This window comes from Canis lupus, chromosome 5 (genome assembly GCF_011100685.1).
Source record: "Canis lupus familiaris isolate Mischka breed German Shepherd chromosome 5, alternate assembly UU_Cfam_GSD_1.0, whole genome shotgun sequence".
NCBI classification, from domain to species: Eukaryota; Metazoa; Chordata; class Mammalia; order Carnivora; family Canidae; genus Canis; species Canis lupus.
The window spans coordinates 10,281,555-10,353,643 of NC_049226.1; the positions used below are offsets into that span (position 1 = coordinate 10,281,555).

Below are 72,089 nucleotides of genomic sequence, written 5' to 3' on the forward strand. Positions count from 1 at the left end.
TTGAAACTCTATAATGAGTCCCTATAATTAGACTCTGCAATGAGTCTCCATGTTTGCTAATTTTTGGTCATGATCAGTACAGGTTTGAAAGATTTTTTAGGGCAGCCCAGGTAGCTCAGTGGTTTAGCACCGCCTTCAGCCCAGGGTGTGACCCTGGAGACCCAGGATCTAGTCCCATGTCCGGCTCCCTGCATGGAGCCTGTATCTCCCTCTGCCTGTGTCTCTGTCTCTCTCTTTCTGTGTGTCTCACATGGGTAAATAAATAAAATCTTTAAAAAAAATAAAAAAGCTTGTTTTTTAAAAAAAGAAAGATTTTTTATTATTTTTATTGTATTAAATGAAATAAAAGCATTGAAATTATTTATAGAAAGGCATCAATCCCATAGGGAACTGGGGATAACATATGAGTAGAAGGAAATTCTCAAGGATGTCTTAGACCTAGCCACAGTCACCTGGAACCAAAGGATCACTTTGAATAAAATTATGGGTCCCATAGTCAATTTTGTAGGCTGATGATTTATTATGTTTGGAACCAGGCATTTAATCAAACTAAATAAGCTTCTATTTCCTTGTCTTTCAAAGGGAAATAATACTAGAGCCTTCCCTGAGGGAATACTGTAAATATTAAATAAAGTTGTTCCCTTAAAGTGCTGGGCACAGTACTTGATATTTCATGAAATCTCAATAACATATGTTACAATTATTATCTTCATCACCATCAGCATTATTCTTATTGTTGTTTGTATTATTGTTAAAAATAAAACTAAGACTCCTTTCATACTCAAGAGCCTTTGATTTTATTCTTAGTATTACTCTACACATAATCACTGTAATAAGGTTCAAAGGAGTGGACTGAAGGAGAATTTAGGATTGTGTTATATGGGGAAATGTCATTGAACTTCCAAACATTTGAACAATAAACTTAACACATTATATATCTTAGCAGGTCAAAGAACTGTTTCTGTTATGACATCATGATATTAATTCTATTTATGAACATTTTCTACCAACCAGAATTTTCTTCAGGGCAAATTTGACATCCTTATTCCTCAGGCTATAGATCAAAGGGTTCAACATGGGCACAATGATGGTATAAAACACAGAGGACACTTTCCCTTGGTCCATGGAGCTCACAGATGACGGCTGCAGGTACATGAATGCAGCAGATCCAAAAAAGACAGTAACAGCTGAGATGTGAGAACTGCAGGTGCTGAAGGCTTTGGACCTGCCCTCAGTGGAGCGGATGTGGAGGATGCTGGAGAGGATGAAGATGTAGGAGGCAAGGATAGTTAAGGCAGGAGTCAAAATGTTAAATGCACTCAAGACTAGAACCAGTAATTCATTAATGTAGGTGCTGGAACAGGATAATTCCAAGACTGGGAAGAGATCACAGAAATAATGATTAACCACATTGCTCTTGCAGAAAAGGAGTCTCATCATAAAGCCCGTGTGGATTGTAGATCCAACGATGCCCAAAATATAAACTCCCACTGTCATCCAGAAGCAGATCTGAGAAGACATGATGACATTGTAAAGCAAAGGGTTACAGATGGCAGCATAGCGGTCATAAGCCATTGCAGCCAACATGTGACACTCTGCAATGGCAAAAATCAGGAAGAAATAGAGCTGAGTCATGCATTCAGAGTAGGGAGTGATGTTCTTCTGTGTCACAAAGTTCACCAGCATTTTGGGGGTAACGACAGTGGAATGGCAGAGATCAATGAAGGACAAATTGCTGAGGAAGTAGTACATGGGGGTGTGCAAGTGAGCACTGAGCCCTATCAGCATGATCATGCCCAGGTTCCCCACCACTGTGACCACATAGATTCCTAGGAAGAGGAAGAAAAGGGGCAGTTGGAGTTCTGGTTTCTCTGTTAGCCCAGCGAGGATGAACTCAGTCACTATGGAATGATTTCCAGGGTCCATTATTCTCTCAAAGGGTTCTAAACTTAAAAAAACAGAAAATGAGTGTACTCGTGTGGGATGTATGTGTGTGTATTTGTGCATACATATGTATGTGTGTATGTGTGGCAGAGAGAGAATAATTTTATGAAGATCATTATTTTATTCCTCATCAAAGGCCATTCTTCATGAAGATATCTCTTGAATCTCTTCTATCACTCTAGGACAACCAATGATTCCAGCTAACCAGAGGAAAATCCAAGAAACTTGTAACTAAGATATTTCTAATTCTTTTTTTATAAATTATATTTTTATTTATTTTATTTTTTTTAATTTTTATTTATTTATGATAGTCACAGAGAGAGAGAGAGGCGCAGAGACACAGGCAGAGGGGGAAGCAGGCTCCATGCACCGGGAACCCGATGTGGGATTCGATTCCCGGGTCTCCAGGATCGCGCCCTGGGCCAAAGGCAGGCGCCAAACTGCTGCGCCACCCAGGGATCCCGATATTTCTAATTCTTAATAGAAAATAGCAAGTTTTAGATATTTTGAGTCAGTTAATAGGGAAGTTATTCCTATTATTTCTCTTTAAGTTTTTATTCAAATTCCAGTTAGTTAACATACAATGTAATTAATATTAGTTTCAGGTGTGCAATATGGTGATTCAACTACTGTTATTTCTTTTTTTTAAATTTTTATTTATTTATGATAGTCACAGAGAGAGAGAGAGAGAGAGAGAGAGGCAGAGACACAGGCAGAGGGAGAGGCAGGCTCTATGTACCGGGAGCCCGACGTGGGATTCGATCCCGGGTCTCCAGTATTGCGCCCTGGGCCAAAGGCAGGCGCCAAACCGCTGCGCCACCCAGGGATCCCCAACTACTGTTATTTCTAATGACTCTTTCCCATATGTATATAATAATCCTATATTCTATGGGATATCCTATATGTATATATTAATGCCGTGTTTATCAAATGGCATAATTAAATTTCCATTCAATTGAAAATAAGAAAGAATAACATGTTTCTATAATTAAAAAGTCTGTGAAAAGTTATTAATTAGGTCTGAATCATTTTCCTTACTAGAATTCTTGCTCAAAATACCTGAAATTTTCAGCAACTATCAATATCATTCCACCTGGAATTCTGCTAATCTGCTTGTCCTAGGTTTCTTCACCCAGGCCTACTACCTCGCAGGTATGAACATAACATACCAATACCTCAACAACTTCTCCAAGAGTGAAAATTGTCTTCCTTCATTTATAACTTAAATACTCTCAGGGGAGTGATACAATGGCTGAAATTTAGATCATGTATTCTAACTCTGTAACCAGAGAAGCAGAAGACTATGAATAGTTTCTGTTAGTTGGACTTCATCTGGTGGTGATCAGAAAACTACTCTTATTCTCAAAATATGAGAATGATTTTGGAAGAAAAACACTAGGTATCTTCTTATCATGTATTTTGCATGTACTTTACAGAATTTACAGAATTTTAAGATGGAAGAGATATGGATTATTAGAACACATGCAAAATATAACTAGAAATTTTATTTTTTAAATTCAATACCAGTCAACAGTGTGATTTTTTTAAAAAAAGACTAATATATATTTTATTTACATTGCAAAGAAAACTAGATTCTAGAAATGAAAATTCATTTTCTTAACACTCAAGTAATAGTTGGAATAATGTTTTGAATTTGAGGTACAATACTATATGTGATTTAGAAAAACTAGAAAATTTCAGAAAAATTATCCAGAAATCTTGTCTTTTGATGAATGGTTGAAATAACTGAGGGATTTTTAATTAGCAGAAAACAAAAAATTCATGTGGCACATGACAGTTATGGTCAAATGTTCAATATATTGCTGTATCTAAAAGGTGTTGGGTTCATTTTATGTCTCTAAGAAAGTGAGGTAAAATGACCTGCTTGAAACTATAGGGAGAACTATCTGGTTTCACATCAAAGAAGCTTACAACAGTCACACAGACCCTGATCTTATAGCCAGAAATGTTAGAGCACAGCCTAAAGGGCCACTTAGCAGATATTGTTTATGGAAGCAAGCTCTAGATGAGTGGTTGTATTAAGTTATCCTTAATATCTCTTTAAATTCCAATATTTCATGACTGTATCATTCTAATAGGTCTTGATTTTAAGGTCATGGATGCAAACAATTCAGTCCTATGCTTGCCTTACTCCTCTGAAAAATGGAAATATTAATTTTTCTCTCATGTGAAAATTAAATTAAATAATACCCGTAAGGTGCCTAGCACAGTTCCTGGCTCTTGGTTGGAACTTAATAAATGTTAACCGTTTTAATTGTAATGTTTTGAATATCTCTCTGTTATATCTTTAATTCACCCAACATTGTCATTCGCATAATGAAAACCAGAGTTTTAAATTTTTTTCCTCAGCATATCTTGTTTCTGTGAATACACACAACAAAGTGTCTAGGTGACTTGGTCGGTTAAGTGTCTGACTCTTGATCTCAGCTCAGGTCTTGATTGCAGGGTCATGAGTTTAAGCCCCATGTTTGGTTCCACACTGGGCATGGAGCCTACATTAAAAATAAAAATAAAAATAAAAAATAATAATAGGACAACCTGGGTAGCTCAGTGGCTAAGCACTGGACTCTTGATTTAGGCTCAAGCTATGATCTCAGGGTCATGAGATTGAAATCTGAGTCAGGCTCTGTGCCTCAGCGAGGAGTCTGCTTGAGATTGTTCCCCTCTCCTTCTGCCCCTCCCCCTGCTTGCCCTCTCTCTCTCCCTCTCTTTATCTCTCTCTCTAAAATAAATAGATAAGTATTCAAAATAATAATGATAATAAATTTCTAAAACTATACACAATAATACAAATTAGGATCATTTAGTTAAGGAGTTTAATATGACAGCCCCAGTTGACATTACCATTTTTTTGTGTGTGCCCATGAATACATTTCCTACGTTTACATAAGCACTTATTTAACTTTGTATTAAGTAGGATGAATTATTTACTGGTTTCCCTTCTCTGCTAGACTGTAAACTCAATACACTACTTGGCTCTTTCATTCAGGGATCCTCAATTTATATGCGTTTAATAAAATTATGAAAGAAAAGTTAGTGGTAAGTTAACAGAGACTAAGTCAACAAGGCCTTCACACTTGCCTGAGTTGAAATAGAGTAAACAGAAAAGTATTTGCCATAATTTTATACTACAGGGAACAGGGAGATAATAAAGGGGCATGTCCTCATTAGAGTGTGAATAATGGAATGAGGACAGGTGTATATGTATAAATAGCTACATGCACCCCTATGTGCACTGTAAAAGGAGCTTGAGTGAAAGACTAAGATTTTAAAAGCCAAGGATTGAGATTCAGACATACCTCTCTTTCTTCCCAGAGAGTTCAATGCCATGTACTTTTCATCTTCATTGTTGTAGAGGGAAAAATGACCTGATGATGCTGGTGGATAGTTCTGAGTACCGACCTTGCAGGACTCCTTAGTGTTGAGATGTTCATAGCTTAAAGTCTCCTTTGGCGATTGTAGTTACTGATCTTGATCTCTGATGAAGCTGATGCCCAAGGCCATCTGTCCCCCTGCAAATGTTGGTTGATGTGATGACAGGATTTTATACTCTGGGTATAGACACTAAGTGTCTGATTAAGAACAAACAATGATAATGGCCTCCCACCAGAATCTTATCCCACAAGTATCCACTCTTGGGAAAAGAAACTATTAGAATTTCCCTTTCTCTACTGGTTCTCAAGTGCTTAAGAGTATTAACATAGGTATAATTCATTGTTCTTGTTAGGTTACATATCAGAACCGAGGATGTTAGAGATGTTGTTAGGATGCCAGTGAATTTCATGCCAAGCCATCTTAAAATGCAGAATTTCAGGAAATTTTTAAGACAGACCCTAAAGAATTCCTTAAAAAAATATTTTATTTATTTATTCATGAGACACACACACACACACACACAGAGAGAGAGAGAGAGAGAGAGGCAGGGACACAGGCAGAGGGAGAAGCAGGCTCTATGCAGGGAGCCCGACGTAGGACTCAATTCCGGGTCTCCAGGATCAGGCCCTGGGGCTGAAGGCAGCACTAAACCGCTGAGCCACCCGGGCTGTCCTAAAGAATTTTTCTAAAGTTGTTTCCCACAGGGGTAAAGTAAGAAACCAGGGAAAACAACTGGTCGGGTAAATTCTGAAATATTTTATTTTCCTTGACCTCTTTTTTTTTTAAAGATTTTATTTATTTATTCACGAGAGACACAGAAAGAGAGGCAGAGACACAGGCAGAAGGAGAAGCAGTCTCCCTGTAGGGAGCCCAGTGAGGGACTCCATCCCAGGACCGCGGGATCATGACCTGAACTGAAGGCAGATGCTTAACCACTGAGCCACCCAGGTGTCCCTCCTTAACCTCTGTTAATTATATTTAGATTTCATAATGTACTTAGAAAACAATGATGCTTAGAATGTTTTAACTTGTGGCCTAAGTGAAAACATTTGCTAAATATTGCACAAACCCCTGAAGAATTCCCAACAAGAGTAAGAAGGAGAGATGATGACCGTATGTTTTTAAAACTAAAAGAGAAATGATGAGGAGCAATAGAAATATATGTGCTCTAGAGATTAATTTTTTTTTCTCATACACAAGTGCTTTATTGCCACGAATGGTAGGGTGACACATACATAAAATGTTGTGACAGGAGTGACAGCCTCAGGCCATGGGCAGCTACTAGTACCCTCCATGTTTTATGATCTCTGAAATTGTTTGGAAAATCATCAGTGAGCTAGTGGCCAAAAAAATGATGAAGGTGATGGTTAGAGGGAGGCCCAAGCCCAAGGCCCAGATGTTCAGGCACTTGGAAGTGGAAACATAAGTCTGAGTCTTAGTCATGTCACCCACCAGCTTCCTGCCCCTAGACTTCACAGAATAGGCAAAGGCCGCGAAGCCCAGGCAGCACCAGTTCAGGAAGATTGTGTTGAACAGGGACCAGAAAATGTGGTCAGGCATGGCCTGTCACTATAGATGTTGATCATAGTGGTCATCACGGGAGTCGAGCTCTGGAGCGCCTCAAGGACTGCTACCTCATGCTCCTCCTTGAGCATCTCATAAGTTGGAGGGCCGCGGTGTAGGTACCAGGGAAGAAGGGCTAGGAGTTAATATTTTTTCAAAATATTTATTGAATGTTATATGATTTTGACAATAATAAAAATAAACTTTCTTAATCAAATTTACTATTAAATGCTTTAAATTATTGTTAAAAATGGAGCTTCAACCTTTTTGTAAAGGTATTTTTGCCAACTGCTATGAAAAGAGAAAAACCTAGAACAGAATAATTTATAAAGCCTATAGAAAATGTTGCTTATTAACAATCGAACCTTAGAACAAAAAATATGGCACAATGCAAGACACAATTTTTCTTCTGAAGAATTTGACAATTTTGAAAGAGATAATATCCACAAGCATGCCTTAATAGTAAACAACAACAGAAGAGATATCATTATTATAGTATGTGTGATGAACCAGATGTGTATCTGATAATAGCCTGGAGTAGGAAATATAGTCAATGATATTATAATAATGTTGTATGGTGACACATGGTAGCTACATTTGTGGTGAGCCTAACATAATGTATAGAGAAGTTGAGTCACTATATTATACACCTGAAACTAATGTAACATTGTGTGTCAACTATCCTTAAATTAAAAAAAAAAGTTTTTGCACAGTGAAGGAAATCATCAACAAAACAAAAAGGCAACCTACTGAATGGGACAAAAATTTTGCAAATTATATATCCACCAAGGGGTAAATATCCAAAATATACGAAGAACATAAAGAACTTCTACAACTCAACACCAAAAAACTCCCAAACAATCTTATTAAAAAATGGGCAGGGGACCTTCTTTTTTGAAGAAGATATATAAATGGCCAACAGACACAGAAAAAGATAGTATCGTTAATTATCAGGGAAATGAAAATAAAAACCACAATGTGATATCACCTTACACCTGTCAGAATGACTAAAATCAAAAAGAAAGAAATAAGAGTTGGTGAGGATGTGCAGAAACAGGATTGTTTGTATAGTGTTGCTGGAAATGTTAACTGGTACAGCCACTCTGGAAAACAGCATAGAGGTGCCTCAAAAAGTTAAAAATAGAAATATCATATGATCCAATAATTCCACTATTGGATATTTAACCCAGGGAAACAAAAACACTAATTCAGAAAGATACAAGCACTTTTATGTTTATTACGGTATTCTTTACAATGGCTGAAATATGGAAACAACTTAAGTGTCCATCATTACATGAGTGGATAAAGAAGAGGATATATCTATACAATGGAATATTATTCAGCCATGAAAAATGAGATCTTGCTATTTGCAACAACATAGATGGACCTAAAGGGTATTATGCTAAGTCAGACTGAGAAAGACAAATACCATATGATTTCACTCATATGTGGAATCAAGAACTTACACAAATGAATAAACATACAAAAAAACGAATCAGACTCATAAATACAGAAAACAAACTTTGGTTGCCAGAGGAAGAGGAGTAGGGGAGGATGAGCAAAATGGGTGAAAGGCGTGGGAGAGACAGGCCTCCAGTTATGAAATGGGTAAGTCATGAGATTAAAAGGCACAGCATAGAGAACACAGTCAATGGTATTAAAGTAGTGTTGTATAGTGACCGATAGTAGCTGCATTTGTGGCAAGCACAGCATCACACATAGACATGTTGAGTCACTATGTTTATGTTGAGTCTGAAACTAAAGTAACATTGTGTGTCAACTACATTTGAATTTAAAAAAGAGAGAGAGAGAAAGAAAAGCATACCAGGAAGATCTTACCATAGAGTTCTGGCCAGTGGTATATGCTATCTGTTATGATTAGTCAAAGTTTTCAAGCCAAACATTGTAAAATTAAAATAGTTCTTGAACCCTATATGATAATGACAATCATTACAATACATTGTCCTTTCAAATAACTAGTAGAAGTTAAAAGTCTTGAAAAGCATATTAAAAGATAATTCAGTAAGAATTATCAAAGGAACTGTATTTATTTCACCCATTTAATTAGCAAATAACCATTTTTGTGCATTCTATTTCTAGAAGATATCCTAATTCTACAAATTTTATTTGTCTGCACTTTGCTTTCTAACTCCAATACACTTGGTGCTTTCTGGTGTCCATATGGCGTCCAGTTCTATGTCCAATACACTCTATTGTATAGTGATGCTTTCCATGTGACTGGTATTGTGAATCTAGTCTTCCCCAAGCCCCCGCACTATTTTTCCAAATTATCAAGTAGTAACAACAATCTTGTGGATGGATATACATGGTTGTCTACGGAGTGTTTCCTTATTGAAACTTATTGGAGAATTAAAAATTTTTGCTCAGGCAAAATACCGTTTTCCTTCTTTTTTCAAGGATCTTCTTTAGGGCGACTCTGACATCTTTATTCCTCAGGCTGTAGATCAGGGGGTTCAGCATGGGCACAATGATGGTATAAAACACAGAGGACACTTTCCCTTGGTCCATGGAGCTCACAGATGATGGCTGCAGGTACATGAATGCAGCAGATCCAAAGAAAACAACAACAGCTGAGATGTGAGAGCTGCAGGTGCTGAAGGCTTTGGACCTGCCCTCAGTGGAGCGGATGCGGAGGATGCTAGAGAGGATGAAGATGTAGGAGGCAAGGATTGTCAGGCTGGGGACAAGGATATTAACTGCACTGAAGCACAAAACTACCACCTCGTTGATATAAGTACTGGAGCAGGAGAGCTCCAATAGTGGGAAGAGATCACAGAAGTAATGGTTGATTCTATCAGCCTTGCAGAAAAGCACTCTTAGCATGCAGCCTGTGTGAGCTGTGGCACCAGTCAAGCCCATGATATACACCCCACCTACCAGCCAGGAACAGACCTGATAAGACATGGTGACATTGTAAAGCAATGGGTTACAGATGGCAACGTAGCGATCATAGGCCATTGCAGCCAACATGTGACATTCTGATATAACAAAAACAAGGAAGAAGTAAAGCTGAGTCATGCAGCCTTCATAGGAGATAAAATTCCTCTCTGTCACAAAGTTCATCAGCATTTTGGGAGTAACAACAGTGGAATGGCAGAGATCAATGAAGGACAAGCTACTGAGGAAGTAATACATGGGTGTGTGCAGGTGAGCACTGATCCCTATCAGCATGATCATGCCCAGGTTCCCCACCACTGTGACTGCATAGATTCCTAGGAAGAGGAAGAAAAGGGGCAGTTGGAGTTCTGGTTTCTCTGTTAGCCCAGCAAGGATGAAATCAGTCACTGTGGAGTGATTTTCTGCTCCCATTTTCCTCTGGGAATTTTATGTAGAAAGAGAAGAAGAAAATTTGTGGTAGATATTCATTATCCTATCGCATAAGGTGGTATGAAACAAAATCTGTCTTTTCAACCAAGTAGGTCCAGTTCGATGTCTGTCCGTGATCTCTATGTTAGTGCTTAAAGACATGGATGGATCTAGACAGTATAAGACTGAGTGAAATAAGCCAGTCAGAGAAAAGACAAATACCATATGATTTCACTTATATGTGGAATTTACAAAACAAATGAACAAAGGGAAAAATGAGAGTCAAATCAAAAGCAAACTCTTAACTATAGAGAATAAACAGACAACAGAGGGGAGGTAGGTGGGGGATGGATGAAATAGGAGAAGGAGATTAAAAGTAAACTTATCTTAACAAGCACTGAATTGTATATGGAATTGTTGAATCACTATATTGTACACTTGAAATTAATATAACACCGTTACACCAGAATTTAAAAAGATAATAAAGTGGGTCTTAGTATTGCCCAGTCCAGGAACATCCAAAGAACTTTTTTGTTAACTTTGTTATAAAAATCTCCATGATTTGTTTTTGTTTTTGTTTTTTTACTCTCAGTTCTTATGCAGAACAGAACAAATACTAGTATGCCTGGTTTGCATATTAGGTAACAGAGGGTTATAATGGTTGGATATTTGCTTATCCTTAAGTATGTAATAAGTAAATGATCAAGGATATGATGTAAGAACTGTCTCTCTCACCTTCCCTATCTCATTTTAGCTACTTATGTCTGCTCCCCTATCGCTGTCTCTTTGTCATATCAAAGAAGCCAATTAATGTGAAGGAAAAAATTATGTTAAGTACTACAATAGTGCATTGACAACTGGTCCAGTCTAGACTCCCTGTAGTACCTTGTATCCTATACTCCCTGAGTACCTTGACTATGGGCACCTCTTCAAAAATACAGAATAGTGGCTCTGGAAGTAACTGGAGAGCTAACAATAAGTCTATCATCAATTTGAATTCCACATCCAGGAAGGACATAAGGTTTCTAATGAGGATTTCAGAAATCTGAAACACTGAAGCCCAAATTAATTTATTCCAAAAACATTTATAGAATATTCAGCATGAGCTAAGTGCTGTGTATGATTTGATGTGGTCTGTGACCTTTGGAACTTATTTTCTGGGGAAACAGAGCTGCAGAATGTCAATCTTGCAGGATACCTTATATAACAACAATGTGCACATTGTCTTACTGTCTTTATACTCCACTTTGAACCAGAGCTTTTAAAAGCACTCCTTCAGGGGCACAAGAAACGAGAGCAGAAAGAATATGTATATCTTTCTGTCTCTGGGATATAGGTTTGGAAAAAAAACTGATGATTTGAGGCAGAGTTATGCTGTGATGATTGTTCCATCTCCAAAAGAAAGAGATCCAAGAGATGCCATCACAAATTATTCATGTATCAAAAACAAGGGTATGCATATTTAGATAAAACTTAAAAGGCTTACGATAGCCAAATTATGGAAACAGCCCAAATCCCAAATGTCCATCAACTGATGAATGGATATATATCCTGTATATATTGTATATATAATATATATATGTTATTTATATAGTATATATTAGTATATATACTAGTATATATATTATATATACTATATAATATAGTATATATAATATATATACTATATTACTATATAATATAGTATATATATACTAATATATATTTAGTATATATACTAGTATATATATTATATATAGTATATTATACTAATATATACTAATATATATACTACATATAATATACTAATATATGTAAAAAATCACATAACATGAAATTTGTCATGTCATCAGTTTAAGTGTACAATTCAGTAGTGTTATATATGTTCCCATTGTTTTGAAACAGATCCTCAGAACTTTTTCATCCTGTAAATCTGAAACTCTATACCCATTAAACAAATCCTTTTTTCTCCCTCTCCCTCAGGCCCCGGTAACTCCTATTCTACTCTATTTCTATGAATTTAATTACTTTAGATATCTCCCATAAGTGTAATCATACAGCATTTATATTTTTGTGACTGGCTTATTACACTTAACATAATGCCCTAAAGATTTCTCAAACATAAATTATTCAAAGGGCCACTTTGATTTAAAAAAAAAATAAGAGGTTATGATGCAATTTGAAGAGCATATGCTCTGTCAAAAAACATTGCTTTATTTTTTAAATAACCTCAGCAGCATCCATAAAAAACAACACAACAAACATCATCCTTAATGATGAAAGATTGAATATTATTCCCCAGGATGAGAAGCATAAAGATGGCCATCCTACCACTTCTTCTCAGCCTTATACTGAAGATTCTATCAACAACAATCAAGGAAGACAATGGAATAAAAGACATCCACATTAGAAAGGAAGAAGTAAAACTATCTCTATTCACAGATTATATGATGTAACATATAGAAAATCTTAAGGACTTTATTTTAAAAACCTTAGAAATAATTAACAAGTTCAGCAAGGTTGAAAAATATATCAACATATAATGCTCAATTGTATTTCTACACACTTGCAATAAATAATCCAGAAAAAATTCCATTTGTAATAGCAACAAAAAATAATAAAATATGTGGGAACAAATTAAACAAAGAACCACAAGACACATACACTGAAAATTACAAAACATTTTTGAAAAAAATTAAGGAAGACCTACATAAATGAAAAGACATTCCATGTTAATGAATCAAAAACCTTAATATTGAGATGTCAATACTCCCCAAACTGATCTATAGATTCAATGCAATCTCTATCAACATCGTAGCTGTTTTTGCAGATATTAACCAGCTCTTCCTAGAATTCATGTGGAAATATAAAGGATTCAGAATAGCCAAAAAAAGGAGGGGGGGGGAGAATCCCTGGGTGGCTCAGTGGTTTAGCTCCTGCCTTCTGTCCAGGACATGGTCCTGGAGTCCCAGGATTGAGTCCCACATCAGACTCCCTGCGTGGAGCCTGCTTCTCCCTCTGCCTGAGTCTCTGCCTCTCTCTCTCTCTCTGTGTCTCTCATGAATAAATAAATAAATAAAATCTTTAAAAAAAGCTGGAAAAAAGAGGAACAAAGTTGGAGGACTCAGACTTCCTAATTTGAAACCTTGCTACAAAGCTACAGTAATTAAGCTAATGTGTTGCTGACATAAAAACGGACATAATGGACATATAGATAAAAGAAATTGAAATTAGAGTTAAGAAATGAACACATACATCTGTGGTGAATTGATTTTGACAAGGATAACAAGACAATTCAATAGGGAAAGAATATTTTCAACAAATGGTTATTCAATAACTGGTTAGCCACATGCAGAAGAATGCAGTCAGATCCCTTCCTCACAACATACACAAAAATTAATTCAAAATAGGTCTGAGACCTAAATATAAGAGCTAAAACCATAACAATCCTTTTTTTTTTTTTTTATTATTTTTTTTTTTTTAGTAGGCTCCATACCCAGTGCAGAGACCAACACAGGGCTTGAACTCACAACCCTGAGATCAAAACCTGAGCTGACTTCAAGAGTAAGACACTTAACTGACTGAGCTACCCACTTAGGTGCCCCTGAAACTATAACACTCTTAAAAAAAATATAGGAATCGGTTTTTGTCCCCTTGGAATAGGCAATATTTTCTTAGATAAGACATCAAAAGCACAAATAACTATAGAAAAAATAAATAATGTCATAAAAACTTGTATTTCAATAATATCATCCAGGAAGATGAAAAGACAACCAACAGATGGGAGAAAATATCTGCAAGTCACATATCTAACAACTTGTACCCCAAAAATATAAAAATTCTTACAACTCAGCAATAAAAAGACAACACAATTTTAAAATAAGCAGAGGATTTGAGTAGACATTTTTCCAAAGAAGATATACAAATGACCAATAGGCACCTGAAAAGAGGTTCACCATCATCTGTCATTAGGGAACTGCAAATCCAAACTACCGTGAGATAACACCTCATACACATTAGAATGGCTATAATCAAAAAGACAGACAGTAACATGTAGTGGTAAGGATCTGGAGAAATTGGAACCCTCATATAGTGCTGGTGGGATTGCAAAATGATATAGCTTATTAGAAAACCAGTCCAGCAGTTCCTGAAAGAGTTAAACATAAAGTTTAACATATGACCCAGAGTTTACATACTCACAAAAACTGAAAACAAATGTTCACATAGAAATTTATACATGAATGCTTAGCAATATTACTTTTAATAGTCAAAAGAAGGAAAACCATCCAAATGTCTATCAAATGATGAGTGGATAAAAAATTATGAGTGGATAAACAATGATGAGTGGATACGCATAAAGTGGAAAACTATTCCACAATAAGAAGTAATAAAGTTTTGAGGCATGCCACATCATGGATGAACCTGAGAACATTATGGAGAGTGAAAGAGACACAAAAAGCCACATACTGTATTATTCCATTTATATGAAGTGTCTAGGAAAGGTAAATTTATGTAGAAAGAAAGTAGTTTAGTATCCTCCCGGGGCTGGGAGCAGGGGAGAAAGGAAGTGACTCCTGATGAGCACAGACCTTTATTCTGGGAGTGGCGGAGAGGGTTGAAGTAATAAAGATGTTCTGTAGGACGTGGTGATGGTCATTCAGCTCTATGAATATAATAAAACCACTGATTTGTACACATTGCATGGGTGAATTTTGTGGTGTGTGAATTACATCAGTAAAGCTTTTATAAACAAGTAAAACAACCACAACAAAATGATAATAATATCATACTTACTTTTCAAAATATTCCACCACCTCCTGCTAATTTGCCATGGCCTTCCAAGCCTTCCACCCTCTAGGTTATGCCAGTGTATGTCTCTTTATTTATGCCAAATATGCCCATTAAATGTTTCTTCAAACAGTGAGATCTTTCGCTCCAAAAAATTGTGCAATATTGGCTCAAAAATTATAACTATATTTTACAATTATAATAGTCTCTTTCTGATTACAGATTAAAGAAATATACTCTATTTAAAATGCTTTCTACCTTTATCTTATGTCTTCATTAGAGAAAAAATCGACAAGTATAAAAAAAGTAAGCCTGAAATACCCAGGAGACTTAAGTGAGGTACCCAGTGATTTGCTGCTGCCTGGTATCTGCCTTCCTTTTACTCCCAGAAAACCAGAAAGTTTGCCATCTCCAGCAGAAACCAACCATCCCTGGCTCTGGGTCAATTCTATATCTTACTGTGAGGAATTTAAGTATGTCTAATGCACAAAACTGTCAACTCATGATCAAGCCAAACCTGTTGCCAGTTTCATAAACCCCAAATGGCAGTCTCCCCCCATTATTTTTTACAAAATCCCAATTATTTATTTTAATCCATCCTCTATTTTTTCCTTACTTGTAATAAAGGGGCTGAGTTGTGGTGTCCTTCCATATTTCTGACTCTTTACAACTGTTTCTCCTGTACTCCTAGCCCTTCACAAAAGTGACCCACTAAAAACTTTTGGTCATCACAGATGTTCCATTATACCTTGTCTAATTTTTATAATTTTTACTGTATTAAGCTCTTCTAATGGGTGACCAACTCCCTCTGCAGTGTGACTCTGACACATGATCAGAGTTTCCATTATTTCCTGCTACCTGTCTGTTTGAAGGCCCATGACTGAAACCCCTAGAGAATTCCCAACATTGCATCAATGGTCTTCCCTTTTCTTAGCCTAATCTATCTTAGAGATGAAGGGGTCCTGAGGAAAACATCAAAGCAGTTTAGGAAAGGAAAAAAAAATGTTGAGTTCTTAAAATAGAAATGTTATGATTTATAGCCAGAATAAGATCATTAAGGTAGCCCAGATTTTTTTTCTTTAATTTTACTAGATTAATAGACAAAAAAAAAAGGTCACTCCTAGGTTATTTTGATTTTTAAAGTGTTTGCTAAATTTCTTGTGATAGTCTATGGACATGACAAAGTTATGTGTAGTAGGTAAAAATACAGAACAAACATCATAGTTCCATGAATTCAATGAACATCTAAAGATTAATGACAAAGTGAGAAATTTTAAGTTCTTATTCCATAAGACTGTATACTTAGTCTTGTCTTGAAAAACATTCTATCAATAACTTGGATGATGCCATAGAAGACATTACAGAATTCAGAGATAATGTTAACATAGATAAGAGTAATAAAGACTTGTATGATGATAATAATCTAAGAAGAGAATGTTAGGTTGTGAATCTAGGCTGATATTAAAATGAATTTAGAAATCTTGCTATTTGCAGTACATGGATAGAGCTAGAGAGTATTATGCTAAGTGAAATAAGCCAGTTGAAGAAATACAAATACCATGATTTCAGTCATATGTGGTGTGTGTTCACTCATATGTGGTGTAGTGTATGTGTGTTTAAGAAACAAAACAAACAAGCATAGAGGGAAAAAGAGAGAGAGGCAAACCAGAAAACAGACTCTTAACTATAGAGAACAAACTGATGGTTACCAGAGGGGAGGTGGGGGGGTGAGTGAAATAGGTGTTGGGGAATAAGGAGTGCACTTGTGATGAGCACCTGGTGTTGTATAGAAGTGTTGAATGGGGGATCCCTGGGTGGCGCAGGGGTTTGGCGCCTCCCTTTGGCCCAGGGCGCGATCCTGGAGACCCGGGATCGAATCCCACATCGGGCTCCCGGTGCATGGAGCCTGCTTCTCCCTCTGCCTGTGTCTCTGCCTCTCTCTCTTTCTCTCTCTGTGACTATCATAAATAAAAAAAAAAAAAAAAAAGAAGTGTTGAACGGCTATAGTGTACAGCTGACACTAAGATTACAATGTAGGTTAGCTAACTGGAATTTATAAGCATAAAGTTTGTTGTGAGCACTCAGGTTAGAGAGATGAATGGGATAAAGTTCCTGCTCTTCAGAATGTTACAGTGTAGAAGTAGGGAGGCAGACAAGGCAATGTGATTAATACATGATTGCACAAGTCTTACAGGAACACAGTGAATGTGGTGCTAACCCCAAATGGGAGTCCAGGAAGGCTTCCAAAAGAAACCTGAATCTTAAAGGATAACTAGGAATAAGCCAGGTCTGCAAACATTCAAAATTGGGAACCATTGGCCTTGTGTTGAAAAGATCAGGATCAAAAGATCCTGATCTTAGGTGTTTTACCTGAGAATGCTATTTAATTAAAAGGAACATAGAAATCTAAAATGAGCAAAGTGATAGTCACACAAGATAAACTTCATCTGGTAAATTGTGTTGAGTTCTGAGGGCAGTATTTCATTATGGCAATTTACAAACTATAGTATAAAATCTGAAGATTTGGATCAAAATAATTTGCACCAAGTGGCTACATGACTAGTAACAGTATGTTACTTTAAAAGGAAGAGCTATGGCCAATGAACTACCTGTTTTAACGTCAAATATCTCTCTAACCATCTAAATGTGCCTGAAAGTGGTATGGGTTGAATTATGAAAAAGCTAATTTTCTTTTTTTTTTAAATTGGAGTTCAATTTGCCAACATACAGCATAACACCCAGTGCTCATCCCATCAAGTGCCCCCTCAGTGCCCGTCACCCAGTCATCCCCCACTCCCGACCCACCTCCCTTTCTACCACCCCTTGCTCGTTTCCCAGAGTTAGAGGTCTCTCATGTTCTGTCTCCCTCTCTGGTATTTCCCACTCATTTTTTTCTCCTTTCCCCTTTATTCCCTTTCACTATGTTTTATATTCCCCATATGAATGAGACCAACCACATAATGTTTGTCCTTCTCCGACTGACTTATTTCACTCAGCATAATACCCTCCAGTTCCATCCACATAGAAGCAAATGGTGGGTATTTGTCATTTCTAATGGCTGAGTAATATTCCGTTGTATACGTAGACCACATCTTCTTTATCCATTCATTGAAAAAGCTGATTTTCTGTCTTTGGATGTGTGATAGCAAAAGATGTGTTATAGCAAAAGAGTAACCATGTTCTAGAAGCTTTAGGAAATTCCTATAATGTGAGGAAGCTAGACTCCTTCAACATTCTGGGATTAAAATTCCTACAATATATAGAATTCAGATACTCACCCTTTACTTGGAAACCTTAGTCTGGGTTATATGTACTATTTAGACCAAGTATCCTCTAAGGGAAATAGCTCTTGAGAATCACAGTAGAGGCTGTTCAAAATAGAAATTTCTGGGCTCTCTTCTACTTAGGAGATCAAAGGCAGGTCTCAATTACTGAGAAGTTCACATAAGTATTATGTATCAAAAACCATGGTTCCCTACTGTAGCTTCCTCATAATGCTACCAGAGCCACTCGCCAAAGTGACTTATTTTTACCTAGGGTAATATATAAGTAACAGCATCAAAGATATATACACAGAAGCTCCCGTGAGACTTCCTTTCACCAGGGATAAGTTATTGGGGCACAGAAGCAATTAAAATTTACTTTCTAAAAAATCTTTTGTTGATGCTTTCATTAGTTTCCATATGTATAATATTCTCTCTCGGTGTAGGAATAGTAGACAGTCATTTGGTTAAGAGCTAGAAATTAAAGCTTTGCATACATTGGCCTAGAAAGTCTTTATGACAACAGCTTCCTACCTGAATATAATTTCTGAAATATTTGAAATCATGATTTTAATCTTTTGCTGCTAATCTAAAGTTTGGAGAAATAGTTAAATATGTACGATTATTAGTGATGGCTGTTCTTTAGTTTTCAAAATACCATATTTTTGTGTGCATAAATCATTGTTAGTGATGATAATAGCCAGAATTTATTTATTGAATACTTAACCACATACAATTCTAATCTTGTTCCTTTCACTAATTTATTCATTTTTCACAACAGCTCAATGTAAAAGATAATATGAGGCTGAATCAGGTAGCAATTTCGTATGATTCAACTTAACAATATATTTAATATTTTAAAAATAAGGAATCTGAAGCAAGAAAGATTAAGTCATTTGTCCAAACTTACCAACATAGTAAATTTGCTCATAAAATGGTTACATCTGGTATATCACATATTTTAAAGTATTCGATCAAATATTCCTTCAATGGACATGAAATATACCATAACATGTGTTAGAACTGTTGGCACAAAATGAGCAAAATTTTTAGAATTTGTTTTTAAAAGGAAGAGAGTTTTATTTGAGCCCAAGTGAGGACAGCTGCCCAGGATACACAATCTTCACAAAGAAGAGAGTGCTCAGGGGAAGGAATGTTTAATACAGGGTCATATATGTTTTATGTTTCATAAAAAGTTACAAATCATCATGACAAAGGACATTTCAGAAAATTACAAACTTTCAGTATGTGCAAGGTTGCAGGCTTTAGAGGTGTAGGGTTAGAACTTAGGAAAATTTTTGCTCCTGCCTTTAGTTTGAAATGTTTCTTTGAGGTTATTTGCTAAGGACTCAGATGTAAAATGTGTGCTCAGGGCAGAAAATAGATCCCGTGCTTTGAAGTTCGGTTAAATCATTTTGACCTTAGTAAAAGTTAAAATGTAGCTTCCCTGGGAGCCCAGGAAGAGGGCCCACAAACATTAAAAATTGAAAATTTCCTTCATCAGGAAATAAACTCAAAAAATGCAAGCTGTATGTTTTTAAATAAGTCTACAATTGTGAGCTTACTGCATAAAGAACAGTTTTATAGCATTTATTTTGTGTCAAATAGTTTAAGCACTCTCCTGCTTCATACTTATATATTTATATCTATTAGAATTATTCTTATTTCAAGGCTGATGAAACTGAAGCACAGAAAGATTTATAAAGACTTTATAAATAGATATGCTACAACTGGCATAAACAAAGATCATGCCTGGTAAACCTAATGGTTGCCGTATACTTAGAAAAATCTGAATCTCTGCTAAGGCCCAAGACTAGTAAAATCATTCCTTCACTCATTTGTTCATTCAAAAGTACTTATCTTCCTGTTTTGCATAAAGCTTTATGTTGAGTCCTGGGGTTACAATGGTGAGCAAATTAAATATAGAAGGATTACTGTCTAATGCTATGCTATGCTCCCCAAAATGATAGTCACTATCCCTGTGTGGCCACCCTCTTCCTCTGTTACCTCAGCACATTTCAGGTACTCAATTGCCACATGTAGTCAATGGCAGACATAGAATATTACTATCATTTCTAAAAATTTAATTGGATAGTGCTGGTTCAGTGGAAGAGGGAGAAGCTGATGAAATAAAAGTAAATTGTAAAAGTGATAATTGCTAAGGAAAACAGGTCCGTTGTGCTATGAGACTGCCAATTATGGTCTCAAGCATTTAAGTATGTGCATACTTAGAGGTGACCACTTGGGTGATAGCCTTGACCCTGCAGGTCAGTCCCAAAGTTGTATCCATCTTGACAGTGAAGTTGAAGAGACGTGGGGAACTTCTGGCACCCACACCTCTTAATGCAAACATCTGCTTCCACCAAATGTTCCTCATTTATCATTTCATGGAGTATTTCTCAAGCTTTCAACATTCTGACCGTTTTGGTGGGTCCGCCCTGACTTGGCAACATCAATTTCCCTTTAAAAGGAAAAGGTGTTGCAAGGTAACATATGTAGCTTGACTAGCAATTCACATTTTACCTATAAACTGATGCCTTCAAGCTTCTCCTGACCTTAAAGTGGTCAGTCATATATATCAATCATAGGATTCTTTTCTAGAATACTTTTTTTATCTCCTTGGGAGGACCTACACTACTGATTAAGAACAGGAAGTTTGGAGTCACATGAATCATGGTTCTAGCCCTTCTTCTACTTCTTACCACCTGTGTGACACAGGAAAAGTGGCCGAATTTAAAAGTAAAAGTCAGTTTCTTAATGGTTAAAGTGGTGCTTAATAACATGGTACTTATATCATGAATTTATAGCCAGAATTGAATCACAGGACTGCAAAGATTAAATAACACTGGACATGACAAATATGCAGAAAAATTTAGTTATTATTTTATTCAAGCACTTCGGCTAACACAGACTCAAAGGAATTTCTAGGAAAATTATTCTAAACATTAGTTTATTTGCTGCAGCTACACTAAGCATTCACATTTCACCAACCCCCTTTTCTTTTTCAAAGTTTCTACTAAGTCCACATCCCTACCATTTTTTATCTGTTCCTGTCTACACTATATAGGGGTGCTATATCACTGTATAATGATGTTCTTGTTAATCATGTCCTGGTGATGCCCACTTTCTTTCTTTTTTAAAGATTTTTAAAATTTATTTATTCGTGAAAGACACAGAGAGAGAATGGCAGAGACGTAGGCAGAGGGAGAAGCAGGCTCCCGGCAGGGAGCCTGATGTGGGACTTGATCCTGAGATCACGGGTCACACCCTGATCCAGGGGCAGGTGCTCAATCTCTGAGCCACCCAGGCACCCTCGCACTTTACTTTCTGTACTGAACTAGCCAACAGCAGTTGTGAAGATTTGTATGATAACAAAGGGTTTGAATTAGGACATGTAAAGAAACTGAAAGTTGTCATTCCTGTCTGTGCAAGAAAAAAACTAGGAAAACTAAAAATTAATGGCTTTTCTTGGGCCCATCAGAGAACAGAGTTGCAGGGCAAACTGCCAGCCTGAAAACTAGAGACCAATGTACCAGAGAGAAACAGCCGTCATGATGTGCTTACCTGAAGCAAAAGTTCATAACTCCATAAGCTTGTAAGAACACTCGAATATTATTTTAATGAATTGCAGGAGGCTGAGTGAAGACTAGCATAACTGTGAGAAACTTCTGGGGCCCTCAGTCATATGGGGACCCCATATTACAGGCTTGCTCTGTAGCAATCCACAAGGTTCTCCTGGTAATGAGATGAAACAGATCCTCTGTTGGTTCTGGCCAGGAATCAAGAGTCCTCATCCTGAAACCCATCCAGTTTGTTTTCCCTAATGAAGACCTAACCTTCAGGGGGAAAGCACTTGATAGATAGCAAATCTGAAACATTTTCCCCAGTCAGAGACAGGAATTATGCCCCAGTTTGGTCTTCCTTTCTCATCTTATTTAAAAAAAAAAAAAAAAGCCAACATGGTAGAGATCTTCCAAAATAGATTGAAAATGATGCCCCTAGGTAAGAGAGTGGGAGACAAGGGGAAAGAAAGTTGTAGCGACTGATAGAAGGACATAAACAAAACACTTTTGAAGGCCACATCCATGAGATACAGGCCCACTAAAGGACTGAGACTCAATTAGAAGATTATAGGACATGCCTTCAACCACTCCATCAACCCTGAAGCACAATAACAGTGGGCTACAATTTAAACAGCTTCAAGACAGCTTATCTCTGAGCAGGACATAGAGAAGACCCAAAGCTCTGGGAAACGAACAAGGGGTGGTAGAAAGGGAGGTGGGCAGGGGATGGGGGTGACTGGGTGACGGGCACTGAGGGAGACACTTGATGGGACGAGCACTGGGTGTTATGCTATATGTTGGCAAATTGAACTCCAATAGAAAGAAACAAACAAACAAAAAAAAGAACAAGGACAATAGAGAAATCTGAAGTCTGATCCCTGGAACTACAACAAACATTAAACACAGCCTCATTTCCAGCCAGATTCATATAAATCTTCACACATGAGGGCCAGTTTATTTCAGTCCCTATTAAGAGATAAAACATGAATCACTTTCAACAAAAGTCATAAGACATGTCAGGAGGCAGGAGGAAAACATGAAGACACCAAACAAGCATGAGAACCAAACTCAGATATGATAAGAATACTGGAATTATCAGACGGGAATTTTTTTTTTAAAAATTAGGATTATTTCCTCCAGCCACAGCTGTTTTGGTTTGGTTTGGTTTGGTTTTAATCTGTTTAATAAAGGTCAGAAGCAGATGATTTCTTGAGATCTTTCAATTCTATGATCTGTTAAGATCTGTGACTATGAATACCTAGAAAACTATGGTTTATCTGAGCCCATATTATATTTGTGGAATTCGTCTAATTGGCTTTCATTGATAGAAGCTATAGAAATAACGATCAGTGAAGGTGAGTCAGGATAATTCTTACAGGCACCAACCAACAACTTGGTGGCATCTAGACATTCCATACTTAAAAGATACAAGTTGACATCTCGAGAGTGAAGCTGATCCATGATTTTCTGTTAACTTCTAGGTGGGTTTAAGAGTCTCACATGTATGGTATAAAAAGCTAGATTGTTCAAAAATAACAGGTCATTAAGTCAAGGTAGATGTTTCCAGTAGAAGTGGTTGGTCCACTGAAAGCCTTGCAAAGCCCAGTGATCTAGCCTGGGCAGGGGCATAGCAAAGCCATTCACCTTTGTTCATAATTTTACATAAAGACACCAAGAGGAAGGGAGAAAAAAAACAAGGTTTCAGTCTGGATTCAATGTTCTTTATTGTATTCTTTATTGTATACTGCTATCAACATAGAAAAATGAACTGTATTAGCTCCAAGGTTCTTTCCATTTTTTTCAAGTTTTAAGAAAATTGTAATGTACAGAAAAAGGGATTAGATTATATACTTAAAGACTATCACATACTGACCTAGATGCTAACAGAAAATATAAATGTCTTTCTTGAAAAGCTTGAAAAGATTCTAGTTAACGACTTAATTTTCACTTCTGCCTAGAGATAATGGACTGGTTTTTGGACTCTTCTTGATTTTGTGCCTCTAAGAATTTTTCTCATATTTTTGAGGTGGGGTCTTTCCATCACTCCTGCTCCATTTTCCTGCATCCAGTCTCAGCTGTTATTTCCTTGGACCAAAAATATACCCTATCCAAAACCCACAATTCACCTGCAAGACCTGTGTTTCAAGTGGTTCACTGCAGAACTCTGGCTTGTGCTCTCAGGCAATGAGTAACTTGAGGTTAATTAAAAAGTTGTGCTGTCTCTCTTGAATTCTTAGAAGGTGTTAAAAGAGTTGATCATTGAGGGAAAATAAATCTGGAGTTTTATTAGTCATAAACCCCACAGACTTTATTTAATTGTCTCAGGGTCTGAGTTTGAGTCAGAAAAGGGTTATTTATCCCGATCTAAATTATTGTCAGTGGCTATCATTATATATAGCAAGATGTCTTTATTTTGACTCAATTTCTGTTCTTGAGAGCTAATTTATTTATTTATTTTTAAAGATCTATTTATTTATTTTAGAGAGAGAGAGCAAGAGGACAGGGAAGTGGGGCAGAGGAAGAAGGAGACAGAGTCTTAAGCAGACTCCATACTGTGTGCAGAGCCCCACACGGGGCTCGATCTCACAACCCTGAGATCACAACCTGAGCCAAAACCAGGAATAGGGCGCTTAACCAACTCTGCCATCCAGGAGTCCCGAGAGCTAATTTAAAGTCAGTTCCATTTGTGACCATCTAATTTCTACATTTAGAACAAACATCAGCATATCCATCCATAGTAGTAGCAAATTTCCTCTTTCTTGCTGTTGCAGGCATTCATTTCCTCATTACACACGGAGAGGGAGACTCTTTCATGCTGTTATTCTCAGTTTTAGGTGGGTGATGGATTAGCTGAAGAAGCCCAGAATCTGCATTTCATGTCCACTTCAGGCCACAGGCTGGCCTCTACATGCTGAATTACTGTGTTCAGAAACAGGCTTGTCGGTGAGAGGGAGGGAGAAAACATATTACTGACATAGTAGATACTTCCAGGTTCTGAGAATGTTCTGCTTCTCCCAAAAGGCTGTACATGTGTGACAGGCTGTCCAGTTACTTATTTTCTCTCATTTGTGCACAATTTGCCACTTGTAAAAACACATTCTCATGCATTATTTAAAATTGATGAATCCCTGTGAAGTCTTGGTATGAATTGTGAGTTCTGTTCTATAGATGAAGAAAATGAAACTCAGTGAGTATTAGAGATCTTTTTGTCTCAGTTGGGCTTGGAAATCCCTTTTGTGGATTTTTTTTTTTTGCAGATTTAATTTCTTTAATAGATATTCAGATTGCCTATCTCTTCTCAGGCAAATTTTGATCATTTATAATATTGGTCTTTTTTCATACAGGTTATTATAAGCTTATGCTTGCCTTCTGTGGGTTATGGCACTAAGTTCAGTTTTGGAAGCATCTGCCTTGTTATTTGGGTCTGTCCCTTATGTGAACCACCTCATGCAAGTCTGGGACCTGAGCAGTGTACCCCATACTTCAGTTATCCAAAGATTTGATGTGCTATTTTTGGTTAGAATCATGAATATACATCCAAGGGATGAGCCCAAAGAGTTCATATACAAGTTTTATTTGATTACCATGTTTTAGTTTTCTACATGCTTAGAGAGCTGCCCTTTTAGCTCTAGTTACTCATTTTCCAACTAGAAAATTGGAACTTTAGTTTTCTAAACTCTGCTGTGTATTTCTGTGATGGCATCTGCCTTTCTGGAAAGTGGAAGAAAGAGAGAAAATGAACCAGAGATTCTTCCCACATTCTTGAAACCAGAGTTCTGTCTTCTTGCTGGGCTGCCACTGCCCTGTCACTGCTACCATTACCTCTGCCTCAGTATCTCCTGGGAGCAGAGGAGTAGGAGAGAATAGAAAACAGGGCAGCCCAGGTGGCTCAGCGGTTTAGTGCCCCCTTTGGCCCAGGGCCTGATCCTGGAGTTCCAGGATGGAGTCCCATGTCAGGCTCCCTGCAGGGAGCCTGCTTCTCCCTCTGCCTGTGTCTCTGCCTCTCTCTCTCGCTCTGTGTCTCTCATGAATAAATAAAATCTTTTGAAAAGAAAACACACACACACACACACACACACACACACAGCAGAAACATCCAGGGACTTACCATCCTCTCCCTGACCCTTGGAATTTCCCTTCCCACTCTTCAAATCAGAAAGTGCTTCTCCAGTTCTTTCTGTCTGTAAAATGATGTGATTCGGGTTTCAATTTGCCCTTAAACCCAGGCTAGAGGACACTGGTAGTGAGGGGGACAGGAAATTCATTGCTGTATTAGTCCCAGTTTCTGTCCCCCATCTTCCTGCTACCATTTACTTTTCAGAATCTTCAGGCAGCAACTTCATGCATTCGGTTTGAGAGATTAGATGGAGTATGATTACTTCATCTTAATCAGAATCAGACTCTTTTAAGTGATTCTGATGAGCAGAAATGTTTGCTGTTTTGGGGGGGGGGGTGTTTGTTTTTGTTTTTGTTTTTTTGAGAGAGGGGGAGAGGATCCAGAGGAAGAATCTTAAGCAGTCTCCACACCCAGAATGGAGCCTGCCGCATGGCTCTATCTCACAGCCCTGAGATCACCGCCATAACCAAGAGTTGGATGCTTAACTGACTGAGCCACCCAGGGACCCCTGGTATGTTTAGCTTTCTAATTGTAATTTGACTTTTCCAATAAATTTAACAATTTAGACAAAATTTACACATTCCCTAAAAAGCATAACTTTCAAAAACTGACATAGAATAAAATAGAAAATCACATTATTTCTCTAACCATCAAATGCATTGAATTTGTAATACCAAAAAAAAAAAAAAGACAAAACAAAACAAAATAAAACAAACAAACAAACAAAAAACTGCTGTAAAGGAAGCTTGAGGTTTAGATAGTTTCCTAAAACTTTTAAGAAGAAATAATGTAAAACACATACCAATCTATTTTATAAGCCAAGTTAACTCTGTCTACAAAACCTGACATATATAGAAATCAGAAACACAGTCCAGACTTCCAAGGAGCTTAAAGAATACAATAAAATGTGACACGTAATATTATGGCATTCAGCATCTAAAATTAGAGCAAAAAGAGAACATGTAATTTGTGGGAATCAGGTCAGATTTTTTACAGAGAAATTTTGACAAATGAAAAAGGAATGAATTGCATTTCACAGAGAGGTAATAGCATATCCGAAGGCACAACATTTTGATAGAATTCATTTCAAAGAATTGACAAATAGTTTGGCAATTTGGACTGAAGGAGAAATAAAGGGACAATGAGGCTGGACATTTAGGTACAGCCAGATTATAAAAACCATTATGTTCATATTAAAAAGTTTATTTTAATTTAAAGTTTATAAATGGACAGACACAAAAATTTTTAAAACACAGGAATACTTTTACATTGTTAACATTAAATACAAAATGAAGACTAGACTTGAAAATTCCCTGAGCAGACAAAACTATTTAAGCAGTGAAAGCAAAACTAAATCTAGCTTATTTCAGGAACTTAGATTATTTCTTATAAATGCTCTGATAATCATAAAAAAACCCCTAAACTTCCCTTTCTAAAAATGGTATGAAATAATCACTGTTCATCAATCTCCCACCATCTGGAAACCCCCTTTGTAATTACCAATCATTGTCAAGATTAAACAACTTATTTATTTTTCACTTGGTAAGTCATCCTATAACTTCATGCCCCTAATCTTCATATCAATTTTTGAATTTGAAGCTCCTAGTTTGTGGGCAGTTCTTACATGCATAGTAAACTTTCACTAAATGTTATTTATTGATTTGATGGTTTTAATTTTTTTCTATTTCTGGATTTTTGACAAGATAACAGATAAAACCAATTTTTTAAATATTTAATTTTATTTTATTCGGCAGTCTTATGTAAAGAAAGCATTTTTCAGATTATAACAATAATCACACATATTTATTGTAATTAAAGTAATTCATGTCAGAAATGCTCATAATCCAATTAATTGGATATAATTATTTTTAACACCATTGTTCAATATTTTGATTGTAATTTTTGAAAAAGATCTTTTAAATGACGTGATGCTGGAACATCTTTGTACATAAATATTGACGCAGAGATTGTCATCTCCTCCAAACTATCAAGTAATTCATAAAACACGTTTCCTCTGGTTTTCTTGCCCCTCCAATGTCAAATATCCTGATGAGTGCTGGTCAAGAACCTTCAACTCAGGGTTGATTGGGAGATGTTTCTACATCCAGCAGAGGGCGACAGAGCACACTTTGCCAAATTCAAATGTTTTGGTGGTGTCCAGAGTGGAGGAATTTATGTCTAGAGTTATTGACATAGTAGACTGCACCACAGATCCAAGATACTGCCAAAATCCCTGTTATCTGTAAAGCTAATATATGTCGAAGAGGAGAAAGTGACCATAGCTGCCATCTTAAAGCAGGGAGAAATCCGCTGAACAGGTCAAAAGATCCAGGGATGATTTAAAGAACTAGAAGAGACTCTGTATGCTTCTTCATTCTTTTTTATCACAAGCCCAAAATGCAAGGAAAAGTACAAAAGTGAGTTACCCATTCTTCCACCTTTCGGATTTACACATGGAGGGTGCACCCAGTGATGTATTTTCATTTTGATGAAGTAGGTCACAAGTGGGATTACTGTGACCTTGGAGCTACAACTTGTTGCATTTTACATTCCTTTGATTTTGTAAAACAGACTACCTAAGTACAGCCTGGAGGCACACAGCCTAATGTGGCCAACCCTTTGCTTCCACTACAGTAACTGGAGACTTAAAAGAAGGAGGAGATTAAATCCTATTACTATGAATTATTATATGACCTATTACATGACCTATTACATATTGGTCAAAGGAAAATTCCAAGTTCTTCAGTTCCTGACATTGCTAAGAATCAAAACATAAAACTTTCAAACTCACCTCGTGAATTAGGTATGTGTAAAGATTTCCTCCCCTGAGAATCTCTATCTCCGTATATATAGAGAAATATGTCGCATCTTTATAATAGTCATTCTATATATACAGATTCATATATATACACACACATATACATATGTCTGCTACACTGAAGTTAAGTTTTGCTCCTACAGTTATTAGTGGGCCTAAATACAATGGAAATTTTTTTGACTCGTGTCTTGTTTGGAATCATTTTCCCCATCCTGAATTTAAAGAATAAGAGAAATTTGAGACATAAAAGCATTTCAGCTTTTCCACATATTTAAATTAAATTTCCACAACCTTAATTTTGTTTTCCAAAAATGGAAACAAAGTAATATAATTTTTATTACTATCTTTGTTAAGACTTCTTCTTCATATTCTCTCAGTCCAGACCTCTGGCACTGAAAGTACAAGAGTCTTGTGAGGCTGAGGAACATCTGCTCAAGATCAATGTACAATTGCAGTTCTGGGGCAGGTGAGAGCTAAGTGTTTACCCTGGTGTCTTTCTAGGACTTGTCCCATTGAGCATCTAGGGTTTCCAACCCCCTGTGTGCTTCTAGTCCTATGTACCAATATTCCTGCAAGGCTTATGTATTTACAGGATCTTATCAGTCCACATATTCCTCAGAGCCTAGGTCTCACAACTTTGCTCAGGAGAGCAGAGTCCCAGTGAAGCTTCTGAATCAGTGGTGAACCTCAGAGACATACCTCTGTATGGGTTTCCTATTGCTGCTGTAAGAAATTGCCACAAATACGAGTGCCTGGGTGGCTCAGTCAGTTAGGTGGTCAATTCTTGATTTCGGCTCAGGTCATGATCTCAGGATCATGAAATTGAGCCTCACATCAAGCCCCACGTGGGGCTCCATCCTCAGCATGGTTTCTGCTTGTCCCTCTCTTTCCTCCCTCACCCCCAACTCAATTGCTTAGGCGTGTGTGGATGCTCTCTCTCAAATAAATAAATAAATAAATAAATAAATAAATAAATAAATAAATTTTAAAATAGAAATTACTACAAATGTAATGGTTTAAAACCATGCCAATTTATTGCCTTATGACTTTGGAGGCTAGAGGTCCAAAATGAGTCTCACTGTGCTAAAATCAAGGTATTGATAGGGCTGGGCTCTTCCTTTGCTGCCATTTCTCTGTTTTCCTCTTCTGCCTCACTCTTCCACTTGTGAGAACATCTGTAATCACACTGGGCCTACTACCATCATCTAGGAGATTCTCCTTTTCTAAAAGTCAGCTAATCAGCAACTAACTCCATCTACATCCTTGATTCCCCTTTGCCAGTAACCTAACATATTCACAGGCTCTGGGGATTGGGACATAGGCATCTTTGGGAAGCATTATTCTACCTGTCATATCAGCTGACAGGTTTCTCCCCTGATGAACATTCAGAGCCAGCATTAGTCAGTTCTTCCTGGACAGGAATGTTAAACACACTCCTGAGGATCATTAGGAACACTCGATCTACCCAAGCAGGGTTTCTGAATTTCATTCGTAAATCCACCTCTAATTTTATGTCCATCAAGAGAGGGTTTACCAAAAATGTCACCTTGACTGCTCATTCACAAATTGAGGGATCTGAAAGTCAACAGATTTCTTTAGTTGCTCAAAAATATTTGACAAGTCTTTCAGATTAGTACATTTTGTTTTAGAAATTGAGGGACACATGGGTGGCTCAACTGTTGAGCATCTGCCTTTGGCTCAGGGCGTGATCCTGGAGTCCTGGGATTGAGTCCCAAGTCAGGCTCCCTGCATAGAGCCTGCTTCTCCCTCTGCCTATGTCTCTGCCTCTCTCTCTCCATGTCTCTCATGAATAAATAAATAAAATCTTTAAAAAAATATTGATAGTTGAGTTGTTGCCAGAGGTGAGGTAAGAGGCATGAGAACATAGAACCTGAGAGTAGAAGTCCAACTCTCTTGCTTGTTTTAAATCAGACAAGCATTTCTATTTTACGGGTAATTGAAATTGATGCCAGAGCATGTTGCCATGATAATTTGCACATGTTGCTATAACAACAGACATCTTTTTTACAAAATGGATTTCGTAAAAACAAAGAAAATGAAACAAACAAAAGCATTCACTTGATTAATCAAAATCAACAAAATATCTTGACTACCTACTAACTGTCCCTGCACCAGACCATGGGGATAGACTGATTTTAGAAAGATAGCTAAAGTTTTCCTGTTCATATGCAGCTCTGAGCCTGGTAGAGAACATGATGCACTCCTGCATTAAGCATTTTGCTCAAGAGAGGAAAAAGCAATAATCTCCCATAAGACAAGTATGAGTCAAGTCCTTGGAGTGAGTCTAAAAGTCAGACAGAGTGAACAAACAAACAAAAATATTAACTCTAAGGGAACTGAAATATTGATAAACAGAAAAAAGATCAAAAGGCTGGAGGCAGGCATTGGTACAGCAAGTAGAAATGGATCTAAGATGTTTGCATGAAGAGCATTAAATGCCTGATGTTTGTCTTATTACAGTTGTTGTGGACTCAGTTTCCAAAAAGGGGGAGGGATGTGCTCACACATCCAAGCCATTCTCTGACATCAGCTGGGTGTCCTACAATCCAACTCAATTCTGACACTACCTACCTGGAGATAACCTCAGACCCCACAATTTAAGCCCCCCCACATATACACACTTCAGAGGCCAATTGCAAGTCCAGGTTGTCACTTGGCCTTCTGACCTACTGGCTACAGGTGAGAGGTTCCCATGACCTCTTCTTTGAGTTCAATTGTTTTATTAGAGCAACTCACAGAAGTCAGGGAAGTATTTTACCTACTAGATGACCAGTTTGTTATAAAAGGATATAATTCAGGAACATCCAGATGGAAGAGATGCATAGAGTAAGGTGTAGGGAAAGAGCAGAGTTTCTACACCCTCTCTGGGCAGGCCACTCTCCTTGAATCTGCATGCATTCAGTAACCTGGAAGCTCTCCAAACTGATCCTTTTAAGTTTTGTGTCAGCTTATTACATAGTCATGATTGATTAAGGGCCAGGTTTGTTTCCACCTCTAAGCCTTCTTCCCTCTGTAGAAATCAGAGGGTGAGACTCAAAGTTGTGACTTTTTTTTTAAAGATTTTATTTATAAGAGACAGAGAGAGAAAGAGAGAGAGAGAGGCAGAGACACAGGCAGAGGGAGAAGCAGGCTCCATGCAGGGAGCCTGATGTGGGACTCTATCCCAGGTCTCCAGGATCAGGCCCTGGGCTGAAGGTGGCACTAAACCGCTGATCCCCCCTAAGTTGCAACCTTTCATTCATTGTCTGTTCCCCTGGTAACCAGTCCCCATCCTTAGGCACTTTCCAAAAATCATCTCATTAACATAAACCCAGGTATAGTGGAAAGGGGCTTGTTATGAATAACAAGATGCCCGGTTCACCTTTCTGCTCTGAAGTGACCTCAGGAACTGTGGACAAGAAACCAAATATTATAACAAAAAATAATCCCATTGCTCTCATCTCCCAGGAAATTCCAAGGGTTTTGGGACCAGTAAGCCAGGAATTGGAGACAAAGACCAAATACATATGAGAAATAACCAAAATATATTTATATTTCTTATAAATCACAATATCATGGCATGCTAAGTCATTTAATAGGCAAGTCACTCGTAGAGTAAAAGAGGATATATTCAGATACATTTATTCAATGGAAATCTGTATAAACATCACAAAAGCAAAAAAAGTATTATTAAATAAGAAATTTGAAAATTCTATCAATCTAGAAAATATTATAATATTCTATTAAGGGAAAAATAGGATTTCACAGTTTGTCAATTATGAAAAAAATTCACATTAAGAGGGTATGTGGAGAAATTGGAACCCTTGTGCACTGTTGGTAGGGATGTAAAGTGGTACAGGTGTTCTGGAAAACAATACAGAGGTTTCTCAAAAGATTAAAACTAGAACTACCATATGAACCCAGCCCTTCTGGGTATATACCCAAAATAATTGAAAGCAGAGTCTCAAAGAGATCCTTGTACATCCATGTTTATAGCAGCATTATTCACAGTAATTAAAATGTGGAAGAAATCCATGTCCATAGACCAATGAATGGAGAACCAAAATGTGGTACGTGCATACGACTGAATATTGTACAGCCTTAAAAAGGAAGTAGGTTCTACTAGATGCTGCAACATGGGTCATGATGCTAAGTGAAATAAGTCAGTCACAAAAAGACAAAAACTGCATGATTCCACTTAAATGGGGTACTTAGAATAGTCAAAGTCATAAAGACAGAAAATATAATAGTAGTTGCCAGGGTCTTGGGGGTCGGGGGAGGAAAGATGGGGGCGTTACTGTTTAATAGACATGGAATTTCAGTTTTATATGATAAAGACTTGTGGGATAGATGGAAGCTATGGCTTCCCAGTGTGAATCTATTTAATACCACTAAACTGTACACTTAAGTATGGAAACATGAAAGAGTTTTATTGTGGTGGGGGGGGCAGTTTTTTCTTCTCTTTTTCTATTTTTCCAATAATGGAATTATAATGGTTTCTCTCTTCTCCAAAATTGATCTTGTGTTTAAATAGCAACTCTTACTCTCTGTTTTTGGTTATGAAACCAATGCATGCAATAGGGAAATATAGACAAATGCAAAGAAAAAAATATTTCTTTCTAATATCACATCAGCGATAATTAGTTCAATATTGTACTTAATGTTCTTTATTTTTCAAATATGTGTGTACTTACCTTTTAAAGATATATTTATTTATTTGAGAGAGAGAGCATATGCAAGGATGGGAGCTCAAAGAGAAAGAGGGAGAGAGAGAATCTCAAGCAGACTCCACACTGAGCATGGGCCCTGACTTGGGGCTTGATTCAGGACCCTGAGATCATGACCTGAGCCAAAATCAAGAGTCTGTCACTCAACTGACAGAGCTACCTGGGCAACGCTGTACATACTTTTTTTTTTTTTTTTTTTAATGTTCAGAACTGATTTCATGATATAGGCCAGAGAAGCTTTCTTGAGACCAGTGGATGAGAAAAGGATAGATCAAGGGCACTGAGTTGCAGGGCAAAACCTTCAACCATTTAATACCAGACTGGAACCCTGAAGACTAGGTGAAGAAGATAAGGGAATAGGTTGGAGTATGCATGTAGAAAGAGAGAAAGACAGAAAAGGAAAATAGGAAAAGCAAATTTCTTTTAAAATGACCACATCAAGAGGAAACAACACAAGGTAAAGCCCTGCCTTTCAAACTGTGTTATGTGAAAAAAAAACAAAAACAAAAACACTGTGTTATGTGGACAAGGATTAATCCGAGGTGGGCTTATGAAGTCTGAATGACTTGAAATTTTGAAGATGAAAAAAATAGAACTCATTTTGGAATAGAATATAAAATATTCATTTATCAGATTTTTAAATAACACAACATAAAATGGAAGCTTAGAAAATTTATTTAGAAGTTAACTGTCCTCCCCCACCATCCCCAGTTCCCCAGTTCCCTCCCAACTTCATTTCATCCTATAGAATCTTCTCTTCCCACCCTTTAGAGTTGCTTCAAAGGAACAGTTGAAACACCAGCTAATAGCATATGATGAGGACCAAGAATCAGAAGACTTATATTTGGAAACCAGAACCACCCAGATTATTTCATTTCCATGCCTCGGGTTTAATGCCTTTGTGTTATTTTTCCTCATCAGTATAAAAAAGGTAAGAGTGTGGAACTCAGCAATCGATATTGATGCATCACCGGGAAAAAGCCAAGCAGCTGTTCCAAGAGACGACAGAGACTGATATTTATGACCTCAGTGAATTTCTCACAGTCTAGACATCTGACCTTCAGTTCGGTAGTCTTGGAAACTTAATTTTCTCTACACTTGGAGGGGGGATTATCTCTCACAGGGGACATTTCACATTAACCAGCACATAAAGCTGAGGCATAAAAGCAGAATCCTAATTTATTAATTTATCATGAATCCAGAATACTTACAATTGTTAAGTAAAATACTGCTACACATGGGAAGTCTGAATGTCCAAAGTTCAATTTAAAATGTGAATCCTAAATGTCACACTACCTAGCAAAATCTAAAGCCTGCAGTCTCTCTCAGCAAGATCTTAGTAAGAAGCCAAATTAGAAGGAAAATTGGTGGATTGGATCAAATTGTTGAACAGAATTGGCTTTACTCCAGTTTTGGATTTTATTTGTCAGCAAATACAAAAAAATTTCAATTAGGGCTACATATGGAGTTACCTCCTTATTTTGGCAAGTAAAGGCATTAAAAATATAGCACTAGAACTACCATCTTTTAAAAAGGGAGGAGAGACATATAATTTCAGAAGGAAAAAAATGTATTCCTTCCAAAGAAAGGAAATGCTAATGTTAAAATCTCATTTTTGCCATTGACTGGTGGAAATTTTATTGTACTTTCATGCTATTCCCTAGGCCAGAGTTAGTAAATCACCAAACTAGATATTTTAAATAGGTATTGCATTCCTCTCTCTGTATTAGTAATGTTCCAATGGGCTGGTAACACTTAGAATCAGTTGACTACAACTTCTTTTATCCCTTTCTACAAGAGGGTTGGCTTGACTCTGAGACCAGAATATTTGGAATTCATCAGTTCATTTGTTTAGTTTTTTTTTTTTTTTTTTTTTACCTCTCAGGTTTATCTTAGCTGTATTTGTCTTAAATATATATATTTTTAATGGTTCTGAGTTCCTACCCAGCTTCTACACACTGCCCGGGTGCTGGGGGCTGAATGTTTGTGTGTCTCCAAAATTCATATGCCGAAATCCTAATTCCTAATGTGATGGTATTAGATCTTGATGCTAGAGCCCTCATGAATACAATTAGTGCTGTTATAAAAGAGAACTCAGAGAACTCCCTTGTCCTTTTCACCATGTGAAGACACAGTGAGACTATGGCCACCTATGAATCAGGAGGCAGGCTCTCACCAGATGCTGAATCTGCTGGCACTCATGCATCCTTCAGAACTGTGAGAAATAGTGCTTATTGTTTAAGCCACCTTGTCCATGGATTTTTGTTGTTGTTGTTGGTATAGCAGCCCATGTGAACTAAGATACTAATTAACACATTGTATTTTGGATAAACACGGTTATTCAGATTATACTCAAGTCCAGATGGACCAAAATACATTGTTTCTTAAAGTTCATTTTTTCTGATATACATTTTGATTATGAAATATTAGCTTCAGAGAGTGACCTATTTACCTTCCTCAATTATTTGTGAATATTTTTCTTTGGCATCTGGTTTTAAAAGCAAATAACAATATCTACTTTATACTTTACCAACCTCACAGGTTTATTTTGAGAATAAAATAAAATAGTTTGTATATAATAACTTTGCAAACCACAAATGACTGTGCAACTATTTGGGTTTATTATCATCACTTGTAATAAGCGCCAGAGATGCCAGTGATGGGCATCTTTTTTATTTAAATTAAATTTAAATTACTGGATCAAGTCTGATATTCTTCTTCAACAAACCAACTTGTATCCATTCTATGTATCATTCAGGTTCTACCTCTTACATTATCCTGGCTCATATGACCCTGTTGAAGCATCATCATTTTCTACATTGACTAATCTTATGCCAATGGCCAGAGAATGATCTACCAATTATAGGAAAGGGAGACATGGGGAGAATCACCAACATATGAGGAGAAAAGGATCTTAAACAGGTGGTCCTACAAGGAACAGAGACTGGTTTCTACCACAAATGTTGGAGAGGATGTGGAGAAAGGGGAACCCTCCTGCACAGTTGGTGGGAATGTGAACCAGTGCAGCCACTCTGGAAAACTGTGTGGAGGTTCCTCAAAGAGTTAAAAATAGATCTGCCCTACGACCCAGCAATTGCACTGCTGGGGATTTACCCCAAAGATACAGATGCAGTGAAACACCGGGACACCTGCACCCCGATGTTTCTAGCAGCAATGTCCACAATAGCCAAACTGTGGAAGGAGCCTCGGTGTCCATCAAAAGATGAATGGATAAAGAAGATGTGCTCTATGTATACAATGGAATATTCCTCAGCCATTAGAAACGACAAATACCCACCATTTGCTTCGACGTGGATGGACCTGGAGGGTATTGTGCTGAGTGAAATAAGTCAATCGGAGAAGGACAAACATTATATGGTCTCATTCATTTGGGGAATATAAAAAATAGTGAAAGGGAATAAAGGGGAAAGGAGAAAAAATGAGTGGGAAATATCAGAAAGGGAAACAGAACATGAGAGACTCCTAACTCTGGGAAACGAACTAGGGGTGGTCAAAGGGGAGGTGGGTGGGGGTGAGGGTGACTGGGTGATGGGCACTGAGGGGGGCACTTGATGGGATGGGCACTGGGTGTTATTCTATATGTTGGCAAATTGAACACCAATAAAAAATAAATTTATAAAAAAAGTTAAATCACAAAAAAATAAAATAATAAAATATCTTAAAAAAAAAAAAGAGAGACTGGTTTCTAGTTTTGGTGCCACAATTTCCAGAGCTTTCTACACGTATACTTGAGGAATCCGAACAAGAATTGGAAAAAAAAAAAAAAAAAAAAGGGCAAGAGAACTCTCATGAACTCCACCTGTAGCCCTTGATAATTTGTCACTCAAGTTATAAATGTATGTATGTTTAAATGCATATACCTATAAAGGTATGTGTGTGTGTGTTTCTGTTTTTCTGGATTTGTATGTTTCTATAGGACTAAGATAAATTATTTTATATTTTACTTATTGAGCTTGAATTGACTTGAAATCATTAGACTCCATAAATGACTGGAAAACCACTTAACAGGTCATGAGAGCAAGCATTCCTCTAATCCTGCCTATATCGCTACTTGTTTGGTGTTAGGATATCTCGATCTCTCTGGTTCTCAATTTCCCTGCCCATCAATGTGTCTAAAATAATTCTCATGTCCATTAACCTTGTACATTATAAATCAAGACATTCTACACAAATATAAGACACACTAAATCTTCTAGGTTTTAATCTTTTTCCTTTTATCCATGTTACTCCTCACCCTCTGCCTTTTCTTTTTTCAATTACAGAGCTTAAATCTTTCCCTTAGTGATCTGTTCTTCCCAGGTAAAAGCTCAAATAAGGACAAGTTTTAGGAATTGTGTCAACTTCAATGTAATCATTTTTATTGAAAATCTATAATCTTCCCTTGAATAATAAATTTTAAATTATATTTTATATAATAGAATAGGTGTTCATATAATAAATTCAATAGATATATAGTTTAGTTAATGTTTTATATGATAAGGATTTGGACTCACAACTCCCTCTCTCTAGGTCTCAAATTTCTCATTTGAAAGTGAGTAAAGATTAGTAGATGTTCTTAAAAATCTTTAAGATTCTCTGGCAGAAAAATATAGCTGATATTGCTTAATTGTTTAATATGTTCCAGGCACTCTGATAAGTGATTTAAATATTTCATCATGTGATCTTCACAATAATCCTATAAGGGAGGTAGAGTTACTATCCTCATTTCCTCTGTAAAAGAACAGGACTTGAAACTTGCTATTTTTCTTTAAAAAATTTATAATTCATCCAGAGATTCTGCCCATGAGCTCAAGGGGAAATGGGCAATGGCTGAGTCACAACTAAGCATCACAGAGAGCACAGTAGTTTTAATCTAGCTAGCTTGATAAGCATTAGCTCCTGCCGTCCCTCACCTGGTCCAGGTGTGTTGACTTGTGTTAGAGGAAGAATGCGAGGTTGACCTGGTCTATTTTCTGCAGTTCCCTGCCCATACTATTGTCCTCCTTGGAGTCAGGAAGACTGTGGCTCAATGAACCTCTGATGGAATCTACCACAAGTATCATAGCTCCTTGGAGAGTACAAATATCACCTGGGAGAGTACAAAGTCTCAAGATTTTCTGATATGATTCATGGAGAAAACCTTCTGACCACTCTCACTACCTGATTCAGTCTTGTTTCTGTGTGTTTCAAGTCATAGGAAAATGATGTCTTCAGAAGTCACAGACACCTAGGGGCAGACTGTTCAAAGCAACCTATGTCTCCAGCCTTGGTCCAAGTCATCATACAACCTAGGAGTCTAGGTTATAGACTAGAAAGGAATCTAGGCCTAGTTTCACCAATCACTATTACACTGTTACACTATATGGTAACACCTCAATTCTGGATTTTCACACAGTACAGTGACTAAGGCAGGAATGAGGCCCAAGCCAAGATCAATTACAGATATCATTGCTACCTGGCATATCATGTAAACCAGGGAATGAGAATAAGGAATACTCCTGGGACAGAGGAGTAATATGGGTTAGGGTAACTCAACAGAGCTATAGTTAGAATATAAAATGTAGAGCATACATACTAAGCTGAAGAAATCACTCCCTTTGCTCTGCTCAAGTTTCTACAATCAAATTAATTGCATTCTTCATCTGTTGGAATATTGGTCTTCAATATTTAATAAATTCCTTAAAAGTTAGAATACATTATCACTCTATAAATGAACTCATCACCTGGGCTCTCTCTTAGTGGTCTGCAGGATATAAGCAAAGGTAGAAATAACAAAGGTAGAGTCCAGTGTGATACTCTTGATAGACTTAGGAGAACTTGACACAAATTCTGCAACATGGGAGACTGGTCTAGTTTCAGTCTTCTGCATGTGACTGTCCAATTTTCCCAGCACCATTTATTGTAGAAACTGTCTCTTTTTCCATTGGATATTCTTTCCAAAGATACAGAGGTAGTGAAACGAAGGGACATCTGCACCCCCATGTTCATAGCAGCAATGTCCACAATAGCCAAACTGGAAGGAGCCAAGATATTTTTTGACAGATAAATGGATAAAGAAGATTTATATTTACACATATAAATTCCACCATGGAATTATTACTGAACCATCAGAAAGGATGAATACCTACCACTTACAATGACATGAACTGAACTAGAGGGTATTATGCTGAGCGAAATGAGTTGGAGAAAGAAAATTATCCTGTGGTTTCACTCATATGCAGAATATAAGAAATAGTGCAAGGAACCATAAGGGAAGGGGGGTGGAGAACTGAGTGGGGAAAAATCAAAGAGGTAGACAAACTATGAAAGACTTTTAACTCTGGGAAACACACTGAGGGTTGCTGAAGGGGAGGGAAGTAAGGAGATGGGGTAAGTGGGTGACGGGTATTGAGGAGGACACATGATGTGATAAGCACTGGGTGTGATACACAATTGATGAATTATTGAAAATCACATCTGAAACTAATGATGCACTATATGTTGGAAAATTGAATTTAAATTTAAAAAATTCTGCCACATGGGAAAGGTACTATAATACCTCAAACCCAGCTTCAAAAAATAAGCTTATACAAATAATTCATCTAAGCAAATCCTTCTTTCTACAGTACAATACCTTTCACAGCTCTCTACCAGTTCTTCTCTTTACCTTTACCTTAAGAGCTCAAACCATTTGGGGGCATTACTGAGGGAGAGTGGTGTGTTTAAGGAGTCACATCTGGTGATCTTCCCATTCTTTGGGGGCTCTTGACCTATTTAGCATACATCAACCAGCATCAATCCATAAAAGTTTTCCTCAGTATTTAGCATCTAAACATCATAAATAAGGGAAGCAACAAAATGTCCTCAGTACGAGCTAGAAAATATGGCCAAAATAGGTAACACTATTATTTAATCTTACTGTAATGATAAAAGATGACTGAAATGCAATTAAGAACCAGAGGGAATATACAGCTCACTAAACATAGGTGGGAAATATAAAATTTCAGAGCACTAAAAGGTCATCCTGAAGGTTAAAAGAAAAGAGGCTCAAGAAATATAGGAATATTTGAAATACTCACTAACTGTAGGGATCTTCTTCTTATATTTGTCCTTTTTTTTAAAGATTTTGTTTATTCATGAGAGACACAGAGAGAGAGAGGTTTGTCCTTTTTTTTTAAGATTTTATTTATTCATGAGAGACACAGAGAGAGAGGGAGAAGCAGAGACATAGGTAGAAAGAGAAGTAGGCTCCATTCTGGGGCCTAATGTGGGACTCAATCCCAGGACTCCAGATCATGCCCTGGGTTGAAGGCAGATGCTTAACCACTGAGCCACCCAGGCATCCCCATTTGTCCTTTACATAACTCAATTCAGCTCTAATTGATTACCTTCTTTTAAAGTCACTTCATTAGATGGGATTATTGGGGGAAATGATTAAGTAGTGGAATATGGAAATAGCTAATCTAGGAGAAAGAAAATCTCTGACGAGAGAATTGGAAGCAAACCATCATAATGTCACAGAATCTAAAAGCAAAGAGAACATTGGGAGTAGCCTTCATATCTGTTTATTTGGATGTTGCTAGAAAGAATAATTTTGATTGAGTAGAAAATGGTGATGGATAAGTAGATCTGGAGATTGCAGACCCATGACTGGAAAAGTTTGGAAGTAGAAAGATCAGTGGTAATGATCAGTGGGTCTGTGAGCAGATAACTTGGAGTTTCTCATACCCTTCTTGGTCATAAGCCTCGTGAGCCTAAATGTCAACCACATCCTACTGACTATGAGATGTTCCACTTAATAATGCAAAACATATCCTTATCTGATCCTTTGTGATGGAAGTCGTTTTGATTTGGGAGCTTATTTTCAGAGAGGCACTCAGTTTTACTGTGTCTTATCCCTCAACCTCTAGTCACAAAGACCAACTCATGTGGATGAGCATGCATAGATACTGAAACACGATTTGCTTAAGTTTGGAAAGTTAAGAACCTGTAATACATATAACTCTATATAATAATATAAAAAAACAGAACATTATTCGCTCACATTTGAGAAAAATCTAAGTGGTTATACTTGACAGAATGTAGGACAGAGGAACTAGAAGGCTTTGATCCAGTCCTACTTAGACCATGAAGTTGTTGCATGAGCTCAGATGAGGGAGGACAAAGGGTCCTGGGGAGACGAGTCCCTGAGTGGGACAACCTACATCTGATAATGCAAAGATTAGTGAGTGTTAAGTGTTAAATGACTCACATCAGAGTGTAAAGAGAGCAGAGTTCTCTCTGTTAATGAAGTGGCCTGCCCGCGATATGCCTGGCACTGGCTGGACTGGCAAATATTCTTGGCAGACTTAGGTCATACCAAGCCTCCACACTTTGATTGGGCCTCAGTGTCCACATGATTTATTTTACAAGTCAGAACACTATTGAGAGCATAGGTATCATTAACAATCATGCACAAATTCCCCTGGTAAACATGAACATAGGCATTCCTACATAGATGTGAAATCCAATAACTTGCTTAATCTCCTTTTCATCATCCCCTTTTGTCTCCTAGTGTCCTCTCTCCTCACTTCCATTCAGGCTTCCAATTATTTTACCAATTTAATTTTCCCAGAAAATGGTGTACACATCACACATCCCTGCTTCCATGAAATGTCCCCTTCTTTCTTACCCTATGTACTTTCTGACCCTCTGTCTGACATTTATTCATCCTCCCACATCATTCATCCTTCAAAGCCTGGCTCACAGGCCACCTTTTATGCAAAGCCTTCCCAAAGACTGTTAAGTAGAAATAGTTACCCACTCCTCCAAGCTTTTATAGTTTCTCTGTGTTTATGTTGCTCATGTCATTAAATTATTTTTTTTAATTTTTTATTCATTTATGATAGTCACACAGAGAGAGAGAGAGAGAGAGAGAGAGAGAGAGAGGCAGAGACATAGGCAGAGGGAGAAGCAGGCTCCATGCACCAGGAGCCCAACGTGGGACTCGACCTGGGTCTCCAGGACCGCGCCCTGGGCCAAAGGCAGGCGCTAAACCGCTGCGCCACCCAGGGATCCCTGTCATTAAATTATTAAAATAAAGGCCACTGGAGTCAGATTGTAGGACTTTTAATTCTCATTTTGTGACTTACCAGTTGGGAAAATTACTTAGTGTCTCATGTATAAAATGCAGTATTACTACTACTACTTAATACGATTATGGTGAGGGTCAAATGAGTTAATATATGTAAAGTGCCTATGAAAATACCTAGCATGTAGTAAGAAGTGTTTTCTGTTGGCACATCACATTTTATCATGGACAATTCTATTCTGATTCTAACATGAAATGGTAGGTTCCTTCAGGGCAGAGACCTTTTTCATCTTTACAGACTTAGCATGAGAATAGCATCTGCTGCAAAACTGATGTTTAATAAATATTCACTGAATTACTTCTCCAAGGTGTCTTGCTGGAAAAGAAATTTGAGGGCATATGGCTGAACTTTAGCCAAATTGAAACCTAGAGACCTGTATCCATGAATTTTCTTACTTGCCTTTTTGTTTCTCTTTCCCCTCAACCGTGGACATCAACTCATTTCTGTTACTTCCAGGGGAATTTGCTTTTGAAAAGAGAATATAGAATTTGGGAAGAAAATTATTTTTTAATTTATTTTTTATTAGTTTCGGAAGTAGGATTTAGTGATGCATCAGTTTCATAGAACACCTGGTGCTCATTTACATCAAAGGCCCTCCTTAATGCCCATCACCCAATTCATTTTTTAATGGTAAATTCCTGGCATGAAAAACATAAAATACTTTGGAGCAGGCGCTCTGATCAACATGATTTAGAGGACAGCTTTATGGAGACTTTAAAGGTGGCTTGATGTACACAGTTTGTGCCCCCTCCCCTTGTTATAGTAGTAAGAATATTGATGGGTTCACAGGATCTGAAACCTCTTTAAGGAGCATGACTAGGCTATATTTTATTGTTTCCATCATAGACTGTGAGGCCTCAGGCCTCCCACCATCTCCTAACTGGGGGTTCAGAGAAGAAATTCTTGAATAAGCTAAATAAATTTATCTTGTAAATATTTTATTAACATGAATTTTAATATTCCTGAAGCAAAACTTGTTTTTAATTTAAAAGCTTTCAGATTGCTTAAGCGTATTGTGAGAGGGAATGGAGAAAATCTCTGGGCATTGCTAGGTCCCATTCTTCTTTATTAAATAATTATCGAATAAAGTGAACAGCTCAGCTGAAAGGAGAGCCAAAGTGGTAGGTTGCTACAGAAAACTTTATTTCTAATTAAGAAATACAGAGGAAGGAGAGGTCAAAGCATAGAGTGTCACTCTCAAGCAAACTGAAACAAGGAACACAAAGGAAGTCTTCTGTTGTGATTGTGAACAACCTCAAACAGATTTGTACAGGAAACCTAGTTTAAGAGAATGTTGCAGGAAATATGTTCCTTAGATGTTTTAACCCTAGTAACACCAAGCTACTAATTAATGATTCATTAATAAGAAACTTTTAAAATCCCAAAGGCTTCTACTGTTGAAAATGGGATCAAAATTAATTGGCACAAGCTGTGAGTAAAATCAGTCAGTTAACATAATAATCGAAAGCAAAAGAGATGTGATAATGGATTAGTATTCCTTTAAAAATGGATGTGGCATTTATCTTCACTTTTTCATTTTGTATTAAAATAGAGGAAGAGGGGAAAATTCAGTCCCATTGTTATCATTTCTCTAGGGCCTTGAGTAAATTTGAAGCCACCATGGGGTTTCTTGGGTCTTTTAGGGGATGTTCCTTTCCCCAGTAATAGCTTTGGGGATGTTTCTGAGATTCCTCAGAAGGTGAATTCATCAGGCTCAATGCAAAACAATATTGTTGTTCGAAAGGAGGGTTGTGAGCTGCTAGGCCAAAGGGCCATGGCCCAGAACCAGTGAAAAATCAATACTAGGAAATTAATATCCATTTCTTTTCATGGTTAGGGAAAATTTCCCCAAAAGAGGATTGAGGTCACAGATGATAGAAGGAGGCATCAGGTAGATGTTCGGAGACTTAGCTTTCTCTTCAGCTCTTGCTTCTCTTATAACTTCAATCATCTTCTCTTTGCAAGTTTGCCCAGATGATACAATCATAGATTCCAGTTCCTTCATTTATAGTCCCTGCACTCCTTCTATTCCAGGAAAAAAGTTGTGGAGAATGATGTGGAACTTCGAATTGCTCGCTTTTCTGTTGCTGTGTCCCAAGGTAGTCCCTAATTGGCATATGCCAACATGTCTCACTATGGGGCCAGAGATCTTCGCTCATCTACCACCTATGTCCTAGTGCTAAACCAGCACTGCCTATCTTGGTTACCATTTCTTTTATAGGAGTAAGACAAAAAATGTCCTTTTCTGGGATATCCTATCTTTGTGGGTTGGCATTAACAAAGGTAAGTGCTCCTACTTAGTACTTTATCTGTTCTTACCTGGAAGACTCTCAAGCATTTGAAAAACAGTTTCTTAATATTTTAAGAGCAAAATGCCGTTGTTTCATAACCTTGCCTCATCACATTCCAGCTGTGAGATCTTGAGTGAGGAACTTATTTTTTTTTCTCTAAGCCTTAGGAATTCATCAATACAATGGGAATAATAACACAAATGTCGCCAGATCGTTTTGAGGATTAAATGAGATAATTTTTTGTATGACATTTGGCATAATACCTGACAATAAGTAAGAACTCTATAAATAATAATCTTCACAATACTGGCCCAAAGACAAAAATTTGAAGAACAAATGGGTCAAGAGGTTATTTAAAACAATTATATACTTGATATTTCCAAGGATTCAGAAAGTTCTAGAAGGAATCTTTGCTATTAGGAGCTGAACTTGTATAATATCCCAGTGAATCAAGACATTTTCAAGTTGGAATTTTAATAGTACAGTGCTTAGGTCAGAGGTGCAAAGTGTAAAATGATGTATATTCTAGGCAGTTAACATGATGGACCCAGCAAAATCAAATCTAAACTCTTATCTTCAGATCTAATCAGTGTCTTACACAGAGCTTCCATGTAGACACTTGTGAGCCAAAGTAGATCTTTGATGTATATCAAATAATGAAGAGATCACATAAGACCAAGTATAATAATACATATTTCATTTGTAATTATCTTTATTGGAAGAGCAGAATTGTTTGGGAGGTGATGGCATGAACCTTGGAGCTCTACCAAATGTAGCAAGTCCATGTGAGTGTTGAAGAGGAAAGTAAAGGTTCAGGTGCTAAAGAAGCAGCAACACCTTTAAAGTTACGGGTAGAAGAAAACAACACACATCTTGTTTGTCGTCCTGGAAGATGCCATGGAAATTGCATACTCCGGAGGCTATAACGCTTTTTCCAATGAAATTTTGTGCTTAAATCTAATACACAGAGCAGGAATAAGGGAAGTCCTCACTATTCATAACTTGGAAGCCTTAGAATAAATTCACTGGAGTCCTTGGGCTCTTTGAGTCTTTCTTAGAAAACCGCTGGTTTAGTCTAACAACCTGACCTGATAAAACCAATTGCTTTTTCACACTCAGAATCACACTATGAGCTAGTAGTGAAATGGACACCTCTACTTTAGGACATTAGTCACAAAATTTTCACTTTCCTTACACAGTTGGGAGGTAATCGTATTTGCCTAAGGACCTACAAGCAGAGAAAACAGGCATGAGGAAAATCATGGGATGGAGAGGAAAATATCTTTGCTGATAAATTCTAAGTTATTCCTTTTTTGTACAGTTGAGGATAAAGAGAAAACATTTGATTTTGCTTCTGACATTCAGTCTGTTAATATAGAAAGAGAGAAGATCTTATCATACTCTCAATCAGTTATTTACAATCGTTTTTTTCTGTGGATTGCCTTCCTTATAACTTGGTCTGACACATAGTTTAGAGGGACATGAGCTGAAAAATGTAGACAAATGCTGCAGGAGCAAGATCATCTTTCTTCCTTTTAGTGGCAGGAGGTTCTCCACAGAAGAAAAACAAAACAACAGCAACCCAGACTGTTATCTTGAAGCTAGGAGAGTGTACTTCAGGTAAACCAAAAAAATAAAATAGACAAAAAAATGAAGTATGATAGAGTCAGCCATGCTCTTCATTGTGTGCTGAAAAGTTACACATGAGGATTCCAGAAGGGTATTTTGCATGTTGGGCCAGAAAGAAATTCCATGTTGTATACCTATCCATCCACTCTTACTGGCTCTCAGGAATGTGGCTTGTCCTGTGCAAAATTATTTTTAGGGCTGTTTTCACTTCCTTATTCCTCAAGGTATAGATCAAAGGATTCAGCATTGGTCCTACGAGGTTCATCAGAATTTGCACCACAGTTCCCAGCATGGGGTTAGGCGTGGGCTGCAAGTAGACGGTGATGATGGGTCCATAGGCACAAAGGATGGCAATGAGGTGGGCACTACAAGTGGAGAAGGCCCGGCGGCGGCCTTCGGTTGAATGAATATGCAAGATAGAGATGGTGATTCGAGTGTAGGATAAAATGATTAGGAGAAAGCAGAGGAGAGACACCAGGCCAACGTTGGTGAAACTCACCCTCTGGGCTAAGGATGTATCAGCACAGGCCAGTGGCAAAAGTGCCGGAATGTCACAAAAGAAGTGATCCACTTCATTGGGACCACAGTATGGCAAAGTGAAGGTGAGGAAAGTCAAGATACTGGAATGGATACACCCTAACAGCCATGTGCCTGCAGCCAGGGCCCCACAGATTCTAGGACTCATGATGACTGTGTACCGCAGAGGGTAACAGATAGCAGTGAAGCGGTCATAGGCCATCACGGTATACAAGAAGCATTCAATGCTGCCAAGGAAATGGAAGAAGAAGAGCTGGGAGACACAACTCTTATAGGAAATGAGTGGGCTCAGTCCCATGAGGTACAACAGCATTTTAGGACAGGTCACAGAAGAGAAACTCATGTCAAACACAGACAAGTTCCCCAGAAAAAAATACATGGGTGTGTGAAGGCGAGTGGAAGAAAGAATAGCCATGAGGATGGACACATTTCCTAGCAGGGTGCAGGCATAGAAGGGTAAGAACAAGACAAAAAGCATAGTCTCCAGCCCCTTTGTGTGTGGAATCCCCAGCAGGATGAATTCAGTCACCACCGAGCAGTTCTTCTTCTCCATGAGAAAGTGTCCTAGGGGAGGAAAAGGAAGCAGAGGACATGGACAGATGCCCTGGCTTGATGGCAGTGAACATACTGGGCAAATGAAATATGCCATTGAAAGGATAGCATTCTGGTTCAAAGTTAAGGAAAAGTTGCTTATGACCCATATTACAGGGCATTTTAACTGGAATGTAGTTGTCATAGAAAATTTAATAGTTTTGTGCCAAGTATTTTTGTTATATCAATTCTAAATGCAGACATCTCTTATTAAAACAATACTTTTTTAAAAAGAAAAGCATCTTAGAGGAAAGATTTTTCAAAGGGAAGGACAGAGCCCACACAAACGTGTGCTCCTTCAGAGAGGAAGGATCTCAAATCTTCAGAATCAACCAGGGGCTTTTTCATTTGGCAAGATAGGAACTACAACTTAAGAATCACTATATATTTTTTAATCACCATATTTGTGGACCACCACTACTGACAACATTGTTTCTTCTCTCTCTGACTTTTCAGAGAGACATAAGGGTTGAACAATTAATGCTTTACATTGGAAATGCTGATACAACATGATTTCAGTTTAGTAACCCTTACAATAAGTTTTTGAGATAAATCTATAGAGAAGAAAACAGCCACACATTAAAAAGGTGAAGCAACTCTCCTAGATTGAGATAGCTAGAATGGTAGAGCTAGGGATCTATTTTTTTTTTCTCCTGACATCATCAGTCTTTCCAATGTATGCATCTATGGTGGACTGTGACATTACTAGCCTTCTCATATTTTGCCTCCGTGTTATTCATGTTTTTTCTTGTTGATGTCACCAGGCTAGGAAAATATTCCTTCTCCTCATTAGTAAGCAATGGAAAGCCAACCTGTCCTTCCCCACCCACACCACCACCACCACCACCACCACCATCACCACCACCACCACATACACATAAAGTTATAAAGTTTGATGTGCACTGCTATATTCTAGTGCAGAAAACAATGCCTGGCGCAGAGCAGGTTCTTAATAAATGCTTGATGAATGAAGTAGTCAAATGACTCATTCAATGACTGACAAAACTGGATAACATTCAGTATTTTATCTTATATAAGGACTTAGATGATACTGTTGGATAGAAGTCTTCATCCACAACCTTCTAAAGAAGCATGATCATCCACTTCTTCCTGTTTGGCCTTATTCTTCTGAATCTTTAGAATTTCGCTCTTTACCTTCATGGCATCTGTACCCAGGAGGAAGCTCTGTACTGTACTCTAAAAGGTGGCCAGACCCAAAATAAGAACTACTTATTCTTATGCAATCTACTCCCCCCCCCACCAAAAGCCCTGGATGTTTTATCAAGAGGAGTCACACATTACATGAAGAATTGGCCCAGTATATCCAGGTGAAGTCTCATTTGGAATGTCTAGTCTTTTAATCATTTTGAATCAAGTCCAAATCCCTGGGTATACAGGACAATAATAAGAAAGGAGTTTTTGAGTTGGTTGGCCAACATGATGAGGTGAAGGACAAACAAAGCAAATAACATCCTATTCTGTGTTTAGTAGCTCCATGCTCCTATTCACCCTAGACTCAGAAACCATTTGTAAACCAAGACTCCAAGTTCTCCTCTCCATGAGGCATATGAAAAACAAAAACAGAGCAGAAAGAAAAAAGATGAAGGTGGCACTCACGTGACTTACAAGGAGGAAATTTGATCCTTTCACCATCTGTCTCTATAGGATCTTTTGCCTCGATTTGCCTTTGATGTCACATGGTAAATAAGGGTCAGGGATCTCCTCACATGATCTGGAAAGCTCTTTCTTAGTGAAATAAACTCAGGCTAAATGAAGTAAAGCTGAGTGTACCTCTGTCCTCTCCAAAGATTGCTTCCAAGACACTAATAGCTACATTGTTTTCTTTTATGTGGAAATTTAAATGCCCTTGGAGGCCTTTGGGATCCCATTCCTGAGTGATTTCTGATTCAAGGGGGTTGTTGAACAAAGGGAGTAATTACAAGTAAGTAAATGATCTAGTTGAAACAGAATATGCTAATGTTCCCCCTTGTGTCATTACTACAGCGTGAACGAGATTGAACCATGTCTACACTTTCTATTTCTGTGGTTGATCTAGAGAAGTGAGACGAAGGCTGAGAGGTACAACTCAATCCTAGGATATAGGTAGAAAACATTTTCTTAGTTTCAGGATATAATATTAGAATGAGAAGAACAACTATATATCTCATGCTTTTAAATATCCAATTTCAAACACTTTATCTCAAATTGTTCTCCATAGCTCTTCTCCTACTTTTGAGATGCAGTATTTTGATTTGGAAATAAAATTTCCATGATTAGATTCTCCAACAAGCAGTTTTGTCAATTGGCAGAGTTGGCTTTTCTGAACTAGCACTTGTTCTCCACGTGATTTTTCCAGAATTGTATTAATATATAAAACAACACATATTTATTAAGGATATATACAACTATGCACAAGACATGTTTGATGAATCTGGAATTTCTTTTTTTTTTTTTTGAAGGGTGTCAAGAACCTTGCCACTTGAGACCAGATGTTTATAATGTTAGAATTGTTCATCTTTCATATACAAAAGGGTTATAAGTTTTCAAAGAACCAAAATAGATTAATTAATGAATGAAGTAAAGAAGGCAAAAGGAAAAGGGCTCAACAGTGCTAAAATCTGGCTCTCTGAAAAGACTAAGGGGTATACCTCTATAAAGATGACTGCTAAAGGGGTGTCTGGCTGGCTTGGTAGGTTAAGCATCTGCTTTGGCTCAGGTCATGATCTCAGGGTTCTGGAATCAAGCCTTGCATCCAGCTCCCTGCTCAGTGGGGAGTCTGCTTCTCCCTCTTCCTCGGCCTCTCCCTCTGCTTGTGCTCTTTCTTATGTACTCTCTCTCTCAAAAAAATTAATAAAATATCTTTTTAATAAGATGATTATTGGACAAAAGAGAGAAAGTACATATAAAAGTTTATTTTTAATAAATTTGAAAACTATGATAAACTGAATAAATCTTAAAAAGATACAACTTATCAAAACAGACTCAAAAATATAGAAAATATGAATAGATATATGTTTTAGTTTCTATGGCATAATCAATTATTCCAAATCTTGGTGACCTAAAATAACTGACATTTGGTTTATTTGGGTCAGGAATCCAGACACAGCTTAACTAAGTGCCTCTGGCTCAGAGTCTTTCTTGAGGTTGCAAACCATTGTCTGTGGCTACACTGTTTTTGAAGGCTTGACTGGAGAAGGATTTGCTTCCAAGGTCCTTCACATGGCTATTGGTAGATCTGAGACCTGTCCATAGGACTGCCTTGCAATATAGCAGCTGGCTTCTCCCAAGGCAGTCAATCCTAAAGACAGTAAAATAGAGCACATTCACCCAAGATTGAAGCCATAGTCTTTTATTTTTAAAGATTTTATTTATTTATTCATGAGAGACAGAGACAGAGAGAGAAAAAGAGAGAGAGAGAGAGGCACCAGCAGAGGGAGAAACAGTCTCCCTGCAGGGATCCCAATGCGGAACTCAATCCCAGGACCCCAGGATCATGACCTGAGCCAAAGGCAGACCTTCAACTACTAAGCCATCCAGGTGCCCCAACATAGTCTTTTATAATGTAATTTTGGAAGTGATATCCCATCACCTCTGCTATGCTGTATTCACTAAAACAAGTCACTAAAACTAAGGACCCGATTGCACAAAAGCATGAATCCTAGAAGATGGGGGTAATTGGAGGCCATATTAGAGAGGCATTGCAGGCCAGTAGGGGATGTTGAAATAGAATATAAATGATGCTGGGACAATTAATTGGATATTCATATTTTTTTTAAGTAGAAGGAAATTGAATTCTTATCTCATCACAAACAAAAGTCAATTCCTGATGGATTAAAGACTTAAAAGTGAAAATCAAGACTGTGAAAGAAATCTATTCCAAGTCCCTCCCCATCCCACAGAAGGAGACAAAACTCACAGTTGTCTGCACTTGGCTGTAACTCTTTGTTTTTCTAGGTCGCGGTGCCCTATAGTCTCAGTATACTCCAACTACAAAACATATTCTTCTCTAGCCTGCCCACAACCCACATCCCAGTGTAGCCCTGGACAGAGTCCCTTAAGAAATCTGCCATCGCTTGCTCTACCTGGCCAAGAGTCTATGCCCTCCACACACCACCCTCATGGGGTCAACTGCAACCCTCTCATATCCCTAAAAACCCTTTAAAAGGCCCAGCCTAACAGAAACTCAGGGCTGACCTTTCTCTAGATGTCTGGCCTCTCTCATCCCTTGGAGAGTGAATAAAGTCTGTCCTGCTTGTTGCTCCACTCTTCATGCAATTATTTGCCACCCATATCACCAGGCACCCTAACTCTATGAAAACCCTAAAGACACAAATTAAGTATAATATATGATTTCTAAACAAGATGCAATCATCTCTGGAAGAGATTATAAAGGAAAAGTTTGATAAATTATTCACATTAAATGAACACATTGATTTTATATTAAAAAAAAGACAGAGGAGCCACAGACTAGGAAAAGATATTTGTAATGCATATTATCAATAAAAGACTAGTATCTAGAATACATACAGAACCACTGTGAATCAATTTTATAAAAGTCAAAATATTAAACAGAAAACTGAGTTAAGAAAATTACATAAATCTCCCAAAGGAGGAAACCCAAACTGTCATTAAACAGATACGAAGTTGCTTAAATTTATTAGTAATCAAGTACTGTGATTTCAAAATACAGTGGCCACAATTTCATATCATCAGATTGGCAAATATTAAGAATAAGATCATTACAAAGTGTTGACAGTCATGAGATGTGCCATGAATTCTCATCCTCTGAGGATGTGGCTTTAATTGTTAGAATCATTCAGAAAGCAGTTTGGCATCAGCCTAGCAAATCTGCTATTTGAATTCCCTCCATTTCAGCCATTCTGCTCCTGAATGCATCTTCTAGAGAAACCTCTTTGACCTGTGCTCTAGAGACATGCAAACGAATGTTCATAATAACAAATTAGGAGCCATCTATGTCTTAAAACAATAGAATGAATTAAAAAATAATAAAATGTAAAATTTCAGCCATATGCATCAAAATCAATGAATTTCAAAAACAAGTTTGAACGGAATAAAGGCAATCACGTATGAGTCTATTTTAACAAATTTCAAAAGCAGAAAAAAACTAAATAATATGTTGTTTAGGGATTCATACATAGTGCTAGATCCATAAATAAAATAAAGATATTTCCTTAACAAGAACAGCTTGCTAATAACTACTGTGAGGATAAGGATGACAGAAGCACACAAAAGAAACTTCTAGATTATATTCTATTTCCTGTACTGGTTGAAAAGTACACAGATATCTATTAGTATTCTTTAAATTTTATAATATTTTTAAAATATGAAAGATATTTCACAGCAAAAATAATTTTTAAGACTGCAATAAATAAGAATGTATTATTAAATTTGTTTTGAATACTGTAAAAATATAAATAAGAGATAATATATATATTTACTCCCAATCAAAAAAGAATGCAGTCAGCTTAATTTATTGATTATGGAAAACAACACATAATTTATTGATACATAATTTTAACAGGATTTATTATTTTTGATTTGTTCACCAAATATATTTTAAAATACAGATTAAAATTTCATTATATGTTAGGGCATAGAAATGGACAAAAACAGCTTAGGGTAATTACAGATTCTACATAAGCCCAAAATGGCCATGATTCATGACAACCTTTCTAGAAAAGGTCAAAATTAGTAATTGATGTGATTATGCTGAAGTATGCTGTAACTTTTGGCTCTGTCCTTTGAAATAAATATGTATTTTACATTCATCCAGGGAATTAGAAATGGCAAAAGAAGAACCTCATTACACTAAGTCCTTTGAAAGTTCTGGAGGCTTGGCACATGGGGATTTAGGGGGTTGCTTTTATGGGTAACTAGGAAAGGAGAAGTTAGCCCAATATAGCTAGAAAGAAGGTGATCTGTCTATCCATCAGGCCAAGGACAGCTCTAGTTGCTAGTACCACTCTAATAGCCCAGTTGGCCCAATTCCTTATTAAGAACTAGTCAGGGGGACACCTGGGTGGCTTCAGTGATTGAGCGTCTGCCTTCAACTCAGGGCGTGATCCTGGGATTGAGTCCTGCATCGGGCTCCCCTTGAGGAGTCTGCTTCTCTCTCTGCCTATATGTTTGCCACTCTCTCTGTGTCTCTCATGAAATTAAGAAAGAAAAAAAAAAAAGAAAGAAAGAAAGAAAAAAAAAGAACTAGCTGACTAGAGTCAGTTCCCAGAGTAGATAGGAAATAATTAAAACATGCAGGTGGATGGTCCCACCCAGAGAACTATCACCACTGCCCAACAGAGTTTGTTTCTCTGTGAAGATAGGGGGAGCACAAAGCTCCATGATTTCTGGCACTATTCTCAGAGGGTCTGGTCCCACCACTAAATGAGCTGCAGTCACTCACAGGCATACACACCACTGAGCAGTCAGACCACTGGCAGCAAGAGGAGATTCACTCTGTCTAGTACCCTGCTAAATTGATGCAAAATCGATGCAATAATCATATCTTGTGACAGATTTTGGTAGACTTGTCAAAATCACATTCCAAGGTGCCTACCCAATTGCTCTTGGTGTTTTGTGGATAGAAAACGAATGCAGTTACTGATGCTAGCAGGGGGGAAGCTGAGTAACTTCGGAGGGGAATGGAGATTGCTTGTATGAGCAAGAATAGTGTTCGTTTACCTTCATGCCTTTGGAAACTGGCCATAAGGATATAAGGAGCAGAGGTATCAGGAATGTCTAGGCATCCGCATGGATCACATCCAGATGGCCCTGCTGCAGTGAAGAGTTCTCAGAAGATGTACTCGAGGTGCTACACAGTCCTCTCACAGATGTGCGTACCTTGTCCCTTAACATCCATCTTTCACCACTTACCCCTGATCAGAAATTCACCTTGCACAGTGGTGAGACCCAGCCCATGTCAAATTCCACTCTTAAATCATTATCAACATGTCCTTGAAAAAACTGGTTCTCAAATTCAACTAACCTCTGTGATAGGAATCAGCAAACTATGGCCGGTGGGGCATTATCTCATTTGCTACCTGATTGTGTAAGTAAAGTTTTATTGGAACAGGTCTCATCCATTTGTTCATATATTTTTCTATGGCACTTTTCATGCTACCATAGTAGAGTTCAGTATTCACAATAGAGACTATATGGTCCTCAAGGCCTAAAATATATACTATCTGAACGTTTAGAGAAAAATGTTTGCTGATCCCTGGTCTATTAAATGGGAATATGTCACAGGTTTGTATCAGTTGAATTGCTGCTCAGCTGTCTTCATGGCAGAAAGACAACGGTCATAGATACATGTTTTTAAATTAGTTTAACATACAAAGGAGAAGACAAAAACATCAGCTTTACCCACAAGAGGACTAGTGACCTGAAACTATCTGGCCCGTAGCCAGTTTTTTCAAGGCTCCTTTGACATCTTTGTTTCTCAGAGTGTAGATTGTGGGGTTCAGCATGGGGGTGACTACATTGCCAAAGATTTGCACTGGGGTTACGAGTACCTCGCTCAAAGATGGCTGGGTATAGATGAGGGCACAGGGCCCAAAGAACAGTGTGACCACCGAGAGGTGGGAGACACAGGTAGACGCTGCCTTGCGCCTCCCCTCAGCAGAGTGCATCTTTAGGATTGCAATGACAATGCGGATGTAAGAGGCAAGGATGAGCAGAAAACACATCATGGGCACAAGGCCGATGTTGGTGAAGCTCACTGTCTCAATGATGAGGGTATTACCACACGCCAATTTGACTACAGGAAAGATGTCACAAAAGAAATAGTCTACCTCATTAGACCCACAGTAGGGCAGTTGGAAGGTCAGAGTGGTGAGGATTGTGGCATGAAAAGAGCTAGTAAACCAGGTTCCAGCAGCCAGCAAGGCACACACCCGGCGGTTCATGATGGTGGTATAACGCAGTGGGTGGCAGATGGCAGCAAACCGGTCATACGCCATCACCGTGTAGAGCAGACACTCAGTGCTGCCGAGGAAGTGGTAAAAAAAGACCTGAGACATGCAGCCCCCCAGGGAGATGACTCGGTTCCTCACCAGCAGGTTGGCCAACATCTTCGGCGTGCTCACAGAAGAGAAGCCAATATCTAGCACAGAGAGGTTACAAAGAAAGAAATACATAGGAGTGTGGAGGTGGGAGTCAGACATCACAGCCACAAGGATGAGCAGATTTCCTAGTAGGGTGCAGAGGTAGAAGACAGAGAACACAACAAAGAGCATGGTTTCTTGCCCTTCTGTGTGTGGGATGCCCAGCAGGATGAACTCTGTAACCAAAGTGTGATTCCTCACTTCCATAGAAGTTAGACTTTATTCTGGAAAGGAGGAAACATGACAATAAGTTAGTGGCCCAAGGAATAAAATCGTACTGCTTGCTACCAGTAGATTCACAAAAGGAAATGTAATCATATGCTCTATCAGTGAAAAGATAATGTGTATAGTTATTTGGACTGGGGGCAGCAAATGCCTCAGGAGGACGTGTGGTCTCTGGGGTTAGGACACAATGCAGGCAACTTGACTGGTTCATAGACAGGTATTATTTTATTATTATCAGATGGAGAAGAACAAAATACAAAGAGCATAGACGTTTTGAGAACTGAGAACAAAGAGGAAAGACAAAAGAAGGAAAAGAAAATAAGATAGAGAAAAGAGGAGGAAACAAATTAGACACATTTATAGTTTACATAGAATATTCATAACCATTTGCTTCTGGAGCTTTAAAAGAATCCTCGAAGTCAAGTGTAATATCTCCATTTCATAGATGATAATGGAATGATGATTCAGGGAAGTTAAATAACTTGCTCAGATTCTCAGATACAGATCATGACAGATCCAGAATTGGGACCCAAGGGTTCTAAATGCATTACACCATAACTGGAAAAAAGGAAAAAATAACTATAGAAATGCAGATAAAAGAAAAATCAATGTATTCTCTGAACTGAAAGGGCCTTAGTGATAATTTAGCTCAATCACTGACTTTTTAATTTGGATTTCTCCGTAAATGTCCTTGCCATGTGGTCCTTGAACTCCTTTCTAATCATTCTTAGGTTAATTCTATCCTTTTGTCTATTATTGTTCAACAGTTCAGACAGCTATGCAACAAGGAAGGTTGTCATTGCTTCTTTGTTTCAGTCAATGTGCTCAAAGATCTCAAGAACAATCAAAGCAACTTTGAGAACACTCTGACCTAAAATCGAACTTTTTCATATGTCAAACTACAAGGAAGAGTTTCACCCTGGTTTCTGCTAAGTGCTGGAACCATTCTTTTTTGTTGTTTTATTTTGTTTCTGCAAAATCACAGATCCTTACATATATGGGCTTAAAGGTTTCCAGTTTCATCATTTTAGTATTTACACATCACCTGAGCCTATTAAAGTATCTTTGTGTTGGGACGCCTGGTTGGCTCAGTCAGTTAAGAGTGCCCTCAGCCCAGGTCATGATCCTGGGGTCCTGGGATCAAGCCCCGCATTGGTCTCCCTGCCACTCCTCCTGCTTGGGCTCTCTTTCTCTCAAATAAAATCTGTTTTTTTTACATAAAGCATTTTTGTGGATTTTGATTCTGTCATCCAGTATAGGCTGTGTTCTTTTCCTCTAAGAGCAGAACAAAGTAGCCAGGACAATTAAGCAAAAAAAACAAAACAAAACAAAAAATAGACAATAACATAAAAAACAACAAAAACAACAAAAGCAAAACATTCAATTGGAAAAGAATAAGTAACATTTTGTAGATTACATGATCTTCTGTATGGAAAACCTGAAAGGCTCCACACACACACAAATAGCCACCACAAGTGAATGGATGAAGAAAAGATTGTACATACGTGCAATAGAATATTCTTCTGCCTTTAAAAAACAAGAGATACGTGTAACATGTGGCCACGTGATTGGACCTTGAGGACATTAGGCTATGTGAAATAAGCCATTCACAGAAGGACAAACAAACAGATTCCACTCTCATGAAAATCTAAAATAGTCAAATTTATAGAACCAAAGAGTGGAACGATGATTGCCAGGTAGGGAGAAGGAAATGGGGATTTACTAATCAAACCACATCAAGTTTTGTGTAAGCAAGAGGAATAAGTTCTAGAGATCTGCTGTACAGCATTGTACCCATACTCAGTATTCTGTATTACACACCTGAAAATCTGTTAAAGGGGTAGATCTCATGATAAGTCTTCTGACCACAATACAATAAACTTAAGGGAAAAATATTTCTAAAAATGAAAACAAAGGGATCACACAAGGACACCTGGGTGGCTCTGTCGATTAAGTATCAGCCTTTGACTCAGGTCATGATCTCAAAGTCCTGAGATAGAGCCCCGCATTGGGCTCTCTGCTCAGGGTGGGGAGACTGCTTCTCCCTCTCCTCTGCTCCTCCCCCCACCCATGCTTTCTCTCTCCTTTTCACTCTCTTTCTCTCTTAAATAAATAAATACATAATAAACAAATAATCAATCTTTAAAAAAAGGATCACAGACTAAAGGGAAAAATCAATGCAAACAATTAAATAAATATGATACAGTGTAATAATTATAGCATTAAAGATATATGTCTATTATAGTTAAAATATGATTCATACTTCCTGTTGGAGTTTTGAGGAAAGTCTTCACACAGAGTATCCAGGGTGTGTACTGTAAGAGGCACTATATGAAGGAATAAAATCTTTGGATTTTAATCAGCGATGCAAATGTATGAGCTTCATGCTTAAGATAAATGACTTTGATAGCAATGTATAGGGTTTTACAGGGGGAATAGTTTAGAGCTAGAGAGACAAGATGAAAATCTAAAGCAACCACTCAGGCAAGGGAGGAAGAAATAATAAATTCACATATACTTATGAAGTGAATTAATGTCTTAGTAAATAATGGAAAGACTAGGGACACCTGGGTTGCTCAGTTAAATATCTGCCTTCTGTTCAGGTCATGGACCCCAGGGTCTTGGGATAGAGCTTAGCAGGGAGTCTGCTTCCTCCTCCCCTTTCCCTTCTGCTTCACACTCTCTCTCACAAAACAAAAAATACAATCTTTAAAAAAGACTACGTGGATGGTAGTGCTATTAAACGAGATATGGAATTAAGTGAATTATAGAATTTAAATCTGATGATGTTCAAAAGCAGTTGGATGTATGACTCTGAAACTAAAAAGAAGCTCAGGGGTAGACATGTAACCGAAGAGTGGAAGATTACTCCTTGAATGTACAAAGTAGAAGAGTGCTACAGATAAAACACAAGAAAAGGGCTGGGAGCATCTGAGAATTGTGGGGAGTTCTGAGGCCATTTTTCATTTCTTCCTCTTACCACTCCCCAGATTATCCTGTAACTCAGATGCACTGTTAAAATCAGTGTATTACATGGCCCACAAGCACAAGAAAAAATGTTCCACATCACTTACCATCAGGGAAATACAAATCAAAACCACAATGAGATACCACTTTACACCAGTTAGAGTGACTAAAATTAACAAGACAGGAAACAACAAATGTTGGCAGGATGTAGACAAAGAGGAACCCTCTTGCATTGCTGGTAGGAATGCAAGCTGCTACATCCACTCTGGAAAACAGTGTGGAGGAGCCTCAATAAGTTAAAAATAGAGCAACCCTATGACCCAATAATTGCACTACTGGGTATTTACCACAAAAATACAGATGTAGTGAAACAACAGAACACTTGAACCCCAGTGTTCATAGCAGCAATGTCCACAATGGCCAAACTGTGGAAGGAGCCATGATGTCCTTCTACAGGTGGATGGATAAAGAAGATGTGGTCTATGTATATAATGGAATAGTACTCAGCCATCAGAATAGATGAATACCCACCCACCATTTGTTTCGACATGGATGGAACTGGGGAGGGTATTATGCTGAGTGAAATAAGTCAATTGGGGAAAGACAATTATCATATGGTCTCACTCATATGTGGAATATAATACTAAAAGGGACTATAAGGGAAGGAGGGAAAACTGAGTGGGGAAAAGTTAGAGAGGAAGTCAAACCATGAGAGACTCCTAACTCTGGGAAACAAACAAAGGGTTGCAGAAAGTGAGGAGGATGGGGGGATGGGGTGATTGGGTGACCGGCACTAAGGAGGGCACTTGATGGGATGAGCACTGAGTGCTATATGTATGTTTGCAATTTGAATTTAATTTTAAAAATCAGTGTATTGGGCAGCCCCGGTGGCACAGCGGTTTTGCGCCGCCTGCACACCAGGGTGTGATCCTGGAGACCCGGGATCGAGTCCCACGTCAGGTTCCCTGCATGGACCTGCTTCTCCCTCTGCTTGTGCCTCTGCCTCTCTCTCCTCTCTGTGTATTCTCATGAATAAATAAATAAAATCTTTTTTTTTAAAAAAAAGATTATCAGGTAGTAACTTCTGGAGCTAAATAGAGATCTTATGAGGTCTTGGGCTAAGTGTGAGACATGTGATTATGGTTGGTCTATTTTAGGATATGATTTCTTTAAGCTTTTTAGAGCTCAGTCCAGATTCTGTGTTGGAGAGGAAAAGGAAAAGCCTTATACAGTTGTGTGGCTTCAGCTTCATAGGGTAAGTCAAATACTTCACTGGACATAGAAGACTATAAGATGAGTGTTAACTTCGTGTAAGATAGTATTGAAGTGAATTTCACAAAATGACACATTAAGTAATGCTAGTCTTGTGCATGACTTTCCAGAAATAAGGGCTGTAAGTATGTTATGACAGTGACTTCAAACTTCTTCTCTTCAGCAAGTACCCAAATCCATGGGAACAATTATGTACGCCAAGGGATAACAATCCAGGAGCCTAAATTTTAAGGTTCCAATAGTTAATCCTATAGTACAATTCCTTAACTGTAGACATGTCCTTACCATCATAAGACAAAAGAGGACCATGGAGTAGGCTTATATATTGGAACTCATGCAGAATAAATCTTAGATTATTCACTCTGGAAGGAAGCAAAAAGATGATCTCAGCTTGTGCCTCAAATATTACATGAAGAGGTGAAAATCAAGAATAAAGAAATTTGCCCAATGTCATAGATTCAGGATCAGAATTTAGGTCCAAAGTAGGTGTGATTCTGAACCAGTTATACCTAATCCCTTGACATCATTTCCAGAATTATTATGAAGAAGGAGATACATACACAAACATACACACACACACACACACACACACACACACACTTTTCTGGGGAAATATTCAATAGTATTCTTTTGTTCTTAAAAGAGTTCATAACCATCAAAACGGTAAAGAATCACTACCCAACCTAGAAAAATGATAACAGGACATCTGTAATTAACCAGGTTAATGCCAAAGTGAAATTTTTGTTTACTTATTTGTTTACATTTTTGTTTACATTTTTCTTTACTATTTTCTATAAAGGAATAGTGAAAATATTGTTACTAGTTCACTTAGAGCAAACAATGAACAAAACAGAGAAAGGGCAGAGAGGAGAGAGCAATAGGGAAAGATAAAATGAGAGAAAGAGAGAAAGCAAAATATGTAATAGAAATATAGGCTTGGAGCACCTGGGTGGCTCAATTAAGCATCTAACTCTTGGTTTCAGCTCAGGTCATGATCTCAAGGTCGTAAAATCAAGCCCTGAGTTGGGCTCCACAATCAACAAGAAGTCTACCTGGGCTTCTTTCCCCTTTCCTTTCTCTTCCCCTCTGCTCCTCCCCCTGCTCATGTGCTCTTTCTAAAAAAAGAAAGAAGGAAAAAAAGAAAGAGGAAGGAAGGAAGGAAGAAGGAAGGAAGGAAGGAAGGAAGGAAGGAAGGAAGGAAGGAAGGAAGGAAGGAAGGAAGGAAGGAAGGACGAGCCAAAGAAACAAAGAAAGCTTACAGCCAGCATGTAAACAGTCTTCTGGTCCAAGTCAAATGCAGGCTTTTCTTCTGTTCTTCTGGAATCACTTATGGATGCTTCTCTTATCAGGAAAGTATCCTAGAGGGCAGCCCTCTAGCTCAATGGTTTAGCATCGCCTCCAGCCCAGGGCCTGATCCTGGAGACCGGGTATCGAGTCCCACGTCTGGCTCCCCGCGTGGGGCCTGCTTCTCCCTCTGCCTGTGTCTCTGCCTCTCTCTCTCTTTGTCTCTCATGAATAAATAAGTAAAACCTTAAAAAAAAAAAAAAAGAAAGAAAAAGAAAGGATCCTAGAGACTGGCTTGGTCCTGGGGTCTTTAGATTTACTTTATGTTTCCATGTTTCTACCCTTGAGCTAGTCAGTGTCTGTGAAAATAAACTCCCAATCACAGGCTCAAACAGGTTCCCTGGAGTCTGTGTGGAGTCCCTAAGACTTAGAGGTAACATCATTTTCTTACTAATTAGGTTTGGAGAAAGTAATAATTATTTATTATCTTTTAAATTATTATTATCTCAGAATGGAACATAACCAACTAATACTTGTACACAGATGATGAAACTTCTTCCCAAGACTATTCTGGAAGAGCTATCAGATACCTTGGAGAACATTCCACATAGACTCTCTGAAAACCAAAGAGATAGTGCTACTTAAAAAGCATTTATTCCTGACACTTTAATAGAATTCTCAATGATTGTTTCTTCCCAAAACCAACCACAGGGCTCATGATTTCTGTATGAGAGACAGAGCATGATATTTTGAATTATAAAGACTGATTTCAAGTCCCAGCCATGCAATGACATATATAAGAATGAACAATTAACTTAAACTGTCGGATGATCACCAGATTTCTTGATCTGTAAAATTGAGATGATAATACCTTTCACATTGTATATTTATAATTTTTTAAAGTGTATTTATTTATTGTAGAAAGCATGAGGGTTGGGGAGGGGGAGAAGGCAGAGGGAGGGAATCTTCAAGGAAATTCCCTGCTGAGCATGAGCCTGACGCGGGGATCGATCTCATGACCCATGAGATCCTGACCTGAGCCAAACCAAGAGCTGAACGGTCAATCAACTTAGCTACCTAGGCACCCTGCCCTCACATGATATTTTTGCTAATTTCAAATGAGATATTGTGTGTGCAAAGCAGTTTTTGGAATGTAAATCTCTCTGTAAATGTAAATATGAAACATTAACACTACTTTGATTATTTTTCTTTTAATACTATTAGAAATGGTGGGTATAAAAAAATAAAAAAATAAAAAAAAAAGAAATGGTGGGTATAACTCTTAAAGAGACCTAGACTTTTGGCATTTTTAATAAGTTTATTGAGATATAATTCACATATCACAAAATTCATTCCTTTTAAAGTGTACAATTCAATGATTTTTAGTGAATTTGGAGAATTTTGCAACCAATACCTCAATCCAATTTTAGAACAATCCCAGCACTTCAGAAAGATCCCTCATGCCTATTGGTAGCCAGTACTAGTTCTCATCCTTAGCTCCAGGAATCTACTGGTTTGCTTTTTTAATCTTTGTGCACTTGTCTTTTCTGGCAGTTCACGTAAATAAAATCATATATTATGTCATCCTTTGTGTCTGGCTTCTTTCAGCTAGTGTAATGTTTTCAAGGTTCATCCACCTGACTGTACTATGTCCAAAGGGACATTATAACCAATCAATAGTCCACTGTGTGGATATACCACATTTTGTTTATCCACTCATGGGAACCTGGCTAGTTCCCACTTTCAATTATTAGTAGTAATGTTGCTATGAAAATTTATGTACAAATTTCTGGATGAACATACGTTTTCAGATCTCTTGAGGATATACCTAGATGTGAAGTGTTATATCTGGACAACTGGTATTTCAATTTGATTACTGGTGATTCAACTTGATTTCAACAGAAAGGAAAAAATATTCATGTTGACTCATACATTTCTTATGTGTTATATTATCTCAAATATAAAACTGGATATGGACTCTTGCTTACAACCTTTCTTCAGTGACAAAAGAAAAAAAGCCCATAGAACCAATACGATTCTAATAACGTTCATTGTTCATTTGTTCTAAAGGATTATGAGGTTGATGCTGAATTAAATTAAATAAAAACATTAGATTTGAAAATCTTAAATTTTTTGTCAGCTTGATTCTAAAACTCAAGGTATATTCAAACATCATTTAAATCTTCTTACCTTTTGTTGTAAACTTACTTCTTTTTAAAATGACCTTTTAAAATGATCAACGTATTGTGTTCACTGGCTCATTAATTAAATTTTAAAGTAACAATGACAATTAAATTTTGAAGGAATGTCATCAAGCCAAAGCAGTCTCTGTATTGGATGTCATTGTGGAGGCTTCTGAGGAACGAGATCAGCAAGCCCCACACAGTCCCTTGCAAGGTGACAGGTTGCTGTGGCTCTGTGTTGGGGCTCCTCATCTCTGCCCCCAGAGAAACGGCATAGTCTCAGCCCCCATGCCCAAGAAGCTACTGATGATGGTCTGTATTGGCAACTGGTATACCTCGGCTATGGGCTGTACTGCACCCTGGGCAGCCTCGCCAAGGCTACTTCTGATGTCATTGTCAGGACCTAAAGCCATCTCACACCTGACCTATGGAAAAAGACTGTGTTCACCAAGCCTCCCTATCAGGAATTCACTGACCATCTTGTAAAGACCCACACTAGAGTCTCCATGCAGAGGACCCAGGCTCCAGCTATAGCCATCACATAACTTTATTTAAAAAAATAATAATAAAGTGAATTAAAGCCTGTTTTAAAAAAAATCGGTAACAGGAATGAGTCAATCTCAGCAGATATGGAGACAGATATAGATGACAAGTGCCATCACAGGGCATCATGCATATTCGAGGAGACCAAGAGAAGGTGTATCAAAGTGGGGGAGTGGGCCTTCCTCCCACCGATGCTGTAGTGTTAAGTAACTGGGTGATGGGCATTAAGGAGGGCACCTGATGTAATGAGTACTGGGTGTTATATGCAACTGATGAATCACTAAACTCTACCTTGAAACTAATAATACACTATATGTCAACAAATTGAATTTAAATAAAAATTAAAGAAAAAAGAAAAGAAAAGCTGGATTTGGAACTTTAACATAACAATTTTGTAACTCAAATATAACAAATGTAACTTGAAACAGACATCTCTCCAAAGAAGACATGCAAATTGCCAACAGACACATGAAAAAAATGCTCAACATTACTTGGCATCAGGGAAATACAAATCAAAACCACAATGAGATAGCACTTCACATCAGTCGGAATGGCTAAAATTAACAAGTCAGAAAGCGACGGATGTCGGCGAGGATGCAGAGAAAGGGAAACCCTCTTACACAGTTGCCGGGAATGCAAGCTGGTGCAGCTACTCTGGAAAACAGTATGGAGGTTCCTCAAAAAGTTGAAAATAGAGCTACCCTAAGACCTAGCAATTGCACTACTAGAGATTTACCCCAAAGATACAAATGTGGTGATCAAAAGGGTCACCTGCACCTCAATGTTTATAGCAGCAATGTCCACAATAGGCACACTATGGAAAGAGCCCAGATGTCCACCGACAGATCAATGGATAAAGAAGATGTGGTATGTATATACAATGGACTACTACTTGGTCATAAAAAAAATGAAATCTTGCCATTCGCCATGATGTGGATGGAACTAGGGAGTACTATGCTAAACAAAATAAGTCAGTCAAATGAAGACAATTATCATAGCATCTCACTCATTAATGGAATTTAAGAAACAAAACAGAGGATCATTGGGGAAGGGAGAAAAAAATAAAACAAGATGGAATCAGAGAGGGAGACAAACCATAAGAGACTCTTAATCATGAGAAATAAACTGAGGGTCACTGGAGGGGCCAGGGGAAGTAGAGGAGGTAACTGGCTGGACATTAAGGAGGGCATGTGATAGAATGAGCACTGGGTATTATATAAGACTGATAAATCACTGACCTCTGCCTCTGAAACCAACAATATATGTTAATCAATTGAATTTAAATAAATAAATAAAATAAAAAATTTTAAAAACAAACATAACTTGAATGTCACTAACTTGAATGTAAGTAGAATATTTTTTCCTAGCATTTGGTAAAAATGGAGGTTCAAGATAAAAATAAGCTTAATTATGGAAAAATAAAGGAAGTGACATTTCACACATTCATATGCACAAAGGAAGTTTGTAGCATATGAACCATAGTTTACCCTCCATGTATCCTCTCAGTATGTTTGAAATCACCTTAAATTGTGGCTCCACAAGAAACAGACAGTGACATCAACCATATATATATATATAGAGAGAGAGAGAGAGAGTAAATCAAAGGCCTGTGAGCATGATGGCTAAGCAGAGAATTACAAGGGAAGATAATAGGCCTAATTATGTTTAATGGACTTTGGAAATTGTCTGACCAGTGTGTTATTTTACTTGCAACATTTTCACTGACCTTAAAGCTCATACCTCATTTCACAGGGTTTAGCAAACCAGCTTTGGTCTGTTGCTGACTCACAGGGTCCTCTCGAAAAGGTCTCCATGGAAACCAAAGGTAGAAAGAAGCACACAGAGAGATAGTCTAACAATTAATTTTAAGCCTGCTGGGGTTTTTTCCTTAGATTCTGACAATAGAGCCAATGCTGTTAGCATGGCTCACACCAAAGGAATATAATTATATTATATAACATTATGCTATAAACATTTTATTTTTTTTGCTATAAACATTTTAAATACTATAAAAATACTATCTATATTTAGTATAAAATAAAATTAGAATATTATTATATGTATACATATATTGTATCTACAGAAATTCCACATATAATAATAATTCACATTATTTTATAATGAGATACAATATTATAAATACATAATATTAAATATTATATATTACTGATTTTTTAGCTAAAGAAAAAAAGTGACATTTTTCTTATTTTCTTGACATTTGTATGCCTTAACCTCTCCTACATTCCCCTCCAATGGTTACCACATGCCCAAATTTTTAAATCCTTTTAGCCAATAAGATTCAGTTTATATGTTGTCTCCTCCTTTAGACTCACCCTAATATTCTCAGAACAAATTAACCTCTGTCATTTGAATCTACTTAGTATTTTAACTGTATTTTTCTTGACAGGTAATTTATAATTTGTTTTATAAGTTAATTATATGAAGACCTCTGTCTCATTCACTTTTTTATTCTCATAGCATCTAGCTAAATGACTTAATAGATTTTCAAAGAATGTTTACTAAATTAATACCTCACTCAATTAAAAGGGTAGAAAACCTATTTAGGCTTCAGATCCCTGAATGGAGAACAGAACTCTCCAGTTAATACATTCATTTCCATTCCATCATTTAGGTACATAGGCCTCTTTCCTCATTTTTGGGAAGAAATATTTCTACAAGGGATCTCTGAGGTCCCTTCCAGTACGAAGTTTCTATTTAATGATGGTGAAACAAAAATAAGATATAATTGTGATACATTTAGACTAGCTTTGTTTGTGGGGTCCAGTCTAAATTTTTCCTTTTAGTCTCACTTGCCATTAGCTTCCATGTAGATAAGCTTAAGTCTGTAAATAATGGAATTGGCAGAGGACTGAGGATACACATGGATATCATTTACATGTGGATATCCAATTAAATATTACAAATTTTGAAAGTCTTTCAGCTGTGCTTAGGCCCATGGTGAACCACTGCAGGGGAAATAAAAATGGGATCAGAGATACAAGATGAATGGGGCATACAGGGCCTATTCTTAGGGACTCAGCAATCTATGAGATGGATGGAACAAATACAAAGATCGTTGTAAAAGCTTGTTCTAAGGCAAATAAGATCAACAGAAGATTTAAATCCTAGATCAAACACCAATCTATCCCTTTAAATGAAGTAACTCTGTATAGCAGAGCACCTCACTTTGTTTTCACTTATTCTGTGTTATTTTATGTATGTCCTTTGGCCTCCCTGGATCCGGTTGTTTCACCTTGTATAAAATGAGGTAATTACTTTATGTGATAGTTCAGGTCTCATCCCTGTCTATCCTCCCAAAGGGACATAAGAATTCATCTCTTTGTTTTGATAGCAATGGTTCATTTACTGGAGGCCCTAAAAATATTTTGATGACATTTAGTTAAAAATGTCATTCAGGGGATCCCTGGGTGGTGCAGCGGTTTAGCGTCTGCCTTTGGCCCAGGGCACGATCCTGGAGACCCAGGATCGAATCCCATGTCGGGCTCCCGGTGCATGGACCCTGCTTCTCCCTCTGCATGTGTCTCTGCCTCTCTCTCTCTCTCTCTCTCTCTCTCTGTGACTATCATAAATAAATAAATTTAAAAATTAAAAAAAAATGTCATTCAGTTATTCCCATCGATTATGTTATGCGTGTGGGCAGGTGTGTGTTTCTTTGTGTGTGTTTAGGTAATTAAATATTCTTTAGTGCCCTAAAAATAACTAAGAATGTAAAGCTCTCCTAAATCTTGGATTTCAGAATTGGCAGGGCAGTGAGGCGAGCCATGAAAACCCTTCACAGCATGCACTGATGGAAACAGCAAGTATTCAGTTAATTTAAGCCATGAGAACTGTCATGGTTGCTAAATTGAGCCTCCCACATTCCCGCTGGAAATTCAGTCTCTAATTGCTTACTCTGGTCCTGCTGTTCAGTCTAACTGCCTTGTTATAATTCATGTTTTTCTCCATGTGCTGGGCGAAGGTGGCTTTGAGCCCTGGCATGTGATTGACAGATTCCACTGATGCTTCCCGGAGAAAGAAGATTCCACCCTTAGAATATGTAGCCACTTAATACCTGGACATTAAAAACCATGTTTTCACTGTTCTGCAAAGACTGTTTAACCGCATCCTAACTGGCAAGTGACACTTTATAACTAACTCTCACGAGGAAGTTGATGTCATACTCTCTCTCTCTCTCTCTCTCTCTCTCTCTCTCAGTGCAGAGAATTTAGGAAGAATCAGCCTCATGTTGGAAATGCTGGAAAAACGGATGTGAATCAAATTGTGCATGAGTATGTGCTTAGAAAAAAGGCTGTAATTTATTATATGTGTGTTACACACATGTTACATGTGTGGTACTCAGGCTTGGTTTTTTCCTTGGAATAATAATTGCAGAGAGAACTCAAGACTGCAAATACTTTAATAAGGCTTTTGCACTTCCTAAGCCAATTTCCAGTCTCATTAATTCACTTTGCCCTATTACGCTGCTCACAACTGGGGAACAAAAATTAGAGAGCAGCAAAGCCAAAGTCATAATGAGCATGAGAAGCATCTCCTAGGAATGAATACCTTTGACATTAATTAGCTAAAAAGTTCTCTTCTCAATGACTCCCTTAGAGAAATCTCACAGCTTGAATGTAAGAAAAGTTTTATAGATGTTGTTTCTTTTCTGGAACTTTCCATGACCCACTTTGAGAAGCAAGGACCATTTTCCAAGTTTCAAACAATGATGCTAATAGGCATGAATACAAAAAGCACATGCTATTTATTATCACTCACACAAATCATACAGGAGGGGCATTAGAGCAGAGACGGACTTGGGAGTGTATTAATTTGCCAGGACTATCAAAAAAAAAAATACCACAGACTGGGTGGCTTACACACAGGCATTTATTTTCTCACAGTTTCAGAGACTAGAAACCTAAGATCAAGGTGTTGGAAAGCTTGGTTTCCACTGAGGGGACAGAGAGGGATCTGTTTCAGCCTCTCTCCTTGGCTTGTAGATGGTCATCCTCCTGCTGTCCCTTCCTGTGGTCATTCCTCTGCATGTGCATCCCTGATGTCTCTGTGTCTCTAGCTTTTCTTGTTTCATAAGGACACAGGTCACATTGCATTAGGTCCCACCCCTAACAGCCTCATTGAATTGAATCACCTCTATAAAGTCCCAGCTCCCAACACAGTCACATTCTGAGGTCCTGGGGGTTAGGGCTTCAACATATGAATTTTGGGAGAAGACAATGTAGCCCATGACAGAGATGAGAAACACTTAGGGCTGGAGCATGCGCACAGTATAAGTGTGATTTTGACCACATTGCTCAAGATCTCAATTTCATATTTCTGAACTATAAAATAGGGATAATAAGGAGCACTTACTGGGGTCCCTGGGTGGCTCAGTCAGCTAAGCCTCTGCTTTTGGTTCAGGTCATAATCCCAGGGTCCTGGGATTAAGCCCCATGTAGGGCTTTTTGCTCAGTTGAGGAGCTTGCTTCTCCTTCTCCCTCCTCTGTTCCCCCTGCTTGTGCTCTCTGGCCATCTCTCTGTGTGTGTCAAATAAATAAAACATGGGAGGCCTGGGTGGCTCAGTGGTTGAGCATCTGCCTTTGGCTCAGGGCATGGTCCTGGGGTCCCAGGATCAAATCCTGCATCAGGTTCCTCACAGGGAGCCTGCTTCTCCCTCTCCCTATGTCTCTGCCTCTTTCTGTGTGTCTCTCATGAATTAACAAAAATCTAAAAAATAAATAAACAAACAAATAAATAAAATATTTTTTTAAAAGGAGCACTTACTTCTTAGGTTACTATGAGGATGAACTGCAATGGACATGCAGAGGACCCAGCCCAGTGCTCAGCACATCAGAAATGCTCTATAAATCTTAGTTAATCACAATGAACTTTTATGTTTTCTTGGTATCTCAAACACTTCTGATGGAAGTTTCAGTTTATCCTTCCCACCTATAGTTATATTGTAATAAGTTGATCAGCTCACTTCTTTAATCTAAGTCCCATTCATTTTAATATAACCTTTAATCTTGTATTTTTGCTTCTTTAAATTGCTTTGGCAGATTCTCAATTTCTGGTAGTATTTAGAAGCAGCAGCAGCATTTCTGATATTTCCTGAGAACTTTGTATCTTGTTTACTCTTTGGGACAATTTAGGAACAGGATCTTTTGTTTTGTTTTGTTTTCTTTCCTAAGTCTTTTGTTTATATCTGCCTATAATTTGTTAGCTCTAGCTAAAGCCCAAATAGATGTTAGGTTGAGATAAACTGTGTAATTCCAATATTAATTCCATCATCTATAGATTTTGAGGATCATACATTCAAGGATTCAGCATTTCAGTGATGAGAACTGTAATGGGAAACAGAGCCTCATCAATTTTGCCTCAACCCAAAATATTACATAATTATAAATTAAGGTATAAAATGAATGTATTAAATTAAATTAAATTAAAATGTCATATTATACACAATATGGGCTATTACCATGTACTTATTATACGCTAAGCCTTGCATGGATAACACCATTTGATCTTCACAGTGACCCTGTGAGTTTGGTACTTACATCCTTCTCAAAATACATGTGAAAGGAGCTTGCCTAACACTATACAAATGACAAGTGTCCGAGAGGGCACTTAAACTCCAATCTGTCTGGCTACAAAGCCCAGCACACTCTCAAACACTGTTCTTAAACACTGCTCTCTGCCACTAATTGTCTTGAAGAATTGTTCCCAAAGAAAAATCTTCTAAACTGAACACTGCTTTTGTATTATCTATTTTTTACTTTAAAAAGTGCATTTTTTAAGAAACAAAAAGGGGAAGATAATGCATTTATCATGTTCAAGATACAGTGTTAGGTGATTTAAAGAAACATCTAAGTCAATGTTTACAATTCAATGAAGTAGGCTTAACTATTACCATCTAGGGCAGCCTGGGTGGCGAAGCAGTTTAGCGCCACCTGCCTCATGGGGTGTGATCCTGGAGACCCAGGATGGAGTCCCACATTGGGCTCCTTGCATGGAGCCTGCTTCTCCCTCTGCCTGTGTCTCTGCCTCTCTCTCTCTCTCTCTCTCTCTCTCTCTGTGTGTGTGTGTGTGTGTCTCATGAATAAACAAATAAAATCTTTAAAAAAAGCTATTTCCATCTACCTATTAAAATATAACCATTTAAATTAGTTAAATGACTTGTTAATACAGCGCGTACATGTTAAGGTAAAAGTTAAACCACATCACCTAATTCTGTTACTTCTGTCAGCATAAATTAGTACTATTTTCTCAAAGCAGAGCATGAGCATTCCTAGCAGATGCTTAATAACATCTAACAACATATATACACTGAGGTCCTAGCCAATAATAAAATGTCATCTAGAGGGAGGCCTGGGTGACTTAGGTAAGTGGCCGACTCTGGATTTTGGCTCAAGTTAGGATGTCAGGGTCGTGAGATGGAGCTCCACGTCAGGTTCTGCACTCAGCTCAGAGTCTACTTGAGATCCTCTCTCTCCTTCTGCCCCTCCCCCAACTCACATGCTCACTCTCTCTCTCTGCAATAAAACAAGTAAATCATCTTTAAGAAATACTTTATTTATCTATTTGAGAGAGGAAGAGTACATAAGGCAAGGGGAATAGCTGAACGGGGAGCCTGATGCAGGGCTCAATCCCAGGACCCTGGTGAAGCCAGAATTAACTTACTGAACCACCTAGGTGCCCCAAGATAAATAAATCTTTTTTAAAAATGTCATCCAGAAGTCACACTTCAATTTATTAACCCAACAAATGAGAGGTTGGATAGTTCTGAGCTGTTAGTACCCAACTGTCTCCCTTTCTTCACCTCTCTGCACCTAGTTAGCTGTTTATCCTTTAGGGT

At 37.8% G+C, this 72,089-nt stretch overlaps 4 protein-coding genes, 1 long non-coding RNA gene and 1 pseudogene across 5 annotated transcripts; 1 reads left to right on the forward strand and 5 right to left on the reverse strand.

The window, feature by feature from the left end:
* Positions 1 to 990: 990 nt before the first annotated feature.
* OR8G3 (olfactory receptor family 8 subfamily G member 3) lies at positions 991 to 1,926 on the reverse strand. Its single transcript, NM_001389090.1, has one exon. It carries the CDS (start codon positions 1,924 to 1,926, stop codon positions 991 to 993), a length of 936 nt encoding a protein of 311 aa, NP_001376019.1.
* A 4,695-nt stretch (positions 1,927 to 6,621) lies between these two features.
* LOC102153390 lies at positions 6,622 to 7,033 on the reverse strand (annotated as a pseudogene).
* Positions 7,034 to 9,273: 2,240 nt separating this feature from the next.
* Positions 9,274 to 10,233, reverse strand: OR8G6 (olfactory receptor family 8 subfamily G member 6). The gene is given in 1 exon segment (NM_001389157.1): positions 9,274 to 10,233. A coding segment is annotated over 1 exon segment (960 nt).
* Positions 10,234 to 29,132: 18,899 nt separating this feature from the next.
* On the forward strand, positions 29,133 to 36,564 carry LOC119871790. The gene is made up of 3 exons (XR_005358836.1): positions 29,133 to 29,224; positions 34,257 to 34,416; positions 36,244 to 36,564. It is a non-coding gene; the product is annotated as an uncharacterized LOC119871790 (long non-coding RNA).
* Positions 36,565 to 46,332: 9,768 nt separating this feature from the next.
* LOC489332 (putative olfactory receptor 10D3) lies at positions 46,333 to 47,605 on the reverse strand. Its single transcript, XM_038535496.1, has one exon. The coding sequence runs from the start codon at positions 47,603 to 47,605 to the stop codon at positions 46,664 to 46,666; it is 942 nt and encodes a 313-aa protein (XP_038391424.1). The 3' UTR covers positions 46,333 to 46,663.
* Positions 47,606 to 55,034: 7,429 nt separating this feature from the next.
* OR10AI1 (olfactory receptor family 10 subfamily AI member 1) lies at positions 55,035 to 55,970 on the reverse strand. The gene has a single exon (NM_001388792.1). It carries the CDS (start codon positions 55,968 to 55,970, stop codon positions 55,035 to 55,037), a length of 936 nt encoding a protein of 311 aa, NP_001375721.1.
* Between the last annotated feature and the right edge of the window lie 16,119 nt (positions 55,971 to 72,089).

Excerpts from the sequence above, each read along its gene's own strand:
- OR8G3 (NM_001389090.1), bottom strand. The coding sequence starts at position 1,926 with ATGGACCCTGGAAATCATTCCATAGTGACTGAGTTCATCCTCGCTGGG.
- LOC489332 (XM_038535496.1), bottom strand. The coding sequence starts at position 47,605 with ATGGAGAAGAAGAACTGCTCGGTGGTGACTGAATTCATCCTGCTGGGG.
- OR10AI1 (NM_001388792.1), bottom strand. The coding sequence starts at position 55,970 with ATGGAAGTGAGGAATCACACTTTGGTTACAGAGTTCATCCTGCTGGGC.